Source organism: Castanea sativa, chromosome 1 (assembly GCF_040712315.1).
Source record: "Castanea sativa cultivar Marrone di Chiusa Pesio chromosome 1, ASM4071231v1".
In the NCBI taxonomy this organism is placed as follows: domain Eukaryota; kingdom Viridiplantae; phylum Streptophyta; class Magnoliopsida; order Fagales; family Fagaceae; genus Castanea; species Castanea sativa.
Window position 1 is genome coordinate 33,955,031 of NC_134013.1, and position 72,089 is coordinate 34,027,119.

Sequence of the window (72,089 nt, forward strand, 5' to 3'; positions counted from 1 at the left end):
AATATGGTAATGAACATATAAAAAGAACCATTAATTAAGCAATAATATCAAAATAACTAATAACTTTATAAGTTAAACGGGTAAAACAGGTTAGACGGATTCGCATGCTGAACACAAACACGAATCGTTTATTAAACGGGTTAGTCGTATCAACCCGAATATGACCCGAACTTATTTAACCTCAACTTATGACTTGTTTATAAATAGGTTAGTCATGTCAAATTTACAGGTCCTGATAGATTTTGCCACCCTTAATCAACAATAGCTTCGATTTTCTACCTTTAGAACCCAAATCACCAAGTAACCTAGAGCGAGAATCACAATGCAAATGTAATGCCTCTGATCATCTAGTAGAAGTTGCTGAGAATTGTGAAACTACCATTGCTAATTTGTTATTGCTTTCCCTTTGCGTACAGTGATATATAGGGAGATTGTGATGAGAGTGTGAGTGACAAACTCATAATGCTTAGGTGTCAATGACGATGTTGGATAAAGAGGCAAAGAAAGATATGTACTTTTTTTTTTACCTTTGGATTGTTTGTCTTTCGTGCGTCATTCATCTATCTAAAAATAAGAGAAAAAAAAAAAGAATTTTAAATGGGAAAAGAATTGGACCCAAATATAAGGAATAGTGCTATATACACAAAAAAATTTAAAATTTTTTTTTCATATAAATTGAGTTAGCATGTTTTTACGGATTCTCATTCTCATAAAATATCAAATGATGTTAATAGGGAAAAATTTGCTAAATAGTATTTTTTAAGGAAAATTTGAGGAGAATAGTATGTGACTGAAGTTATTTAGTTACATAGACTCTTTTACAAACTCGAGTTCCAACCCAAAATTGAGTTTTTTTTTTTGGAGAAATAATTATAGCATGCTGCTAATTCCATAGTTCGAATCTTTTTTCCCCTAGACCTCCAAACACTTTGTACATGAGGAGGTGCTAATTCAGCTACAAGGCTTTTGGCAACCCAAAATTGAGTTTAGCAAACTGAGTTTCAATTTGTTATACAATGTTAGATTGCCACGTAACCTAAACTAATTGAAACTTGAGTTTGATAAATTCGATTTTAGGTTAAAACCCAAGTTTGACAAACTCAAATTGTAGAAAAAATCTACATAACTAAATAACTTCACCTTTGTGCTTGTAAGGACACAATTCATGTTCCCAAATTATGACTGGAGGTAGATGGGCTTGAAAGACCTTTCTTTACAATAAACTTGTAGAGGATGGGTTTGTAATCTAGATTTCAAGGATGGTTTAGACAATAAGGGAAAGAACGGGCTTTGGGCCCAATGGGAAAAATTAAAGAGTTGTTTGCAAGAGTAAGACTGAGAATTACTCCTCGGACGAAATCCGAGGATAATTTATAATAGTATTTCCTTAAGTTTGGATACAAATATTGATTATCATGTACTATTGGCTCTTTTTCTTCCTGAAAAAGCCTCTCCTTTCCTTGTATGTCTTCCCTTCTATTTATATTCCTTTCCTTCTCTTCATCATCTTCCACTTTATGGTTGCAATCCTGATTTCGGATACTTGTCCCATCCATTCTTCCCTAAAGCCCGCTGGGATTAGGGACCAAGTTCCAAGCTCCATGCTCAGGTCCCATCCTTCCATCTATACAGTCAGCGTATCAATTGCAGAGCTTTTAATGTATGGGCGGTGGTAGCAGCTTTACTTTAGATATTCCACCGCTCTTTCTATTGTCCTCCACGTGTACTGTGTATTTCCATAGTCGTAGGATTCTTTATAACATAACCCGGGGACACTAAACTTCTCTTCCTATGTCCTCGGCTTCACAATCCGAGGACAAATCTACTCCTCGGACGTATTTGGGCAATTAGATACTCCAAGATCATTTTGATGTCTTCGGATTTGGGTTTCTAGCCCAAAAAACTTCGTTGGGCCATCCTTCATAAATTATTGGGCCCAATACCCCTACAATAGCCCCTCGAGATTCTTTATTTTTTCACCTCGGGAGGAAAATAGGATCTCGACTTAAAAGACCTTTTTACCACTGCGGGAATCTTGGCAATATTGACGGAAATAACTTCGAATTACCCATCGCGTGTTCCGTGCTTCGGTATGCGAAACGCCCCCGAATTAATTATTGGCGCCTCTATGTCTCCCACGTTTCAATGATGTGACACATATCCAACGGTCGAGAGCGATTCCTGTGTTGAGGCGGGAATTCGCCCGCTTCAAAACTCCTTTTGATATATAAATACTAATTTTCTTCAAAATTCTTCACACTACAGTAACCTCATAACGTACACCTTACACTTTCCATCTTCCCATTACTTTCTCTTTCTATCAAGTACCTGTCCAGGAGTGACCGTGCTTTCTTCTTTTTTAAAAGTAAGTTCTTCAATACTCTTTTCCCTCCTTATCAGCTTTTTGTTTTTTTTGTTTCTTTTCCTTCCCATCTTCTCTTTTTCTCTGTATCTTTCATCCTCGGCGTAGTTCTTTGTTAGTTTTCTTCACACCCCCTTTTTTCAAAGATGGGTAGATTTGCGTCCCTAGTGGATTCAAACGAAAAAATAGAGCAGTTTAAGGTTAAGTACAAAATCCCCTCGGATGTATCTATTAGGTACTGTAACGAGGAAGAATATTATACAAAAAGAAAAACGGGGAAAGTTGTAATCCCGATGATTGCGTTCATCGAAGGGGGAATGAAAATCCCCATGGGACCCGTGACTAGGGATTATTTTAGGGCTTTTAGATTAGCTCCCACCCAGTGCGCCCCAAATGTCTTTAGGATCCTAGGTTCCATAGATGCCCTAAATGAGAAGATGAACCTAGGGCTCACTCACCACGACGTGAACTGGGTTTATAACCTCCATTACCTAAGCAAAAAAGACGAATATTACCTAAAATCTAGATACCCAGAAGTTAGGCTAATTCAATGTCTGCCTGAATCAAATAAGGGCCTAAAAAACGACTTCCTGATTGTATCAGGAAATTGGCACGACGGCCTCTCCTGTCCGACAAGGGAAGGGACTCTAGGTGAAGTTTCTTTTACATACTATTACCCTTTGTCTTTCTACTTATTCTTACCCTCTTTTACTTGGATAACTTTACAAATTCACACGCCGCGGATCATCATCCTAATCTTGTTGATTTCGGACGGTTGGATAGGATCCTACAAGCTGAAGTTTTCGTGCATACTGACGGCCAACTCCGAGCGGCTCATTTGATCCTCGGCTACACTCTGATATCCAAAGCTTTTCAGGCGCCGAAGTGCGTGATCAAAGCCCACGATCCTCGCCTTCCTCGGATTAGCGTTGTCGTTGAAGGTTTCTTGCTACCGGAGGGGACTACCATTCCTCAAGGCACGTTGGTCACCCAACCAATCCAACCACCACAATTCGTTCCAGTTAGGATTCCCACAGTCCCTTTCTCCACACAATCAATTTCTGGTGAAGCTGCGTCTTCCCACCCTACCGTAAAGGAAGAAGAAGAAGAAATAGTTGAGGTATCAGATTCTGAGGACGAGTTTGAGGTTTTTAATCAACCCTTCTCTCCTGAAGATTCAACTCCCATCATCGGCACCTCTATACAAATCTCAAAGGCTACTACTCAAGAACTTGACAATATGGGCATTCAACGTAAGATTAAGCCCAGCCTAAAAGATGTCCTCGAGGGCGCTGACAAGGGCCCTAGAGTCCAAGAACCTCCTAAAGAGGTGCGCCCTCGGACTCAAGAAAAGGGTGCTGACAAAGGCCCTGAAACTAGGCTTCCTCCTCCTCCTCCATCCTCCCAAACTCAACGCACCACCATAGCTGATCTTAAAAGAAAAAGGGATCAGCCGAAAGGGAAGGAAGTGGTGGAGGCAGGAAAGTGCTCTCTTTCCAAGGAGCCCGAGGTGGAAAAGGGTGGAAAGCAGGCCCGCACCATGCGAGACTAGGTCGGAAGAAGAAGCGAGACAACAGGTGGCCGTGCGCGCCCCTATATGGCTTCCTGACATGTCCATGGACGACGAGGCCATCACCGTGGACGCGTCCATCAAAAACTCCGATGAAGGGACAGCTGCATGCGTCGCAGATGCATTGGAGTAGGCGCTGTTACTCCCCGAGGACATGGTTGAGCTTAGAAAGAAAAAGGGACCATACCGTTTTTATGACTTTGAAGAAGGAGCTTGCAATGGTGAGTTTTTTTTTTTTTTTTTTCTCTAAAACCTTGGTTACTATTTTTATTACATATATATATATATATATATATATATATATATATATATATATGTCTAAGTTTTATATGTTTCGTTCGTAGGCCGTTCAATCTGCCCATAGGGCAGAAGAGATTGCCATCAGCTCCTACAAATCTCTGAGGGCCGAGGAATCCAGGCGTGAAACCGCCCAAAAGATCTTGGACCTTCACAAGAAGAAATTGCAGGAGGTCTCAACAAAGTTGGCTAAGGCAGAGAGTGATAAGGCAAGCTTAGAGGCTGATCTGAAAACAACGACTAAACAGGCCGAGGATCAGCGCCTAATGCTTCGTCAAGCCGACGATAACCTCTTAGCAGCACGAAGGCTCATTGAGGATCTCAAGAAAGATGCGAGCAGGTACGAGATGGCCAAAGAGGAGGCCATCAAGGGCAAAGAGGAAGCCTTTGAGGAGAAGAAAAAGTGAAAGCAAAAGAAGAGGCGAGATCTCGAGGGACCAGCGAACAAGACGGTTACGATATAGGTGTGAAGGAGGTCACCAAAACTTTCAAAGCTCGGGTTCTAGAGGTATGTAGGCATTACTTGCCTCCAAGTGTGGAATGAGGCACTTTCCCAAGGGGGTTGATGCCTCTTCCACTCTTTAGAAAGCGAGAGAGTGTCTACTATCCTCACGCAATTCGAGCTTCTACCATTCTGAAGGCTTGCCCGAGGGATCATCCGAGGATAAGGGAGGTGATTTGGCTGAAGACTCAACTCTTCCTGAAGATGCTCTTAAACAAGTTGATCCAGCACAAGAAAAGGCACTTGAAGACGTACAGCCCTCAAGTGACCTTCAAGAATCTTCAAAGGATGAGTTGGGTGATCAAGCTAATCCAATAACTCTGACAGATGATCCCAAAGGCAAAGGAATTGCCGTTGAGTCCTCGATTCAGCTTCCATCTCCTCAAGACCCCAAAGGCCCTCTGAAGATTAAGCTGAAACAGTGACTGCTTGTTGCCTTTCTCTTTTTTATTTTTTTTTATTTTATTTTATCTCTAAGTGTAATTTCTAAGTGTAATTGCAAAAGTACTATTGGAATTTAATATAAGCACGAATGTTGTTTTCCTTGTTTAGATGATTCTTACTTTTTTGCTTTGTTTTGATCATATTATTCCAAAAGTACCATCTTTTTGCTCTTTACCAAAGTTAATACTCCAGGAAGGTTTAATTATGCCGGGAACTGCATTAAGTGATGCATTTAAGTAATTGATTCTTCATTTTGGATCTCTAGTTGAACTATGTAAAAATAAGGCATATGGTCTTTTGACTTAGGTATGCAAAGATTTGAAGTTTTGACAAAAAGAAAAGAAATGTTAATTCTTCCCAAGTAAATGATCAGGGACCGAGGGCTAACTAAGGTTTTGTTTAACACTTGGTAAAAAATATCAATTTAGACGAGGTATGTGGTCCGAGGATCCAGACATACCAAGCTTCAGCTTGATACTTAGACGAACAAATTGAAATGTTAATTTTCGCAAAGTAGATAATCCGAGGACCAGACGTAACTGTGGTTCTGTTTAACACTTAGTAAAGAATATCAATTTAAACGAGGTATGTGGTCCGAGGATCCAGGCATACTAAGCTTCAGCTTGATACTTAGACGAACAAATTGAAATGTTAATTTTCCCAAAGTAGATGATCCGAGGACCAGACGTAACTTATATTCTGTTTAACATTTAGTAAAGAATATCAATTTAGACGAGGTATGTGGTCCGATGATCCAGGCATACCAAGCTTCAGCTTGATACTTAGACGAACAAATTGAAATGTTAATTTTCGCAAAGTAGATAATCCGAGGACCCCGGACGTAAGCGTAGTTGTTTAACAACTTAGTAAAGAATATCAATTTAAACGAGGTATGTGGTCGAGATCCGAGGGCATACCAAGCTTCGGCTTGATACTTAGACGAACAAATTGAAATGTTAATTTTTCCAAAGTAGATGACCGAGGACCGGAGGACGTAACTTGGAGTTACCGTTTAACATTTAGTAAAGAATATCAATTTAGACGAGGTATGTGGTCCGAGGATCCGGGCATATGCAAGCTTCAGCTTGATACTTAGACGAACAAATTGAAATGTTAATTTTTCCAAAGTAGATGATCCGAGGATCAGACGTAACTTAGGTTCTGTTTAACATTTAGTAAAGAATATCAATTTAGACGAGGTATGTGGTCCGAGGATCCAGGCATACCAAGCTTCAGCTTGATACTTAGACGAACAAATTGAAATGTTAATTTTCCCAAAGTAGATAATCCGAGGATCAGACGTAACTTAGGTTCTGTTTAACATTTAGTAAAGAATATCAATTTAGACTAGGTATGTGGTCCGAGGATCCAGGCATACCAAGCTTCAGCTTGATACTTAGACGAACAAATTGAAATGTTAATTTTCCCAAAGTAGATGATTCGAGGACCAGACGTAACTTAGGTTTTGTTTAACACTTAGTAAAGAATATCAATTTAGACGAACGAAGATAATGAACGTAATGTAGTTTACAACAAAAAACGGCCGAAGTGACTTTTATTTAGTAATAGTACCTTCGTAGATTATTTACATTCCAGGGACGTTGTACAACACGTTCGTCCAAATCTTCCAGATTGTAGGCCCCTATTCCTGCGACCGAAGTAATACGATAAGGTCCTTCCCAGTTGGGCCCCAATTTTCCCCACGCAGGATTCTTCGTCGTGCCCAAAACTTTCCTTAATACTAAGTCACCAGGTCCAAGAGGTCGAAGTTTCACATGAGAATCATACCCCTGCTTGAGCTTATGTTGATAATAAGCTAGTTGAACCATGGCATTTTCTCGTCGTTCCTCAACTAAGTCTAAGTTTCTCATTAATAGATCATCATTGCTATCTGGAATGAATAAGCTTTTCTTCAGGGTTGGGAACCCAGTCTCTAAGGGTATTCGCCTCGGCTCCATAAGTCATGGCGAAGGGTGTTTCACCTGTGGATCTTCGTGGTGTAGTTCGATACGTCCACAAGACATGTGGCGATTCTTCCACCCGCACTCCCACGGCGTCACCCTGACCTCTTTTTGAGTCCGCTCACTATTACTTTGTTGACGACCTCGGCTTGCCCATTTCTTTGGGGATAAGCCGGAGTGGAATATCTATTCGTGATGCCGAGATCACGAAGTATTTCCGAAAGGCTTTGCTATCAAATTGTAAACCATTATACGAAATGAGAGTATGAGGGATGCCGAACACAGTAACGATATTCTTCCATACAAACTTTTTGCTTCCATGTCTACGATATTTGATAATGGCTCGGCTTGACCTATTTGGTGAAATAATCATTTCCCACGAGGAGCCACCGTCATTTCTGTTGCTTTGGGGAAGGGTCCGGTAATGTCAAAGCCCCGTTGAGCAAAAGGCCAAGGGCTAGATAGAGGATTCGGGACTCACGGTTGATGTATATTTGGAGCGAATCTTTGACATTGGTCACACTTCTTTGCATAATCTTGCGCCTCCCTCTGCATATTTGGCCACCAATAGCCCTGAGTAAGGGCTCTGTGAGCTAAAGACCTTCCCCCTGTGTGACTTCCGCAAATCCCTTCGTGTAACTCTTCCAAAAGTAGCTCCGTTACCTCGGGGTGCATACATAACAAATATCATCCCGAAAAGGAACGTTTGTACAATTTCTGGTCCTCGGATAACCAGAAACGAGTGGCTTTCCTGCGAACTTTATCTGCTTCATCTTTTTCTCCCGGCAGGATGTCATTTCTGAGAAATGTTACTATTTGATCCATCCAACTTGGCCCTGTCCTAATTTGAAGAATTTGAGTGGAGTTACCATCCGTCCCAGTGGGTTTCAACAGATCTTCAACAAGGATAACTCGTGGTAGACTTTGGGCCGAGGACGTTGCGAGCGTGGCTAATGAGTCGGCATGGGTATTGCCATATCTGGATACATGTAATAGTAAAAAAGACTCAAATTTGGATTGCATATACCTGACCTGGGTTAGGTATTCTCGCATTCTGGAATCCCTTGCTTCTAGCTTCCCTTCTACTTGGCCTACCACCAACAGTGAATCTGAGAACATTTGCACCGTCTTTCCTCCCATTTTATGAACCATGTTCATCCACCTGCGAGGCACGCCTCATACTGCTTCGTTGTTGGTGGCGAGAATCCTAATCTCAAAGATTTCTCAAAGTAATTCCCTGCGGGGATATCAAAACTAGTCCTATACCGGATCCCCTACATTTCTTGCTCCATCAACATGGACTTTCCATAATGGAGGCCGCCCGCATGAAATCATGCCTACTGCGACTTTACCCATTGCCTTCTTGATAATCTTCTAACGAAGGCTCGGCAAATTCTGCCCTGAGTCGCGATGACACGTCCCTTTATAGAGGTGCGAGGCATATATTTGATATCGAAAGCTCTAGGACGAGTTCCCCGTTTGGAAATTCTTCCCATATAATCAGCACTTCGCAGAATCGATTTAAGAGGGAGTTGTGTAAGAACAACAACCGTATGAGGCTGAAGTAATGGGGAAGTCTTCGTGTAGCATGTACCACGCCAAGATAGCTTTCTCCGGTGGCAAATAACTCGGCTCGGCCTCGTACGAGAGATTTGCTTACATAATAAACCGGTCTACGGATATTATTGTCATCTCGGATAAGAACCAAACTAACGCATGGTTAGCCACGCAATATATGCAAACGGAATTTCATCAACTTCGGTCGAGACATAGCGGCGGTCACGAGAGATATTCTTTAAGGCTGGTTGGAAAGCCACTTGCGCACTCCTCGGTCCATTCAAAACCCTTCCATTTATTCAATAATTGAAAGAAAGGTACGCATACCATAGGATCGAGATATAAATCGGTTGAGAGCGGCCGGTCATACAGTTAGCCTCTTGCACTTCTTTGGGATTCCGAGGTGGGTGTAAAGCCTGTTTATTGCCTTAACACGAGCGGATTTGCTTCAATTCCCCGGTGAGTCACCATATATCCTAGAAACTTGCCGTCCACACCAAAAGAGCATTTAGAGGCATTGAGCCGCAATTTATACTTTCTTAGCTTCGAAAAGTGTTGCTCGGATCTTCCGGATGTGCGAAACTTCTTTACTCTTTACCACCATATCGCCCACGTATACCTCGATAGTTTTTCCTAGGCGTGCCTCGAACATTCTCGTCATCATCCTTTGGTAGGTAGCCACTGCGTTTTTCAAACCAAAGGGCATTACCTTATAATGATAATTTCCCGTAGGAGTGACGAATGCGGTCTTCTCTTGGTCCTCGACGGCTAAAGGTATACGGTGATAACCTTGGAAAGCATCAAGAAAACTCATCCGAGGGATGTCTAACGGTAAGCGTCAACCAATTGATCAATCAGAGGCATTGGGAATGAGTCCTTCGGGCAAGCTTTGTTTAAATGCGTAAAGTCTACACAAACTCTCCACTTCCCATTCTTCTTTTTCACCACCACGTATGGGCTAACCATTCGGGATAAAACACTTCTTTGATAGCACACCGCTTTGAGTTTGAGCACTTCATCTTTTACGGCTTCGGAATGTTCTTTGGAGGACCTCCGAGGTGGTTGCCTCCTCGGTACTACAGTTGGATTGACTTTTAAATGATGACATATGAAGCTCGGATCAACCCCAAGGGCCTCATACGCATTCCAAGCAAATACATCCATATTTTCCTTAAAAATAAAATCGGCTCTGTCTTCTCTTCTGTGGCAATTGAACTCGAGGCCCGAAAGAACTTCTCGGGGTCATTGTACATGAGAATTTTCTCCAATTCTTCACATACCGCTTCATCTACCTTAGGCTATGCGGCAAGAGACTTTGATTGCTATGCTTCTCAGTTAGCCGAGGCCGAGGAGTACGGTTACAGTCGACGCAGAATTACAGGCGTAGTGACACACTGTCGAGCCACATATTGACTCCCAAGTAACTCCACCACCTGGTCTCCAGAATGAAATTTGACTTTGACATGCAAGGTTGAGGAAACAGCCCCTAACGCATGCAACCAAGGTCTCGCTACAATAGCCGTATAGGGAGAATAAGCATCGGCCACGATGAAATCTACGTCTACCACCTCCGGACACCGATTGCACGAGCGTCTAATTTGTCCCTTCGGAACGACGGCTCTCCCTTCGAAGCTTATCAAGGGTGAGTCATATGCCCATAAGATCTTGACTCTTAACTTCAAGCCTCTAAATAGGTCGGGGTACATGATATACGCGCCCGCGCAGATCGAAGCCATTACCCTCTTTACATCATAGTTCCTATTCGAGGGTTACCACTAATGCATCATCATGAGTGGATGGTCCCCATCTTGTCCTCTTGAGCTTAGGGCCAGCAGATGCTTGCCTTAATCCTCTCTGGTGATCCCGTGACTCTTCGGCCAATGTTCAATCTGCGACATTACCACGAAAGGAGGCGAGCCGATCCTTCCAGTCTTTGCAAAAAATGACATTGATAGTACCTAGAGGAGGTTTCGACGAAGGGGCGTCGTGGTTTGCTACTCCTGATTGGTTTCCTCGTCCATTAGGTTGGTACGGGAAGCCTGACTTTCATTAACCAATTGTTCCAAATGATTCCATGAAAGTGCGACAATCCTTAGTGGTATGACCCCTCTGGTGATAATGGCAATGGAGATTTTGGTTGCGTCTCGAAGGTCTCTGCCATTTTATTTGGCCATTTGAAAAAGGCTCATGCCTTATTTTCTCCAACATTTCTTTGCAAGCTCCACGAAGACGGTGTTGACCACTGTGGGGGTATGTGACCGACACACTGGAAAAATCTCGTGCGAGCCTATTGTTGTTGTATCTGTCCATCAGGCACGAAATCCCTCCTTTCTTGTGGGATAACCTTCGCCTTGCCTTTTCCTGCTATTTGATCTTCCTCGGCCCTTTTGTACTCGTCGATACGATCCATCGGTCGACGTACGCTTCCGACGGGTTTCTTCGTTAAGGACTTCCTCGAGTCATGCTCCGGTAGTAGGCCGACCTTGAAGGTCCTTATTGCTACATCATCAAAGTCTCCGAGTCAATCTCGTTGAACATTTCCCAATACTGTCCAGAATACGTTTTCGGGGTTTCCCCTTCCCTCAGCCATGGATAATAAAGAATCCAATGGACGAGGAACTCTGCGCACGTGATAGCGAGAACCAAATGCTCACAGTAAGCTCTTTGAAAGAATCAATGGAGCTGCCATGGCCGTCAAACCATCTCATGGCCACGGGCCCCGAGGCTAGAAGGAAAGATCTTGCATAACAAAGTTTCATTCACGGAATGCCTGCCATTCTACGGTAGAAATGGCTTACGTGCTCCACGAGGATCCGTCCGACCATTGTAAATAGTGAAGGCCGGTTGTGTGAAGCGCGAGGTAACCTCCGCTTCCTCCAATCTGCGCGTGAAGGGTGACCTGGAGATTTGGTGTAACGCTCTTTCCCATTGCGTCATTTCCCAAGCCCTACAGAGGGGTAGTCTCTGCCATGCCTCCCGTATGCGATTGTCTTCTTCGGAAGAAATATTCACAGGGGAGTTACGGATCTCTGCCGTCGCTTGTCATCCTCGGATCCTTAGAAGAGGTCGGAGAGGCCGGAGGAGTTCCCCTTCGCCTTTCGTGACGCAATCTCCTCCTTAGGCCGTCAATCTCCTTTTGCATGGCCCTGGCATTTCTTTCATAAGGAACTCTGCTTCCTCCTTGCAAATGGCTTGCACTTCTAATGGTGTGTGTAGTATGTACACTTCCTTCTCGGTTCTCTCCGTGATCAGGATGCAAGGAGTGATCCTCACGCTGGGAGCCCACGGACTCCGCGCTGCGTTGTGGTCCTGATCCTACCATGATGTCCTAAACTTCCTTAAAGACTAAATTCCCACAGACGGCGCCAATAATTAATTCGGGGGCGTTTCGCATACCGAAGCATCGGGAACACGCGATAGGTAATTCAGAAGTTATTTCCGTCAGCAATATTGCCAAGATTCTGCAGGGTAAAAAGGTCTTTTAAGTCGAGATCCTATTTTCCTCTCGAGGTGAAAAAATAAAGAATCTCGAGGGGCTATTGTAGGGGTATTGGGCCCAATAATTTATGAAGGATGGCCCAACGAAGTCTTTTGGGCTAGAAACCCAAATCCGAAGACATCAAAATGATCTTGGAGTATCTAATTGCCCAAATACGTCCGAGGAGTAGATTTGTCCTCGGATTGTGAAGCCGAGGACATAGGAAGAGAAGTTTAGTGTCCCCGGGTTATGTTATAAAGAATCCTACGACTATGGAAATACACAGTACACGTGGAGGACAATAGAAAGAGCGGTGGAATATCTAAAGTAAAAATTGCTACCGCCCATACATTAAAAGCTACGCAATTGATACTGTGGCTTGTATAGATGGAAGGATGGGACTGAGCATGGAGCTTGGAACTTGGTCCACAATCCCGGCGGGGCTTTAAGGGAAGAATGGATGGGACAAGTATCCGAAATCAGGATTGCAATCATAAAGTGGAAGATGATGAAGAGAAGGAAAGGAATATAAATAGAAGGGAAGACATACAAGGAAATGAGAGGCTTTTTCAGGAAGAAAAAGAGCCAATAGTACATGATAATCAATATTTGTATCCAAACTTAAGGAAATACTATTATAAATTATCCTCGGATTTCGTCCGAGGAGTAATTCTCAGTCTTACTCTTGCAAACAACTCTTTAATTTGTCCCATTGGGCCCAAAGCCCGTTCTTTCCCTTATTGTCTAAACCATCCTTGAAATCTAGATTACAAACCCATCATCTACAAGTTTATTGTAAAGAAAGGCCTTTCAAGCCCATCTACCTCCAGTCATAGTTTGGGAACATGAATTGTGTCCTTACAGTGCTATTTACCTAAAATTTTTCTTTAAAGAAAATAATATTCAACAAATTTTGCCATGTTAAGGAGAATAAAATGTGAATTTGAAATGTTAAAGTTTGGCAATGCAAATCCCGAAAAGGATGGTTTAAAAAAAAAAAAAAAATGAAGGCCCAATAGTAGGAAAAATAAAAATAAAGCCCAAGGCAGCATCGCCAGAAGCAACCTAGTTGGGACCCCCTAAATGTGTCCTATTCTCCTATATCTATTCATACAACCAAATCCACATAGCTGAGCAAACAAACAGAAACAGGCCAGAGCAAGCAGTCACGCGCGTTCACATCTGTATTAGAATTAAGAGTTAAGAGAGACCCTCTTTTAATATCTATTAGAAATTTAGATCCCTGGCCTTACCTTCTCTCATAAGCAAACACTTCAAAAGATGATTTTTAATACGCGTATGTATGGTCGGTGAAACCCCCCAAAAATAAACTCAATTCATATAATTATATATATATATAAACAAACAACTCTCTAACTCTTCATAAAAGTTGTTGTTCTCTCTTCTTCAGAGAGAGTCTGATTGTGATCTAAAAGAAGAAGAATTGGATTTGATCATGTCGATGCTCGATTCCTTTTTTAGCAAGGGCTTCAAAGCTGCCAAATGGTCTGTCTCTCTCTCTCTCTCTCGCTCGCTCTCTATCTTTTAATTGTTATTCTTATTATTATGTATCTTTCTTTTCTGATTGATTTCATAAATTATTTATTTTTATATATTTTTTTTTGAAAATTGAATGATGAAAAAACAGTAAAACACTTCTGAAATTGACGATTCCGAGGATAAAGTTGCTGAGGAACAGGAGAGAGATTCAGATAAGACAGATGCGCCGTGACATTGCCAAGCTTCTTGAAACCGGTCAAGAAGCCACTGCTCGCATTCGGGTATCTCCTTTTTTTTTTTTTTAATATATTTTATTATTATTATTATTTGTTGAGCCATTAATCTCGCTCGCTCTGTTTGTTTCGATAAAAATCTCGTGTAAAGATAATTTTTCATGTTTCTAATGTTTGGTAGTATCAAAAAAATTGAGGCAAGAGAAAACTATCTTTGATAAATAGAAAAAAAATGGTTTGTTTTTAGATATTGTTTTCTACCATTTTTTTTTGAAAAACAATTCTATCTCACAGCAAATGGAAGTTAAGAGACTGCATTTTAACTCATTTAAGACTCATTTTTTAGAAAACATTATTGGTGAAACAAACAAAGCATAAGAGTGAGTTTATTCGAGCTGAAATAATGCTAGGGCCACACCCAATTCCAACTACTGCATATGTGTCAACTCGTGATTAGTGCTCAGGTACCTGCGGTGGAACCACTTGAAAGTTCTAAAATCTAATCACTAGTTGACACATAAGGAGGGCGCAATTTTGGGTGTGGGAAGGATGGACCAAAAATAACTTTAGGCTAAGTAGTTAAAAAGGACGTGTCAATTAGAATAGAATGGAGGAAAAGAAAACCTGTGACTGACCCTGACTAATTCTGTTGAGGCTACAATCCATTGTCGACCCCAAAATATTTGGGACTAAGGCTTTTTTTTTTGGTTCTATTATTTGTTGAGGTTTGATTTCCAATTCCTTTTCCAGGTAGAGCATATTATTAGAGAAGAGAATATGATGGCTGCTCAGGAGATCCTCGAGCTCTTTTCTGAGCTTATTGCCGTCCGCCTTCCCATCATTGAAACTCAAAGGTAACTAATTACTGTATTCTACTATGTTTTTTCGCTTTGTGTTTACGTACTATTTTTGTTTGTGATGTTGGGTTCTTGTTCTGATTTATGCTTTGTTGAATTAAATAAATAGTGATGTGCAACTCTATAAGCTGATTTCGATTACATTCATTTTTATTTATTTTTATAAGTAAGTAATGTAGTATTATTAATAATAATAAAAAACTTTATGTTCGCAATAATGAACACAAAGTGACAATAAGTATAGATAACTCAAAATTAAAATCTACGAGAATCTTGAAACTGTAAAATTGAAGAACAATGTGTGAAACCCCAAATCCGGGACTAATCAAAATGAGTACAAGCAATCCAAGCTTTCAATTGATCCAAGGATCTCTCCCTATTTTCTAAGGTATGACTATTCCGCTTCTTCAAAACTAGCCACGTTGAACAAGCTGGCACCCTATCGGGTGCTATAACCCCTCCTATGGATGTTGGAGACCGGATGAGATGGAAATTGAAGCCTAATGGGGCTTTTGACATCCGGTCGTACTATAACAAATTAAGAAATTCTCCTTCAACTATCTTTCCTTGGAAAGCTATTTGGAGAGTAAAGGCCCCTAGGCGAGTTTCTTTTTTTGTTTGGTGTGTAGCTTGGAATAAGATCCTAACGGGAGACAATCTGAGATTGAGGAGATTGGATTTTGTGGATTGGTGCATTATGTGCTGTCATTGTGAAGAGACGGTAGATCACCTACTTCTTCATTGTGAGGTGGCCTATCGGTTATGGAGCTTTGTTTTTATAACTTTTGGCTTGGCTTGGCTTGGGTTATGCCTAGTTCGATTCCAGACTTGCTTTTTGGATGGTGGAATTGGCTGGGGAAGCATTCGTCTTAGATTTGGAATTTAGTCCCGTTGTGCATCCTATGGTGTATTTGGAAGGAGTGGAATCGGAGGACATTTGAGGATTTGGATAGCTCTAGTGATCAGTTGCTTGCTTCTTTTAGTGGAACTCTTTTTGATTGGTCTCAAGCGTGGGGACTCACGTGTAGTGATTCCCTCCCTTCTTTTCTTTGCTCCCTCTTCCTATTGTAATTTCTTTGTTGTTTGGTTTTCTCTCTTGTTTCTCTTTGTTTTCTTCTTCTTGTAATTTCTGGGTTGCTCTGTGTTTTTCAGGCATAGAGTAACCTTTCGTATATATATCATTCTTACTTATCAAAAAAAAAAAAGAAGCAACATTCCCCTCCTAGAGCCATTGAATCCCAAACATCTCTCCCACAAAGCATAAGCAACATCGCATTTGATTAAAAGATGATCCACTGTTTCCTCATTACTTTGGTACACATAGCACCAATTTACCAATGGCAAACCCTCCTTGTAAGGTTATCCAAAGTAAGAATCTTTCCCAATGCTGTTGTCCACAAAATGAACAACACCCTCTTGGGAACCTTCACGGACCAAATACCTTTCCAAGGGAAAGATGACAATAGTAGCTCCCTGAATCTCGTTATAAAAAGACCTGTATCAAATTTTACATTTCCCTTAAGACACCATCTTATCTCATCTCATCTTATTCATCCCCTCCCTCAGGAACCCGAGAATAAATGAACTCAAAGAAAGAGCAAACAACATCCATCTTCCAATCATGAAAGGCCCTGTGAAATCTCAGGTTCCAAGTTCCAACTCCTTACCTGTCCATTTGGTTGAGTCTCCAATACATCAGAAATAAAAACATCCTTCTCCACTGAACGCTCAAATAGATCCAGGAACTGCAATTTTAGAGGGAGATCCCCAGCCAAACGGTCATGCCAAAATTATATACAGTTACTCTCTCCAACAATGAAAGCCACATGCGAAGAGAAACTATTCCAAGCTGCCCATACGCTCCTCCATAAGCTACACCCATGAGTGCCTCTAACAATTTTCTTACATCAATCCCCCTATCCTCTCCATATTTAGGGACAATCACTTGTCACCACAAATGAGAAACTTCATGCCCACAAATGAGAAACTTCATGCCCAAAATGCCACAACCACTTACAAGTAAAGCCTGGTTAAAATGTATGTGCCATCTAATTTCCAAACCCCTTGATTTGATAGGTGAACATACCTTATCTCAAGCACCAAGAAATATTCAAACTCCTTCAAAGCACCCCATAAGAAATTCTTCTGAAGCCTCTCCAATATCTCAGCCACGGAATTGGGAATGGTGATTAAGGATAATTAGTATGTGGAAAGGCTTGAGAGAGTTGATTTTAATAATGTAAGTCTACCTCCCTCAGACAAATAAAGTCTTTTCCAGCTCGACAATTTCCATTCCATCCTCTCCAAAATGGGATCCCAAATCGAGGTTGCCTTATAGTTTGCACCTAAAGGCATTCCCAAATATTTCATTGGCATACTACCAATTTTGCAATAGAGAACGTTAGCTAATGCAGCCAAATTACTCATCTCCCCCATAGGCACTAATTCACTTTTCCCCACATTAACTTTAAAGCCAATAAGATTAAAACTGGCTGAATATATGCCAAATGCAGGGACTATCCTACTCATGTGGCTAATAAGATTGAAAAGTTGCAAAGGGACTTTCTGTGGGGTGCTAGCAAGTCGCATTTGGTAGGTTGGGATAAAGTTTGTGCGTCTATAGCTAATGGCGGCTTGGGGATAAGGAAACTTACTACCTTCAATAAGGCCTTATTGGGGAAATGGTTATGGCGGTTTGGAAAGGAGGAGGATCGGTTATGGAGGAGGGTGGTGGCTTCAAAATTTGGGGAAGATTGGGGGGGTTGGACCTCAAAGCTGGGTAGGGGAGTTCATGGGTGTGGTTTGTGGAGAGGTATTCGCATGGGATGGGAGGATTTCAACAAAAATTGTCAGGTTGTTGTTGGGTTGGGGAATAGAGTGAGGTTTTGGCAGGATGGGTGGTATGGGGATCAACCCTTTCAATTGGCTTTCCCAAGGTTGTATGGTATCGCCATTGATAAGGAGGTTTCCGTAGAAGCTTCTTTGTCTAGGCGGGGGGTGGAGGAGAGAAGAATTTGGGATGTTTGTTTTATTAGAGAATTTGAGGATTGGGAGATGGATGAAAGGCTGCAATTCCTTCGTTTATTGGGAGCTAATACTCTTTCAATGGATATTGGAGACCGGATGAGATGGAAGTTAAAGCCTAACGGGGAATTTGACGTCCGGTCGTTTTATAACAAATTAAGGGATTCTCCCTCAATTGTCTTTCCTTGAAAAGCTATATGGAGAGCAAAGGCCCCTAGGCGGGTTTCTTTCTTTGTTTGGGGTGCAGCTTGGAATAAGATCCTAATGGGTGATAACTTGAGATTGAGGAGATTGGATTTTGTGGACTGGTGCATTATGTTTTGTCACTGTGGAGAGACGGTAGACCACTTACTTCTTCATTGTGAGATGGCTTATCGGTTATGGAGCTTTGTCTTTAGAACTTTTGGCTTGTCTTGGGTTATTCCTATATCGATACTAGATTTGCTTTTTGGCTGGTGGAATTGGTTGGGGAAGCACTTGTCTTAGATTTGGAATTTAGTTCAGTTGGGCATCCTTTGGTGTGTTTGGAAGGAGCAGAATCGGCGGACTTTTGAGGATTTGGATAGCACCAGTAATCAGTTGCTTGCTTCCTTTAGTGGGACTTTTTTTGATTGGTCTAGGGCTTGGAGACTCACGACTAGTGACTCTCCCTTCTTTTCTTAGCTCCCTTTCTCTTTTTTAATTTTTTCTGTTGTTTGGTTTTCTTTTTTTGTTTTTGTTTAGTTTTTTTTCTCTTGTATTTTCTAGGTTTGCTCTATGTTCTTTATGCATAGAGTAGCCTTTCGTATATATATCATTCTTACTTATCAAAAAAAAAAAAAAAATCATCACAAAAAAGAATGGTATCATCTGCAAACAAAAGATGTGAAATATTCACCCCCTTCGGAATTATTAAGCCCCATGTGAAAGCCATGGATGAAATCTCCTTCCTCTGTCTTTTTCAATAGTCTACTCAACACTTCCATGACCAATAGAGATAATAGAGGTGGCTATGAGTTTCCTTGTCTCAAACCACTGGAGCTACTTAAAAAGCTATCTAGAGAGCCATTAACTAGAACAGAAAAACGAGCAGTGGATACACAAAACTTCATCCAACTCCTCTATCTCTCCTCGAATCCCATCCTATCTAGCAGATAAAATATATCCAACTTACAAAGCACACCTAGAACATGACTCTTCTTCGATTACATTTATGGTGTTGTTAGAATCAAATTGAGGGTTGTTGTGAAAAACATAAGTTTTCAGCTAAAGTGGTTTGAAAGTTCACCAGAAGTTAAATTTAACAAACATGGGCAATTCAGTGAACTTTGAATTGAGACCCCAAAAAATGGAATATAGCCTGGATGTTTGTGAGATAAAAGTAAAAACAATAGCAATGTAAGGTTCTTGATACATTTATGCATAATTTTAATTTAAATCATTAAATTTTAGAAAGCCAATGAGCTCTAACTCAATTGGCACCCTTATAAGTCCTAGGTTGGGGGTGCGGTTGTGAGTTTAAGATACATCATGTGTGTGTTTAACTTGCCAATAATAATTGGAAAAAAAAAAAATTGCTAATGGTCTCTTATCAAACCTAAAATAATATTGATAAAGGTAGTATTTAGCAAAAAATCAAATGTCAATTAGTATGGTGATAGAGAGTATGATTTTTTACATGATAGGATGGTAGAAAAGAATGAATGTGGTCGACCCTCATTAGTCTTTTGAGGATCTATAGCTGATTCCAAAGTTTTTTAGTAAAACTTGGTTGTTGTTGTTGTTGTTTTTTTTTTTTTTTTGTTCTTCATATGTAATAAATCTATTGAAAATGCTGAAATGGTGCATTAGGAGTGTACATCATTGTCTTACAATCTAATATTAAAGGGAGCAATATATATATATAATACAAAAAATGAAGAGCATTGAATACTGCCTAAAATAGTCATCAAAGCATACGAGGATCAATTTATCAAACAAGAAAAAGAAAAAAGAATACAAGCATCATAAAAACAAAGATTTCATATTGTTCAGTGTGTGTTCAACACTATTAAAGATGCAATATTCTGTTCTTGCCAAATGATCCACATCAGACATAGAGGAACTGCACTCTGCATCCTATCCCTTAGAGAGAAAGTAGACTTCTCCTTCCATTAAGACAATTGTGTTTGTATTATTTTTTAAACATCTGAATAGCCAAAAAATAAAAACTCATATTTTTTTGAAAAACTCAAAGAGCCACCAGATGGGGAGTACATTTTAGCAAATATTTCTACAGATGTCATTAATCAGGATTTTCATACTTCCAAGTTCAAGTGGCTATCCTTGAACATCAGAACTCCCATCGTCAGACAGATGCACAGACACAGAGAGTGTAGACTAACACTAAAAGTAGCTTCTGTATAAACATGCATACATGTATAAGGAAACGAGTTAATCATCACACCCCCATGCAGCTACATGTATAAATTTTTTAATTATTATTTCAGCTTAAATCTTAGAATGGACCTCTCCAGGGGTAAAAAATTACATTGGTTCAGTTTTTGCCAGACAGATTTATTTATGTCAATATGTGCATTATTGACATCTATAGTAGTGTGCTATAGCCTACATACAAGAAGCTGAGCTTAGTCATTCACAAATTCCTGCTTGGTAGTGGCCTAGTTGGCCCTGAAGGTAATTATGGGGTTGAGTAAGTTGCTCGCTACCTGACTTGATGTAGTTTGGTGGTTGTGACTTTTGACCTTCTGGATTTCAAATTCATTTAGGTCACCATTGTGGGAAGCTTGGCATGGTTTTTGAAGAAGCTTGTGATGAGCCCAATGAGTTATCTTTGGATTTACTGGAGCTATACTCTAGTTCATACCGTTGATTTATCTGTGTATCTTCCTATTCACTTTATTTGGCATAATGCCTTTATATCAGCCACTTCATTGTCTAAGTCAGTATTTGAATTTATTACAACCTCTGCACAAGAGGTCATTGGTTAGATTACTTCGTATCTCTTGGAGCTTCACAGCATTTCACACTGTCAATTTGTTTATGATTTCCAATATTCCCACTACCTGTTCCTGTCATGAATGTCATTATGTGTGTTTAGGCAAGCTACTTGTTTTGTTAGATTCAGCATTTACTTTCTTGTAAACCTTAAAACAGAAAATTCTATTACTCTTAGGAGCTTTCTGGTTACTCACAGTCAAGACTCACTCAATATTCAATGATTGAAAGTCTAAATCGTCAATTTTATTCCAGGGAATGTCCTCTAGATTTGAAGGAAGCAATATCCAGTGTGTGCTTTGCAGCACCAAGATGTGCTGATCTACCAGAGTTGCTGCAGGTTCAAATGCTATTTGCATCCAAATATGGGAAGGAATTTGTAGCAGCTGCAACAGAGCTCATGCCAGATTGCGGTGTTAATCGGCAGGTCTGATGAATTTTTATGATATTGTGTATGATATTGTGTGACTTAACTGTGAAGATGACTAATATTTACTCTTCAAATTTGTATGATATCTTCCTCTGAATTACACTGCAGTTAATAGAACTGCTATCTGTTCGTGCACCTTCACCTGAAAAGAAACTAAAGCTTCTGAAAGAAATAGCTGAAGAGCATGAGTTAGATTGGGATCCTGCTGCCTCTGAAACTGAGTTTTTAAAACCGCATGAAGATTTATTGGTATCTGAATTACTTCCCTGTCTATTACTCTGTCTAAATCCTTGTTAATTTCTGTTCCTACTATGCATGTCTTCTTGACTCTCTTTTCTTTTTCTTTTTTTGGGTGTCAGAATGGCCCAACACAGTTTGTAAGTGGGTCTAAAATGCCCCTTCCTGATGAAAAACATGATGAAACATTGTACTCTGCCCCTGAACAACCGCACAAAGAACAGCCAGATTCTGATTCCAGCTTTGATCCATTAGATTTTCCTGAAGTTCCTAAGGTATCATTACAGCCAAGTGCAAATGTTGCGTCAGCGCCAGCCGTGTTCCCGTCTTTACAAACTACTTCACACCCCAATATAGATCATGAATCATCAAAAAGTATTGGAGGAATTGAAAATCTATCACATGGACAACACTTGGAACCTGAGGAAGTGATGCAAGAAAGATCAATGCCTAACAAAGATGAACAACCTAGTGTTCCAGTTGGTGGTATGGAAGATAGACAATTTGTGCCATTCATCTCTGCTCCATCACTATCTTCTGCATCATTTTCTGTGACACAAAGTAAATCACCAACACCACTCTCAAGAACAAAAAGTGCTGCCAATGTGGATTTGCAGGATGTCTTGGCTGCTGCTCAGGCTGCTGCGGAGAGTGCGGAACGTGCAGCAGCTGCAGCTCGCTCAGCTGCGAGTCTGGCACAGATCAGAATTAGTGAGCTTACCAATAAAAATAATGAGACAGTCCCTGAAAATAAAAATAGTGACACAGTCCCTGAAAATATCTGCGAGAATGTGTTTTGTAACGATGTTCCTCACCAGTCAGCCAATGAAGAAAGTTCTCATTTTGATCATCATAACTCATTTGGCGATTCTGATGTTGGTTTAAATTCTCTGGATGCCCATCAGGGTCATGAAGACTCCCTGAGATCAGAGGCATCAAGTCTTCCTTCTCTTGACACGCTCAAAGCTGAGTTTGATTCCTCTCTTCCCAATGATCATGGTTTTGAAAATGAGCTTGGTCGTCACCAGCCCCAGAGATTGACTTCAATGGATGATGATCCATACTTCTCATACCCAAACTTGTTTACGCCATCACAGAATCCAAATCTTGGATCAGCTGCTCCTTCTTCCATAGATAACTCCCGATCCACCCATGAGCTCTAAGTTGAATTATATACCTGTAAGGTCTTTGTTTCATGGTTATACTGGTGAGTGGTGTTACGGTATGAGGTTTCATAGAACTTTTATTTGTGGTTTTACTTTTTATTTATTTGTAAAGAGCGCAGTTATTAGATGTTTATAGGAGTGTAATCTACATTAAAGGGGTCCCTTTGTGTTTCTATGAACTTTGATAGGATCAAGAATATTGAACTGCCTTTGTGGTTGAAAAACCATTCTTGATAGTTGATGCTACCGTATGTTGGCAAGCCAAAAGGATCGTTGAGTGTACAACTATGTATTGCTTTTTGATGAATAACCATGTATTGCTTTTGTTTGTTGTTGTCAACAAACATTTATTGCTATTATCATAGTGATATCTGGTTATTAATGTCTAGCAGTTTACTCAAATGGGGTTAGTCAGGGAAGTTGCTGACATTGTATGCTATAGAGAATGATGAATTGATGTTGTAAGAATTCTTTTTTGGTGATTCCTTACTATACTAAGCAGAAATCCATGCTTAGTGCTTATATTATAGAAAAATGACTGCATTTTAACCAATCAAGCCTAAAATTCACCTATATTGGGTTATGCAAAATTGTGTAAAAATACATAGTTGTTTTAGTAACTGTGTAAATTTACATTGACAATATTTATTTTGCATTTAGTTTTTTATTATTCCTTTACATATCTCAAGATGAAGAAGAGAGTGGGCAATAGTGGTTGTGTGAAAAAAAGAGAAACAATAAAAAATATTAAAGAAAAATTGATATTTTAATGAAATGACAAAATTTAGTTACAAAATTGGTTGTAGCCTAAAGTTATAACCTTACTCAATTTTGTAGTCTTAGGTTACAATAAATTCTGTAGTTAAACTTTGTCCTTAATGAAATATAGTGTAAATAGATAATCTAATGTGAGGAGTTAAGAGAGTATGTAAAATAGAAAATGTAGGTTCTAATACTAAAAATAAACAAAAATTTGCACTAGTAGATACAAATGCTTTTGGCAGACTTGCGAAGTGAAGCAACTTGATTTCTTAGAAGGTCAAAAAAATAAAAAAGTGTGCGCTGCTTCTCCTAATAAAGTTTTTTAAGTTTTGCTGGTTAATCTTTCAAACGATAGAGTAGATTGTCTAGATATCTTATCAATATAAAGTTACAGACACAATAAAATTCATAATATTTTAAAATTAGTTTATCACCTAACATATGGGCCACTAAAATTTGCAATTTAATTAATTTTTAATGACCGTCACTTGAATGTGAATAACTAGACATTTTAAGAATGTTGTGAAACCACCCCTCTTTAGTGCGGTAGTCACTCTACAAGTATAAATGCTTGTCGGGTATAGGGGCCAAAGACCAGAGTTCAAGTCTCTAGGAGGAAGCTTCACACACACATATACATTTAGATTAAGCTGGAGTAGAAATTTTATCTTGTATATATATATATATAAAGAATGTTGTGAAATTATTGTGACCTTTTGTTGTCCTTAGTGAGATTTATATCTATTAAGACTTTTGTAACTCAACTGATTGATACATCTTAGTCTTTCCAATGGAAACATTTAGGATTCAAATTTCATTTCCCCTCCTACCGATATAAGAGTAATCTATAGCGAAGTTAAAGTACGTTTCTTAGTTCTTAGTTGATTCGTCTTATTGTCCTAATTTTGAAGCGAATTATATATTTAGATGTTCCTCGTTATAATCTATGAAATAGTTGAGCATCAACACAATTTAGCCTAGCTAAATTGATATAAAAACTTCACACTTTCCATTTTAGCCAACTTATATTTACATACACCTGCATAATACTCAACATTTATCTTTCTATTCTATTTAATATTAACTAGTAAGTTGCCCATGTATGGATAATTTATTGATATTTTATGTAAGACGGTTTTGGATAATGCTGTACATATATTATAAAAAAAAAAGTCAATTAAATTAGAGTAAAGAAATATATACATTTTGAGATATTAAAAATTAGTTTAGTAGTTTCATTGCATATTTGTAGCCTTCTCAAGGTAAGATTATTTTTTATTTATTTTAAATCATGAAACCAAAGATAAATGCAAAAGAGTAATGGGACCATGAAAATTAACTAATTTGTGTTGTGTTCATATATTTCATTCCATGAAATGAAAGTATGTCTAACTCTCTCATGTCTTCTACTCATCAATAGTGTGACATTAAGACATGATGTGGGCAAGTGTGTATGCATATATCTTCTAGATAATTTAAAATTAAATCATGGTAGAATATGACTTTACATTGCGCACCAAATATTCTCTCTACTTATACACCCAAAACAAAAACTATCCAACTAAATTACCTAAACCTAAATCATATTTAAGCTCTTAATTTTAAAAAGAAAAAAAATTACCTGTAGGGGTTTCGGTGTCTTGATGGTAGTGGGAGGCTTGTATAACAGAGATGGTGACCCCTTAGATTTCACTTTCTATCTCTTTCAAATGTTTTGTTAGTGTCTTGTTTTTTATTTGATAATATATAGTGAAACTGTGTAATTTATTTAACAATCCACAACATTTTTGTGTTTCTCTATCTTTTTTCAGGGCCTTATCTAGTTAGCTATTACTATTAATCCTTAATTATTATTATTTTTTTTCTTTTTTTAAAATACTAAAACGGTAGGTATGCTAAAATTCATGAAAAATAGAGAAATATGCGGTGTAAACTTAGTCAATTAATGAGGCATTAATGAGATAACAGTAAAATAAGTTAATGTGAACTTTTGGGTAACAAAAAAAAAACACTTAATGAAAGAAGTAAAAAAAAGGCTAAATGCAAACTTAGAGCACAATTTGGCAGGACCTCATGCACTCACGCATGAGGTCTCTACTTTTATATATATATATATATATATATATATATATATATATATATATATTGATTTCTCTCTCTCTCTCTCTCTCTCTCTCTCTCTATATATATATATAGTGTAAATACCTTTTCGGTCCTTACATTTTGACTCTATTCTCATTTTGGTCCCTACTTTTTTATTTTACTACTTTTAGTCCCTAAATGAAAATTGCAAACCATTTTGCTCCCTATTGTCATTTTATTAACAGAAATATCCTACGTGGCAAACGAAATGCTGTGTTGGCACATTAAATGCTAATGCGACCAGTAAAATAATAATAAAAATGCCACATCTACATCCAATTAATAAAAAAACAAATTAACTTATCAATTTTAACAAAATAAAAAAGAAAAAAAAAATTATGAATTTAGATCTATGTCAAATGTGTTGGAAAAACATAGTTTGTATAACATACAAAACAGACGCAGCAGAATATTAACGGATCTATATCATTCGCAATTGATAACATGTATTATGTAAATTTCAGAATTTAAGAACAAGAAAGTATACCTTAGTGTAGTAAAATTCAAAACTAATGATTAGAAGTACTTAAGAACACTTTTAATCTTCACTCCAATTTCACTTGTGCCTAAGAAGTGTGGTCTCCCAATTAGTTTATATGTATGTGTTCAAGGGAGAATAAGAGAGTGGCTTACACTCATATACACATCATTTCATTCCACACTAAAATTTTGTATGTTTCTTTCCTTATATATAACTGATTATCTAATTGGGCTAGTTTTTTGGGCCATTCCAATTGGGTTTTAGTATGTGGTTTGGAGTGGGACCAAAAGGGAACAAAGAAGATTCTAGCTCCAATGGGCATTGGGCTTATCTGTCAACTCTTGGCAAGTCTAAAATTACCATTAATTATATTTAATACTACTATATAAATATAATTGCACTCTAGGCCTTATTAATAAATTATATTCCAATACTTTATTATACATGCAACCCATTTATTAAAATATTCGTAGTAATACAAAGTCATGAATGTTGACTGTCATTTTGAAGATTATTACATCTTAATCCTTGAGTACTTGGTTTAATCCTTTAAGTTATTCATCATATATTTATGAAATCTAATTTCATAAATATATATTTTAGTAATTTCTTACTAAAGTAGTTAGGCCTAATATTTTGAATAACCAAACCCATTAAACTTATCTCAACGTAATATTTTATATCTCCGTTAAGGGATCATGAATTTCATCTTGAGAATATATGTTTCATCAACATTAAATGCGGCTGCCCAACATACTGAGATTTTGATCGTGATTTTAGATCTCACTCTTGATATATCAAAGCAACTTATACTTCATGATCATGTTTATTTTTCTCTCAGGATTGAGAGTTCATGTAAATAGAAGTTGTGAGATTTATTATTCATTTGACAGTCATTAGTAGAATAATAAATTTCACAGCGGTCCAGTTCAATATGTCTTAACTCTTAAAATATGTCAATATATCAATTAGAAGTCTCCACTTCCATGATTAAGACAAATCATCTTAGTTGATACGTTATAGTCTTTGCAGATGAAATATCCAATTTCATCACCAACTACGAACTAAAATTCTGAGTTTACAAAGAACTTGTGATCTATATCTTTTGTGACTAAATCACATAAATAACATACTATGCATCTCATGGACTCTATGATAATGTCCAAATATTTATGTTACCATTATTTTAGATTATAATAAAACAACTTTATTAATCACAACATAATGTCATACATAGCATCATACAATAAGATTTAAAGGGCACATATCCTAATAAAATGGTGCTCTAATTATGTAGTGTAAGCTTAGTCAATTAATGAGATAACAGTAAAATAAGTTAATGTGAACTTCTGGGTAATAATAAAAAAAACTTAATGAAGGAGGTAAAAAAAGGGTAAATGCAAACTTAGAGCACCATTTGACAGGACCTCATGCATTCCCACATGAGTGCATGAGGTCTCTGCTTATATATATATATATATATATATATATATATATATATATATATATATATATATATATATATATATATATATATATTGTGTAAATACATTTTTGGTCTCTACATTTTGATCCTATTCTCATTTTGGTCCATATTTTTTTATTTTACTGCTTATAGTCCCTAAACGAAAATTGCGTTCCATTTTGGTCCCTACCGTCATCTCACTAATGGAAATATCCTACGTGGCAAACAGATTGCTGTGTTGGCACACTAAATGCTAACGTGGCCAATAAAATAATAATAAAAATCAACATCCAATTAAAAAAAAAACAAATCAACTTATCAATTTTAACAAAATAAAAAAGAAAAAACAAAATTATGAATTTAGATCTATGTTCATCTTCAACAAGAACACTAAATAGTAAAGAAGTTATTTACTATTTGATCAGTAAACTCACAATTTTTTGTTTGATTTTTTAAAAAGACAAATTTTAAACATTTAAAGATGAAATAGTAATTGATCCTTGATCATCTCAATATTTTACAAGTAAGAATGTAAAGAGATAATGTGACATGTGATCAACAATTTAAAGAAGCAATGTGAATCAGTCTAATTGCACTCTAATTTTGTGCCTAGTGTCCTTCTAATTGCACTATAAGTTGATGCCAAGTGTATTTGGATTTTAAATGCACTCCAATTTCATGTCTAGTGTCATTCTAATTAAACTCTAATTTTGTGTCAATTATATTTATATGAAAACTCACGTGTCTAAACTAACAAAATATATAAAGACTCAATTCGAATTTGTGATGCTTGTATGGAATACTCTGAATGTATAAAGCCTGTTATTTATAAGGTAAAAGCATATATATAATTGTGGTTATTCTTAATTAGCAGTAGATCTTTGTCTGCGATGTAAGTGCCAATTGGGAGGTGGGTATTATTTCACAAGTAATGTTACCAGCACAATAATTTTCAAAACACTTTTATTTTTTAAATTTTTATTTAGAATACTAAGTATTTTTAACACACACACAAGGGGAGAGGGGAGAAGGTTTTTTTAAAGAAATTTTCAAAACACTTATCATAATATTTGAGTTGACAAATTTTTGTTGGTTCTCATTTAAGCTCACCACTAACATTACTTTATTATCTACCATTAAAAGTTGGCATGTCAATAATTATGAATTAGATTGTAAAACTCTAGAATTATTGTTTATTTCACTTGTTCAGGGGATGCCAAAAAATCAAAGGCTCTAAATATACAGGTTAAATTTTTTTTTTGGGCTGAATAAATAGAAATTTGACCCATATAACTATTAGTATATAACATCCTTTCGATTAATTAGACATTATTATTGAACGTCTTTTTATATCTAGTAATTATACAATGCTTCGAGAGCACAATAAATGCATACTCATATGAACAGTGGATCTCATTATGAATTTAATTTAATTAGTAGGATCTACTATTATGTGAGGAGAGAGCATGCATTTGTTATGCTCTCGGAGCACTGAATAATTGCATTTTCATATCTAGTCCAAGATGCTTTTTTTTTTTTTTCCTTTGTTTTTGATCGTTAGTCCTAGATGCTTTGATTTTGTGTATTTATGTAAAGTTAATTCGGGCAGGAAGGAATATGGTTTAGCTACTAAGCGATTTAACCACGCGATGTAATGAACGCTGACATGGATTGCAACTTTTATAACTATTAGGTTATCAAAAAAAGCGGGAAAAAAACTTTATATCTATTATTAACTAACCAAATTAAAAAAAAAAAAAAAAATGACCAATAGATTAGTCAACCAGCTTCCACCAAACCGAAAGTAGTAGAGGCTTTAAGGCAACTCAAAAATCAAAATCCACCATAGACCATAGTAATCATGGTGAGGGGCCTAGGAGAATAGAAATGGTGTAGGTTTAAAGTGCTGATGCCATAGCACTAAAACTTTGTACCAAAAAGTTGGTCTCCCAAGGCTAATAGAAATATTTCATACCACAGAAATAGAATCCCCAACTTTGGACGTAGATGAAGCACAGATATATTGAGATATTGCATATTTATTTTTTGAAACAATTAAGTCTAAATATTCCCCATCTGAGATGATTCAGTCTGTTTGTTAGTCAATTGGAATAATCACTATGTCTCCAATTGTGGGGCATAATGCATAAATGTTTTCAGTGGCCAATGGGGAAGTTCCACTATGAGGAATTTTTGCTACACTTCCTTTCCAATATCATAATCAGATCAAAAAAACAATTAAATTGGGTGCACAAAAGATTGAATTGCCACAGCTTCATCTAGGCAGAAAACATCAAGGCTTCATCAAACTACAGCAAATGATACAAATTGCACCTTGACAAAGCTGACTCATATGCACAAATGTAATGAATACAAGAGTTGACTTACAGGATACATAATCAGAATATGGTCATTAAGAAAAGGAGGGCCCAAAAAAAAAAAAAGGAAGAAAATTTTATAATTAAAAAAAAAAATAAGTCGTAATTTTTTCTTTACTTCTACTGTGCCAGGGTCACCTTGGACCGGATAACTCGACTGCATGTAGATTTTCTGTGGAGTCAACAATCCAATCAGAGTTAGGATGAGGAGCAAGTTCCACTTCCTGCCGAAGAACTTCCACCTTTTGCCACTCATCCCATCTCTCTGCCAAGCCATCACCTTCAAGCATTCTCACCACTTCCGACATCTTGGGCCGATCCATTGGGGAGCCTTGTGTACAAAGCAGTGCAACCTGGATTAGCTGCTCTACCTCAGCTTCCACATAATTGTTCTGGAGATCGGGATCAACTAGCATTTCTAATTTCTTCTCCTTAAGAAGTCCTTTCACCTGAGAATCACTAGGTCATATCAGATATTTGAAATGTTCACAACCATAGAGCACTTTTTAGCTTAAGAAAAAAAGACTATTGGTGCAGAAAAAAAATATAGTTCATCAAATTTCTTCTCTTTATTGCAATTCTTTTCACCAGACTAACATGCTTGTTATGTTTTCTTTTCCTCTGGTCGAGAACTAAAATTTGGCAAGAATGTCACGGAACCAAAAAACCAAGCAAAGCCTAGACAGTAATGTTTTATTATTCCTCATTGCCTCTAAACATTAATTTACTTCTGTTGCACTAAAAGCAGGCTTGAACTGGCAACTTTGAAGAAACTTCAGATAGGAACAATCTCTTTTAGAAGAGGTCTGGTGGGGACACCATGAAATACCAACTGAGAAGCTCAGTGGAGGCTAAAGAATAACTGAAAGGCATGTGGTTCAAATATCTACTGTGAGTTGACCATTAAGTAACAATACCCTCTGCCTAACACCCAGTACATAAATTTAAAATCTACAGTCCAAAGAAAAAGGAAATGCAAAATCAAGATGAACTTGGACAAGTTGCATGGTTAGGAGTAAGCTAATGAAATAAAATGGCAGAGGGAAGTGAATTGAACCAAGAAACATCAGTTAGTAGATAAACATACCCAATCAAGCAACATGACATCATCATCATTTGCAAGCCGAGCAAGATCAAAAGCCCTCTGTCCAGTGATTAACTCCAGAAGCATGATCCCATAGCCAAAAACATCTGTCTTCTCAGACGACTTCCCGGTAGAAAGGTACTCTGGAGCTATATGCCCAATTGTGCCCCGTACTGCAGTTGTAACATGGGTATCCTTATAGTCCATAAGTTTAGCCAGCCCAAAGTCCCCAACAACAGCCTCAAACTCCTCGTCCAACAAAATGTTTGCTGCTTTCACATCACGATGAATAATCTTTGGGTCACAGTGATCATGCAGGTAAGAAAGACCCCTTGCAGATCCCAATGCGATCCGCTTTCGTGTTGGCCAATCAAGTGGTGGTTGAGACGGTGGGCGTTCTACAGGAATGCAAAGCAAAAAATCATGAGTAGATTAATTGAAAATTACAACGATCATTCCAAATGCCAGGATGTTAAGTGATTGACAATTATAATTCATTACATTATTTTCTTCTTGTTAAAACTATGGTTAAATGATTAAATTCACAATTTCCCAATAATAGCTTAAACTTTTGGGACAAATGGTAATTTAACACTTACATTTTGCTGAGAAAATATATGCAAATAAGACATTGTAAAGAAGAAAAAAAAATAGCAAGCAGGGGTAAGAAGTTGAAAGTCAATAACAGGCAAAAAAATCCCAATCAACGAGACGAATGACACAGTCTATATGGAAGCAGCGAAAATATTATAAAAAATGTAGAAAATGCGAACAAGCTATACCTCTTAAACATGATGCAACACTTCCATTAGCCATGTAGGGATAAACAAGTAACCGCTCAGTTGGAGTCATACAGAACCCACGCAACCGGAGGAGGTTTCGATGAACAGCCATGCTGATCATCTCAACTTCTGTTTGAAACTGCAGCTCACCACCAGGCGTACGTTCTTCTTTCAGTCTTTTTACAGCTACCAGTGAACCATCCGCCAGGCGTCCTTTGTAAACCTTCCCGAATCCACCTCTACCCAGAATGTTTTTGTTGCTAAAACTATCAGTTGCAACTTGTAATTCTCGTAGTGAAAACCTTTTAAGCTGCCCCAGATGGACTTCGGGATCCTCTTCGGCTGTAGAGAGATGTTAAGAAGTGACAATCAATCCATCAACCAAGTTTAAAAGAACAAACATTTAGTAAAATGACTAACCAGGTACATCAAAGAAAAATTCTTGAGGTTTCCTTCGACGCCACCATGCAAATGCAATTGCAGGGGCAGCAAACAGCAAAGCAGCACCTGCAGCAACTCCTCCAGCAATCGCCCCAGTGGCACTATTCCCTCCTGAAATGAGATTGAAAGGAAAAATTAGAAAATTTGGTTTACATCATATCTCCTGATGTACATTGCAACAACCTAAAACATAAACATGATCCAAAACACATATAAGAAATAGACTAAAACAAATGGAAGTACAAAGTAAAATGTGTGGCTGCTATATAATATATGAGAATTCAATTAAAGACTAAAAAAAGATTCAAATGGAAATTGACAATAATAGATCAATGGAAAACAAATGTAACAGCCAAGCCAATCAGATTTCGGACACACACAGAGAAAAAGTAGCACTAAGCATCATTTACACTCCAAAATTGTAAGTAGCAATAATAAGATCACCTGGTGCAGAAATTGGAGGCGGTGGTACAAAAGGAGGAGGAGGAGAAAATGGAGGAGATCCTGGGCAGGGGTGCCCAGTAACTGGGCCACATAGACCCTGGTTGTTAGCAAAACTGCAGATAGGAAATAAGCTATCAGCATACTCTTCAAAATCAAATTCACTGGAGAAGATTACAGTTCACATGATTAACGAGGAACCTTATGGGAGTGAATAATGAAAAGGAGCCATTGTCTGGAACTACACCAGTGAGATGGTTATTTGATAGATCCCTGCATTTGGGGAATGCAATGTGACAACTTAATATTTTTGCAATCATAAAATGCCCCAACACACGCACCCTCATGAGAGATAGATTGAATATTAGAAAATCTTGCACTCACAGCACTTGCAGTGTTGAAATATTTGTCAATGACATAGGAATTGGTCCTGACAGGCTGTTGTTGTTGAGCCGACTATCCTTACACAAACATTACAAGAAAATATAATGTTAAGATCCAAAAACAATCAAGGGATGCTACTCAAATTAGAATCAAACTCAACAGGGATTATTATTAATTGACAGGACTAGGTATCCAGAAGCCCAAATATCCTATTTGATTTCACACATATATTTCTCCAACATAGAACGAACACAATAGAAATCGAACTTGTTGTCTCCACTGCGTTGCTAAGCCCAAGAGTCCAGGGATTTTGGAAATATAGAAACACTTGTCTTTTAATTCAAAAATTGCAAAAGGTCCTTAAGTTCTGCAAACTTTGTTAACACTTTACTGCCCCGAGAATACTCTATAGAAAGATGCAATTCATCAAAACCCCAATTTTTATCTTAAACATGAAGAGTTGAAAGTTTTACTGTCCTGATATGTAGATTTTTCAAGTAATAACATATGTTACTATTTCTATTTCTTTCAATATATTTAAGTGTATTGTATGATATACAGACACATTACATTAAATCTTAGCTCTCAAGGTGCTCATTGCAGTTCTTGGACCTTTTGTTAGGCCTCAACCCTTGTATATTCAGCGAATTGACTTGGGCATTCTTTCAAAGAGTTCTCTACTTATCTCTAACTCTCTCTAGAGGAAATGATATTGAAATATACACAAAATGACACAATATGAGAAACGATATTGAAAGTATACAAACAACATGGAACAAAAATTGAGGAAAAGTACACTTACAGGAACCTCAGTTTTGACAGCTTGCCCAATGTGTCTGGGATGGGACCAATAAACTTGTTTAAGTAAAGATCCAAGCTCACCAAGCTAGTAAGATTCCCTAGGTCACTGGGAATTGTTCCACTTATGTTATTACTATAAAGCTCCCTGCCAGAAAAATTAAATAAATGAATTGTGCATGGAAATGATAAAAGTGGTATATAATGTCTACAGAAACAAATTGTAATTCATAAGACTTCTATATGGTTACATTTTTATGAACCTAGTCCAAATCAAAATTTGAAGTTTTCTGAAGAGCCTATATAGCTAAACTATAATGTGTATTATAGCATGTCCCTCTGGCCTGTTCAATACTTATGGCATGTAGCTTGGGATAAAATTCACAAGTAATTACAGTAATTCATATGAGAAACTAACAATTTTTCTTCGGGAATTTGCATCTCTCTAACACTGAATATTCTGATTCACTAAACAGCTGTCTAGATTAGATGTAGGGGCAGATGATAAAGGATGAGTTAGAACTTAGAATCAAATATTGCCTTCAACTAGGACCAGATATTTTAAGGGATGGGGTTGGGCTAACTCATGTACTACAATAGCCACTCAATGGGGAAAAAATAAAAATGGCCTCAAATTATCAAACAAATTTTTAGAAAAGTACTATACCAAATGAGCTTTGGTGGGAAGCAAACTTAAAACTATCAAGCTATCAAGACCACAACATGCCCATTGCAGTTCTTTACATGGAGCAATCTCATCCATTACATATGGTATTTCAATCCTGAAATGGTAAAACTTGACCCAAACCCACCTAGGATAAATGAAATCCTGCTAGAATGTTTGACAACAGATTAGTTTCACAAAACCAAAATCCTTTCTATGAAGTGATTAGCTTTCATCAAGGCCTCTAGACATGCCAGCTTAACTAGTAGTAAAATATTCCCTTCTATTAGTTTTGAAATCATATATGTGTGTGTGTATATGCATATATATTTATTGACGGTTTAATAAATTTTATCTATAGGAGCTGTTAAGCAGGATTGGTTGGTCCAATATTAAATGGGTAAGGATCAGATAATCTGTTGAAAGCTAAAATTCCTGAACCGCATAAACTAGCATTTCCTTTAGTTCCATCCATATATGAAATACACAAAGGCAGAGGGTCAGGTCAGTTATAAGACCTTTTTCTTTGTTGGTCAGTTATAAATAGATGGAATCATAGACTAAACACAATAGCAATGAGGGCTTGTCAGTCATAATCCCTCTCTCTTTGTTGGCCAGTTATAAATAGGTGGAATCATAGACTTGCCACTCTTAGCAATGAGGATTTTTTAATAAGTATGACTTACAAATACTGTAAATTCTTGAGCAGGCCGAGCTGTGGGACAAGTGAACCAGACAAATCTGCATTTCCAAGATCACTGAGATAACACATTCAAAGAAGCATCAGAATAGGCTTCCATTGCAAAATGTGATATGAAATATTTCTAAATTAAAAAAAAAAAAAAAAAAATCCGACAAGTTACAGCATATGCATGTACTTCAATGACATAAAAGAGGCAGGCAGCTTACACTCTTATGACACTATTATCATTGTTGCAGGTGACATGAAACCATGTGCAGGGGTTAACGAGGGTAGGATCCCAACTCTGTAGGACATTGTTAGGATCCTGTAAATTGGTCCTTAGGTTGTGCAAAGCATCACCTGTTTCAAGATGTAAGTGAACACCATTAGGTGCTGATAATAAACGATCATGAACTTGAAAAGATACAGTGAGAAAGTAAACTCATCTCCAATCACCACAAACACCTCTAAATCTCTAAAAAAAATCAGAAGAAAGCTAAATGTTGCTCAAAGTAAGACACTTCTATAACAGATTTGAGGATATTGAAAGGCAATTAATATTGAATGTAAAGAAAATGTATGTCAGAGCCTGTTAAACTAGCGGATCCCTCGTTGATCATAAAGTATGGAAAAGTGGTAGAAAAATGATACTTCTGTATCAAATAGCTTGGTTTTATGGCCATCTTGAGAAGGGTAAACTAAAAGCTACTCAAATTTTCTAAAACTGCCGTTACTTTCACAAATCATCCACTCATTATTTTAATGTACACTAATCTAAGCGCCCAGCTTGAACCATATCTGAAGCATCTCATAAGGGCATCCCGAAAAGAAAGAATTGTCTTTAGAAATTCTTTCAAACTCTTGACCATAACCATAAAAAAAAAAAAGCAGTGCTGAGTACCCATCTACTCAAATTATTACTTTGAATACAAACACAGTAACAGTAGCTAATCAACAAAAGACAAGGAAACTATTAAGAAATACAATTATCACATAAGTAATTCAACCAACTTAAACATACCCATTTCCACTACCAACACAAAAAACAAAAACAAGAAGACTTTTTTTTCCTTAGTTTGCCAAATTTTTAAAAAAAACCCATATCCAGAAATTAGCAAACAAAGATCAAAGCAAAAGAAAAACACCAAAAGAATAAGAGCAAGTATATGAATATCAAAACGAACCTTCCATGTTAGCTGAAATCAAGCATAATGGAGAAAGCAGGAAGATCAGGAAGAGTGAAAGATAAGCCATAACAAAGTTCCCTTCCATTACTCTCTCTTTCTCTTTCAGTAAATCTCTCTCAGATCCAACTGGTATTCCACACCCACCATCACAAACAACCGCCTACACAAAACCCAGTTCCCAAATCTCACATAACAACAACAACAAAAAACCCGATCTCACTCAGAATGCTCAGCAGAAGAGTGCCTCAAAAACCCAGCAATGAAAAGAACACTTCACAAACACAGTAACAAGCAAAGATTTTTCACAGCATTTTCTTTTTTTAACAAACAAATAAAAATAAAAATAAAAATAAAAATAAAAACTTTCCCCCCTCTCTCTCTCTCTTTCTCTCTCTCTCTCGCTGTGTCTCTAAAAAGTGTGAGTGAATGTGTGGGATTGTTATCTATCTTTTTTTATTTTTTTTCCTCTCTTTCTTTTCCTTTTTTTTAGTGAGAACTTTGAGTGCACAGACAGACAGACAGAGAGTAGGAGAAGAGGGACCTGCCCGAAACGGTGCTGACCGCTGCCCGAACGCAGTCAAAACTAGTTGCGCGCTATATCGTGGAAAGTGACGTGACTCGGGGTTGGGGCTACACAGGCAGAGGCAAAGCCCGTTATTTTTGTTTCCAAAAAAAAAAATAATTACGACTATAATATTTTTACAATAAATCTTATATAACAAATAATTAATATTGAAAAAAAAATAACATTAAAAATCAGTCCAGATAAGAAGCCGTAGCAGTTTATCACTACTCTTTTTGTTAATTGAGAAAGTTGAATACAAATTTTTGTAACACGTGTGATCGTAAAAGAAAAGAAAGAGTAGTTGGTTCATTCATTATAATTGTACATATTATTAAGATATAACAAAAGTTACAGCAAAGTGTGTTTTCTAAAAGAATTAAGCATTTAATTATTTTTTGTTAGATTAATTGTGTGGTGGATAAAACTTAAAATTTTCGGACAAATAACATCTCTTTCAAATATATTGAACTCACTACGGCATGCCCGAAAGAAGGTTATTGTTGTTGATGCTATTGTTGTTACATGTTGGTCAAATATTGTTTACTTGGGACCCATCTACCCCACCAACAATTTTTTCTATGTCAAAATTCGGTCCAATTTTCGTCAAAATGGGTTTTTATGGCCTTTGCCTTTATTACACATATTTATACTTGGTGACTACTGACTAGCTAGTGTGTGTACACACATTCCGTTCTGGAAGGTATGATAGAAGTTGTATCCGTGTGCTTTTGACGGGCCCGGATTCATTCCATTAAATTGGATTGAATTGAATTTTCGGATATTAATGGTTAGTCACAACTCTCAAAGTATATCTTAGTTATTATTTCTACACACTGTTTGATTTTGACAGTGTATATTTCATTTTCATGTATTTTTTGTAAATATTATTTAGTGTGCATTTAACAAAAATTATTTTTATTAATATATTTTATTATTTTACTTATTTTTACTGCTATTCATGAATTTTACTGTACTTTTTTGTACTATTTATGGGGCTCAGTATACTAGTTTAGTTAACTTTTATCTTTATCTTATCTCAAAAACAAAAAAACTTTTATTTTTATCTATAGTATTTTTGGCAAAAAATTTTCAATTTTAACAATATAAACAGATCCCAAACAAACTTTTAAAAGCTAAAACATAAGATTGGTCCATGAAATTTTAGTAAGTATTTTAAAATTTTTAAATTTCAAATACGCACTATAAGTTATTTTGTTAATTATCATTAGTCTTTTTTATTTAGATGACTAACGAAAAAAATGTCGTACCATTTTTTTTTAGTAACATGATAACATTTTTAATATTTAAAAATTACACTTCCTTGACACATCCCCCATTTACAGACCCAAAGCAATCTCAATCATCCCCCAATCCAAAACAAAGCCACTTACACGCCAATCCTCCTGGAGCTCTTCATCTATCAAGAAATTACCATACCAAACTGACGCAGGATGATATACATGGTATACTTGTGCAAATACTCGATTCCCCAAATACCAACTCGATTCCCCAAATACCAATATCGCTCTAATCTAGTTTCAAATAAAACTAGATTCGAGGTTATCATTAAAGTTCTAAGCTGTCAAGTGTCAAGCATTCAGAAGGGGTCACAAGGCCTTCCTTAGGGTTTAAGTTCATCTAGCGCTCACAAACAAAATTTTTCAAGATTAAAAATCCACGAATAAAAAATTGTCCTAAGGCATCAAACTTAAAAGTTTTTCACAATTAAAAAAAAAGCAAATGATTTTTAAAAAATACAAAAAAAGAACTCACTTTTTTAATGGTTAAGCCCTCACTAATAGCCCTTCATTTATGACAATGAGTGTTTTTATTCATACATCCAAATCTGTGGAAAAAAGAAGAAGAAAGATATTAAGTGTGTGCTTCGCTCCAAATTAAAAAGCTAACTTATTTTACTATGTAGTTTATTTTTGTTATTATTTATAGATCCTTATTGCACTTTTTAGTATTATTCATGAGTCCCACTGTACAATTTCAACTAATTTTTATTTTTATTTACAGTAATTTCAGCAAAAAGTTTTTAGTTTCAGCAAAATAAACGGATTTCAAACAGACTCTAAGTGTGCATTTGGCTCCGACTTAAAAAACCAATTTATTTTACTATTCAGCTTATTTTTACTACTATTCATGAGCTCATTGCACTTTTTGGTATAATTCATGAATCTCACTATACTATATACTATTTTAGCTAACTTTTAACTTTATCTATAGTACTTTCAGCAAAAAAATTTCAGTTTCAGCAAAATAAGAGGATCTCAAACAGACCCTAAAACAAAAATCAAGATTTAATAAACAACCTATGCAAAAACAAAATCAAAAATGAAAATTTTACCGGGCATACAAATAATGCACTACCCAAAATTGAAAGTTCTTGTTGAGAATATTGAGTCATATAATGCAAAAGAGTTGCGTAGGTCATGTTCCCCCAATTATAACTCCCAATTTGATCAATATTTTTCAAAGACCACTGATAATAGAGACTGGCAACTTCTCAAACTTAGACACAACACACCACCAATCAAAAGGAGCATACACATTCGAACATTTGTGTCCACATTTTCACAACTATGGAAATGCTCTGTAAGCCACCTTATAGCAACACAAAAATCATTTACCTTAGGAGGATTCACTCCTAAAAGAAGCTCAACCTCCTTGAGAGAAATGTTATCAAAAACTTTGATTCAATTGCCACCATTTCTCAAACCAGGGATTATGGAAAAATCATAAGGTTTTAGAGGTGTCCCAGAAACGCTTAGATGAGGCTAGAAATAGCATGATATTTTTGTATTCCGAGGCATCATTCTCAGAAAGTGCAAAGAGAAAAGTTCTGAAACTGAACAGGCAAATCATCTCCTTAGTATTTGGAGACAGCACATCCCAGCAATCTTCTACCATGATAAGATTTCTCTAGGTTTTGTTGTCGTGATTACCCAACATAATAGTCCCAGCATCAAAAATGCCAAAAAAATAAACACTTCAACCATTTTCCAATCTAAGTTTTCAAAAAAAAAAAAAAAAAGAGGCTTTAAAAAAAATAATCATCAAATGCCACTATGAAATACCGCCATTAACATAATCTTCCATCATGGAAATATATGAGTTTCGATCTTCAAGGAGGTCATCTTCTTCCTCCCAATTGGTAGGTTCCTATCTTTTCCATTCTACTCCTAGAAGATGATGTCATTGTGTTCCAAAATGTATTATTCACTCCCTCAAAAATGGGTTTTTCAAAGACACTAAAAAATGTAGAGATCTCTTAAAATCCTCAAGCCAATGTTAAAACTCACATTTAGAAACCAAAGACAAGTAAATTTCTGAGTGAGATTTGTTGTATGGAGAGAGAAAGCTTGGTGAATAGTAAAAATGGTGGAGAAGAAAGGAATAAAGATAGAGAGAAAAAAATGAATATTTCGACATTTTCCCTATTTTTAATAAAATGAATAAACTCAAGTTTGTCTAAGTTGACCTGACTAAATTGACTCAATCAAACTTGAGTTAACTCACTTCAAAAAGAAATTAAAAATAAAAAAAAATTCTCAGGAAAAAGTTTTCAATCATCCAATTTTTTCTTAAAAAATAATAATTCTTAGTTGGTTAAAGTAAAATTCCAGATTCTATCAAAAATTTCGATAAAAGCCCCACCGATTTTCTAAATTTCCAAGGAAGTTTCCTTTGAAATGCCCCAAAATGTTGTTTGGGGGATAAAAAAACCTTGAAGAGTTTCATTAAATAATTAATATAGCATATAGAGATACACTTTAACCCAAAAGGCCTAAGCCCAATGGGTATGTGCTCAATTATATTATATTAACTATTTATTCTTCTCATCATTATTCAATGTGGGATTTCACTCACACGTGTATACCCAACAAACTCCCCCTCACATGTGAATTTTTGCTTTTCTGTAAGTTTCAAGACCTCTTCGTGGGTCATGAACAAATCATACTCACTCTCTCTCCCCCTTACTTAATGGGCTTTTTCTTTCACTAGTGCATCATCTACGAGCCTCCACGTGTCAACCCCACATGTCTTTTATCCTTCATGAGAGCCTTGCACTTCACTATTGTCGAGCACCATTGACAATAATACACCTTTGTGGGCCTTTTTCCAAGATCATTTGTGTGGGCTTTTATGGGCTTGATTGGTGCAATATATTGTCCATGCTCTAACGCCAAAAGGGACCTGTCCTTACTTCATTTGCGAAAGGGCTCCAAGTACACGCACCCCGTTCTCGCTCTAACTGTGAAAGGAACCTTAGTACCTTAGTACCTTAGTAACCTTGCCACCTTTGCCCCACATTACCATGAGTTCTGATACCTCTTGTTGTGTCCCAAATAATATTATCACAAATATAATCAATTCAAAATAACAATCAAACACAAGAATACAAATATTTAAGTGGAAAACCCTTTCTTCTTGAAGGGAAAAACCATGGGACAAACTCTGAATCAATTCACTATAATCAAATCAATTACAATAACTCTCAACTTTATGCATAACTTGAGATTCACCAAATACAATAATAAATTCTTTAGTTTATGTCTCACAGCTAAAGAAAATCCCTTTGTTTTATTTGCTCTCACACATACTAATTATTTATCTCGAAGACGGTAAAACTTTTCTCTTTCCTCTCTTTTTCCTTCTTCTCGCATAGCTCTCTCTCTCTCTCTTGGATGTCTTCTTTTTCTCTAAGCAGCTCTCTCTTGGCTACTTTTTCTTTTCTCTTGTGCGGCTTACCCTAAAAATCACATACAATTGTCTTTATATATTAACCTTTGCCACCTTATACACCTACTACACACGAATGGATGTTTGAAAGTTACGGTCAGAACAAAACAAGCCCATAAATGGGCTTTAATGCTATGTGGGATGGACCCACAACAATCTTCCCCTCTGACCCACTAATGAAGTAGATTTTCAATCTTTCTCTTCAATTTGAATCCATTCCGATCAAGCCAACATCAAGCTTGACCTTCTTCATTGTCTTCACCAATACTGAGAACACCTCATCAATATCAATACCTTTCATTCTCAAGCAATTAATCCCATCTTGGATTTCCTGAATACAATCCTTTGGCTCCCTCTCATTAGAAGCCCAATCATTCTTGAAGCTAACAATTCAATATTCTTCATTAGTCCTCTTCTTGTGAGGTTCATCAGTCTCTAGTGAAGGATATTGCTCCCCCTACTCATGACCTCCAAGGTCTTTCACTTCATTATCATCCCATGTAGCCTTAGCATATTCATATTCTTCATCATCTATTAATTCCTCCTTTGAAGCACTATTAGGCAATTGGAATTTCACCCTTTTGGCATCATCACCATCAATCCCAAATCTCATATAGTCTTCTTAAAATTTTTAATCTCATTTAACTTCTTCTTATAGGTCTTTACATGAATCTTATACATTGCAACACTCTTGCAACAACCTTAGTAAGTTTCCATCTTGCATTACAAACGTGGTTACAATAACCCACTCGATCCAAAACCAATGTAGAAAGCACATTCATCCTAAAATCTGGAACATGTCGCACATCATACAATATTATGGTGCTACAACCATTGGTTTCTATGCACATATCGCTAATTCCCACAATTTCGAATAATTGGAATTACCCATCTTCACTGTACTAAAGTCCCCTACTTTGTACGTGGTAAACAATCCTTTCATAGGGATAACATGGTGAGAGGCTACCAAATCAACAACCCACTCAACATCAATATTAGTAATATGCTCACACTTTTCCTCTTCAACAAAGAGCACCACAACATTCTTAGCAATCACAACAACTGTAGTATTTTTCTTACTATCATTTTTTTCTTTGCCTTCAATTTGTTCTTTATTCCAATGCCAACAATTTCTTTTCATGTGGCCCTTTTCTCACAATAGAAGCATTCTCTATTTTCCTTAAACTAAAATCTATCTCTTGATTTTGACCTATTATTGATCTTAGCTTGATCATTAGGTTCTCTGCTTCTACCTCTGTTCTTATTCTTCGTGACAAAAGCTTGGTCTTATGCATTGTCTATATTCGCATCTCTCCTGCGAACCTCTTTATTACAAAAAATTAAATCTTGAATATTATTATATTTGAGTTTGATTTCTCTTACAAAATTACTCATTGCCATTCTCATGGCTTCCCACCATTTTGGTAAAGAAGCCAAAACAATCAATGCAAGAATCTTATCACTAAAATCAATTTCCACCGAAGATCATTGATTTGTAATCGTATTGAACTTGTGCAGATGTTGCGTTATAAGAGTGCCTTATGCCTTCTTTAAATTGAACAACTTCTTAATTAGATGCACATTATTGTTAGTCGACGACTTTTCATACATGCCAGACAAAGCTTTCATCAAATCCACTGTAGTCTTCTCTTTTACAACATTGTGCACAACTGATCTTGACAAAGTTAATTGAATGACTCCTAGTATTTGTCTATCAAGAAGGTTTCATTCTTCATCCTTCATAGTATCAGGTTTCTTCCCTAAAAGATGCAAATGCAACTTCTCATAAAGACAATCTTCTATCTGCATCCTTCTAGTATATGTATGTATTCTCTCTCAACAAAATTGCAGATCTGATTTTTCATTCATTCAAATGAGTTTTCTTTACATTTAAATTCCATATTTGATTTTTCTACAATTCAGATCTATTTTTGTCAAATAGTTTTCTACATGTTTTCAAATCTAAAACCTTTTCTTTTAAATATGATCTATGAATTGTTTTTTAGTCCAAAATTTAATCATAGATTTACAAACCTAATAAATGAATGACATGAATTTTAAATGCTTGCATTGTTTAATGTTTAAAGTGTGTTTTTTTTTTTACAATTTATGCCTAGTGGATATGTGATTGACTATCTTTAGTCTAGGAGACCAATTTTACCGAGTAAAGTGGGTGCCTAACACCTTCCTACTTTGTAATCTTGTCCCTGAACCTAAATATTGGATTCTAGATCATTATCTTATTCAATGTAATTTTTCATTTTTGTAGATTGTAACTAGGAAGTAAAGCCTTGTAATTTCTATCAGATGTAATTTTACTCTCGGTCATGCAATGCAAATCTAGATGTTTTATTCATATATGTTTTTCTTTTTTCTTTTTTTGTCATACGAAATAAGTAGTGAGTTTATTGTACAACTCTTGATCTAGGGGGAAACAAATTTCTCAATCGGTCATGCAATGCAATTTCCTATTTTGATTCCAACCAAACAGACCCTAACAACTAGAGTTGCTTGGATTTGAAAGAGATTAATGAAGTTTAACATCAATACTAAGTATTCATTAGATTTTTCTTTTATCAAATCCAAAATAAATAATGCACATGCATATAATTTGTTTATCCCATATAGTCATCTTCAATAGATAGTGGCAAAAAAAAAAAAACTCCAAATTTTGAAAACAAAACTCTAACAAATTATCTTTCACTGCCCAAAATCTTTGATTTTCTACAGTCTCTCAAGACCGAGAAAACCATCGTAGTTGAGCTATTATTATTAAGACAAAGTTTGGCTATAGACTTGGTTGTAGCATAAAGCTACAACTTCACTAAATATATTTTTATTGGATGTGAATTTTGACAAATCCACTATTGAATTATATAATCTTTTTATTAATTTTTAGGAGATCAAAGATCAATAACTATATCATCAATCAATTGTTAAAATTGTAAGTTTTTGTAGTCTAAAATTATGTATTAAAAATAAGTTTATGGATCATGTAGTAAATAAAATTCGATTAGTACCAAATTTAATAGGTATGTTATGAGCGTAAAGAACATGCAACCTAATGGTTAGATTTTCAAAATTTATAGCAATACTAATTTTTTTAAAGGAAGTTGTAGTCTTAGGCTACAACTAAGTTTGTAGCCAAAATTTGTCCTCATTATTATTATTATTATTATTATCTGCCAACGACTCTATCTCTCTCACGCTTTCTTTCTCTTATCGGTGTGGATTCTAGTTGAAGAATCACACTAGTATATGTGATAAGATCAAAGCCTTAATGAACGAATTGAAATTGTTAGATTTAGACCCCTAATAGATAGTGTTTAACTAGTTTTAAGGCCTAATTGTTAATTAGATCAATTATGAAAGCCTTAGGTTTAACAAATAATCAAGCATATCATGCATAGCAAAAAAGTAAATAACATAAAATATGATGACCCATGAAACCTTATGAAACAACTTGTTTTAAAGGAAAAACCTGGGGGGATGATGCGGGAGACGCAAGAAGATTATTATTTAGTATTATTTATGTTTTCAAGATGAACAATCCACTATCAAATGGAGATTTACAGTCTAAATATCAATTCATAGTAAACCTATCTAAAGTTAACAAACTTACCTTTGAATCCTACAGACTTCTTTGATATAAACCTCCAATTCACGACTCCAAGACCACCATTGAAGGTTTTCTCCAACATAGACCTCCAGTCTACGACTCCAAGATCACTCTTGAAGGTTTAGATCCAGCACCTTTGATGATTGGTTTGCAGCAACTTTAGATCTACTTGTTCTGATAGTATGTAGATTGATTTTCAATAGCGATTTAGAAGGCACAAAACCTTTTAGATCTCAAATGAAAAGCTCCAAAGTCATAGAAAACACGCCTTCAGGTTTTCTTTATATACTTAGTAAAGTAGGACTAAAATCCTACATGTTTGATGGGCTGATAAGCTTCAAAATAAATTTTGCAGACTCGTCTTTCGATCGATTGAAGTCAAGTTTTGATAGGTCAAAACTGTCATATTTTGATCCCTTGAATTTGCAGTTTCACGTTCTTGTACATTGTCTTGACAACATCTTGAGTATTGTCTAATCATACCTATAGTGCTAAAATCTATATCTAGACAAGTTTATGTTCACGTCTTTGCCAACAAATTTATACACGTATAGAACTTAGCAAAAACTCCAAGGCATTATATTCAACCAAAGAGTATCAAAAAGGAGGGAAAATTAAATCCAATTCCTTATCGTCAAAGAGCTTGACGTGGCCTCGTCCTTGGCTAGTAACCATTGTTGGCGAATTGGGTTCGTTGGTGGTGTGGAGAGAGAGAGAGAGAGAGAATTTCATTAGTGAATGTATCATGATATATGAATGTCCTTGTGCATTGAGGGATAAAGGGGGTAGGGGGCCCTAATTTTTAAGAATTTCATTTTGTGTTATATATGGTAAGTTTTCTTATATATCAAAATTAAGATATGAAACTTTATTATATATTTGTGAAAAAAAGAATAAAAAGATAAAAAGATAAAGAGGGGATTTCTTCTGTCATTCTCCTTAATAACACTTCAAGGAAGTTTTACCGCTAGAAGGACTTGTTTGTGAATGAGAGAGAGAGGAAGGGATGTCCTTAACTTAATGCTTCCTGGGTGTCCAAAGCCACTAAGGTTGACCATCGCACTTCTTTTCTCAAACTGTCCAAAATTTTATCGTAAGTATAGTTATCTTAAATCAGACATTATAATTATCAAATAAGGCATGCCCTGCAATCACGTAATTGTGTTTCATGATTGCATTCCAACTTGTTTGACTTCCATCATAACATAAATATTTGAAGGGCATGCTCACATAAAACAATGCATTTCGTCCTCTTAAAAACAATTTTGATCTTTTTGCCCTTTTCAACAATTTCTCTGTACCAGGAATTTTTCTTGAGGTTAGCAGACTTCAGGACCATAAAATTTAGATATAACTAGATTCAAAAAAAAAAAAAAAAAATTCACTATTGTTTTCAACTGCCTAGAAATCCATCCTATTCAAATTTTCTGGTAGGATTTTCTTGCACAGGTGCACTGAATAATGAAGGTACTTACTGATATCAACCGAAAGGGTCTTACAAAGTTAGGTTATACCAGAAAGATTGTTGAAGTTTTTTTTGTCCATAGCGCTTTCTTTCATATCAAACTATTCTTTCATACACTTTCGGGTAAACATCAAAATTGGTCAAACTTCCCATCATTTACAAGGGAAGGGAGAGCTTACTACTTTGAAATTTGTTCCAATTCCTAATAACAAAATTAATTGGATGAAAAATTCATCAACTTTCTCACTATATATGTTGAGTCCAACCTGTCCTTTTCGGGCATCATTTTTCTTGAATAAAATGATGGCGTCTTTCACTCCTTTGAAATGCCCAATTTAGAGGTACAAGTGGGGTTTTATAGTGTTCCAAATTTCCAATTGACATGCACTAGTGTTACAGAAAGGTCGAGGTTATCATACTTTTTCTTAATAGGCACTTTTCGTCATCATAATTCATTTTTGTTGCAGTGAAACATTATATAAACGTATATGATACATTCATCGAGTTTACTTTTATATTTAATGCCTATTATTTGTTATGTTTTATTAGTCAATTTATTTTTCTCAGATTATTTAGGTAATTTTTTAAAAAAAAACCTTATGTCATGATTTTTATTTAGCATTGGTTTTGGTTAGTTGACTGTTGTTGAAAGTCATAACAAGTGCCAAAAGAAAAAAGAAAAAAGAAAAAAACGCCAAATGAAAATGGGGGGAATGATGAGTAGAAAAACCAAAATGTCACAATCTTTAAACATTGGTGGGGGGAGGAGCGGAGAGGGTCCCATTCAAAAGGTAATTGCCTTTTTCTAAAATGGAGATATTGGGCTATGCACATATAGGTTGACATCTTTACACGTGTCCACTAATTTGGCTTGCTTCCTATCTTTGTTGTACCAATTCGTAGAGATGTATAGTAGCTGCCCTTTTCACACTCACGTGTTCAACCTTCAGGTCTCATTTGATATATGTGTTTAAAAATTAAAAATTATTATGTGAAAATATTTTTAAAAATACGTATGGGTAAAAAAGTGTGTGAAAATATATATAATATTGTTTAAAAACTAAAAATTATTGTTTGAAAACACAAATCAAACACCACCTAAACTTTTATTTTCTCTCATTATTATAATTGTTTTTTATTTGTAATGTTGTTTAAAAACTGAAAATTATTGTTTGGAAACACAAATCAAACACCATCCAAACTTTTATTTTCTCTCATTATTATAATTGTTTTTTATTTTTAATTTACCCCTATTTATTTATTTATTGCATAACTGAAATAAACAAGTCTTATACATGACATGGGAGATAAAAGGTGGCACAATAATTGCAAGCATAATCGGCTAAGGCTAAAACAGTATTGTTACACCTTCTGTTCACAAGATTAAATTCACAACATTTTTTATTATTATTTATTTTTAGAAATGAAAGAATTTCAACATTTGAACATAAAAATATAGGCAAAATATTTCTTAACTTAAGAAAATCTAGTTGGATGGAAAATATCCCAAAACCAATTTAACCTAACTTGACTCATGTACATCACTAATTAAAAATAAATAAATAGACAAAAATTAATTGGTTGATTTGGTTTATAATCATGAAAAACATATTAAAAGATGCTTAAAAAAATACAAACGCATATTTATTAATAGGAAATGAAGAAGGAGAAGAAAAAAGAGGAGTCACATTTTTTAAAAAAAATCCTAATTTAAAAGGGAACTTTTACACCCTCCAATAATGGTGTGCCACCTTAAAAAGCAACTAAAAGAATAGGGACTACCACATTGAATAAAATTTTCGTTAAAATAATTAAATAATAAAATACTTTAAAAATTGATGTAGATTAGAATCTACAATTTAATTTTTGTAATTATTTAATTTTAATATTTTTATGTAAAAAAAGTTATTTTAGATTTAGGTGATTTATTTTCTTGTTTTTAGGTTCTTTTAATATTTTTTTATGTCAAATTTGGTTCCTGTTATGGTTAGTGTAAGGAAACGATTTGCTCCCAAAGCCCAAATAAATGGTCAATGGCTTAAAGAACCCAAAACAACAAATTTGTTAGAGTGAGCTTAAAGATGAACTTTCAATAAGTTAAGTGGATAGTAGTCACAGTAGGTTGGTTATTGTTAGGAAGAATAAAACAAACAATTTTGATCAAGAAAAGTTTTCCTCGGCCAAATTCGATGATGGTTTGTTTTTATATATCTCTCTTAAACTTGTACAAAATTACAGTTCTTGAGTCTACAGTGATTTTTCCTTAGATTTTCTAATGACTTTTTCTATAATGGCGTTTCTCTCCTTTATATGCCCCTTCCTTCCCTTATCTCAGCCCTTTCGTGTGTAGATCAGATTGCTGGCTTTGATACTTGTCTCATCAGTACCTTCCTGAAATCTTTGTGGGTAGTTGTAAGGCTGAATGTTACTGTTCAGGTATCACCTCCACATGAATGCTGCTAGGGGATTAGTTGTAGAGCATTCAATGCAGAGGTAGTAGCTTTCTTCTCAGATATTTCCAAACTCTCTCTTGTCTTATCCCTATTTGATGTTTATCCTTGCCAACATGATTGCCTGTTGTCTTGTTCTTAATGAAGGGTCGGACCTTTGACCTCTTCTTTGTTTAGCCGAGAAAGTACTTCTCATCGGACAACATTTCCAGCTCCTTATGACCAGACTTCTTCCATGGCCCATCAACCCATAGACTTTCATTAGTATTTACCTGTCTTCAGGCTATCTAATGTCCTCGGGCATGGCCCACGGCCAATACCTATATCTGGACCCTCCATCCTTACAATAGCCCTTCAAAATTCCACTCTTTTGCTCCTCGGGAAAAAAAGGGATTTCGATTTTTTGGCAATCACTCTTCCCACTCTTATGTCACTTCTTTCTGTGCAGGTGTCTCTTCAACTGCAAAGAGGCACACTCTTGACGCTTCGGCATTCGGGACGCTCCGGCATTTATTTCCTACGACGCCCTGTCCCCCACGTTCTATAGTATGATAAAGATCCTATGGTGGAGAAGTTTTATGGGGATTTGGGCAGGAACTCCCCCACTTACTTTTCCCATTCATATATAGATTACTCAAAGACTCTAGTTGTTCCACTTTTTGCATCTGCAACTCTCAAGAACTAGTCCGAGGAGCCCTTCCATATTTTTGTAAGTTGCCTTTAGTGTTTCTTCTTAACTTTAGGACCTCTTCTTCCTCAGCCTCTTTAATTTACAACTCGTCACCTTAACGCCTTCACTTACCTTTCAAATGGGTAGATTTGCTAGCTTAGTAGACACCCTAAAGGGTATAGAGAGTTTTAAAGCCCGTTACCGCAATCCAACTGGGGTTTCAATCCAGTATTGCTGCCAAGGAGAATGGTATGCTAGGAGGCAAGAAGGGGAGGTAGTAATCCCTATAATTGCCTTTAAAAAGAGAGGGATGAGAATCCCCATGGGTAGAGTGACTAGGGACTACCTAATTGCCTATAGACTTTGTCCTACCCAGTGCGCCCCTAATGTGTTTAGAATTCTAGGTAGCATAGATGCTCTTAACGAGAAGATAGGTGTGAACCTCACCCATCACGACGTTAACTGGATTTACAATTGTCAACTCCACAAAGGCCAGGGATATTATTTGAAAACTAGGGTCCCTGTAGTCAGGCTTATATTGTGTCTCCCTGATCCTAACAAGGGTATGGACCAAGACTTCTTAATTGTCTCAGGGGAATAGCATGATGGACTTCATTGCCCAACACGAGATGGGACACCAGGTGGGGTGTTTAGGTTTTAGGCTTACTAATCTAACAATACCCCTTTTCCCACTAACACTTTTTGTGCTTACTTTTTCTGTCCCAATTTGTAAATTGGTTCTCATTTATCTACCTGTGTCTTATTCTAACAATGTTTTCACTTTTGATGAACTTGCAGATAAGTACTCTGCAATCCTAAACTTCAACCTTGTCAACGAGCTCGATCTGATAAGAATACTTAAGGCCGAGATTTTTCTCCACATCGACAGATAGTTAAGAGCAACTCACATCATCCTCAGCTACACTCCCATATCCTCCAGCTTTCAAGCCTCTAAGTATGTGATAAAGGCGAAAAACCCTTCGGTTGCATCAGATTAACATCGCAGTACCCGAATTCCTCACTCGTCCCCCTCTAGAAGGCACACAACTAGTGGAATTACCATTCCAGTGCACTGTCGAGGAAGAAGCAACCTCCTCCCAACCAATTCCTGAAGAAATAACGAGGGTAGTGGAGGTTTTGGATTCCGAGGAAGATTTTGCAGTTTTTGACCAGCTTCAATCTCCAGAGCCTTCAAGTGCTAACTTTAGTCATCTTCCCCTTGCCCAAGTTAGCAGTGCTCAAGAAACCCTCGGTATTCTCGATACGATGGTACTACAACAAAAGTCCAAGAAAGGCATTCTTGAGTCCCACGCAAGAGGCACAGTGCTCGAGGTGGCTATTCAAACCAGACCTCCCACTCCTTTTCCTATCCACATTTCTCAGCCTGATACTGCGAATAAGAAAAGGAAGCGGGACCAAAAAGGAAAAAAGGTAGTTGAAGGAAAAATTCTGGTTTTGTATCTCATACAAAACACATAGCGGAAGCAACAAATAAGGATCTATTTCATTCATGATTGATAACATGCACTATGTAAATTTCAGAATTTAAGAACAAGATGGCGTACCTTGGTGTAGGGAAATTCAAAATAAAGATTAGAAGCACTTGGGAACACTCTTAATCTTCACTCCAATTCCACTTTACGCCCAAGATGTGTGGTCTCTCAATCAGTTTTTCAAAGGGAGAATGAAAGTGTGTCTCACACTCTCTCACACACCGTTTTTTATTTCTCTTTTTCACTTATAAAAATTCTGTATGTTTCTCCCTTTATAACTAACTGATTATCTAATTGGGCTGGCCTATTAGGCCTTTCCAATTGGGCTGGCCTATTAGGCCTTTCCAATTGGGCTTTAGTGTGTGGCTTGGAGTGGGACCAAAAGGAACTAATAAGACACTAGCTCCAATGGGCCTTGGGCTTTTCCGTCAACTCTTGACAAGTCCAAAGTTACCATTAATTATATTTAATACCACTATATAAATATAATTGCACTCTAGGCCTTATTAATAAATTATATCCCAAAACTTTATTATACATGCAACCCCTTCATAAAATATTCATAGTAACACAAAGTCATAAATGTAGACTGCCACTTTGTAAATTACTACATCTTATCTTTGAGTACCCGGTTTAATTATTTAAAGTTATTCATTATATATTTATGAAATCCAATTTCATAAATATATACTTTAGTAATTTCTTACTAAAGTGATTAGGCCAAACTCTCTGAATAACTGAACCCATTAAACTTATCTCAAGGGAATATTTTATATCTCCATCAAGAGAATATGAATTCCATCTTGAGAATATATGTTCCATCAACACTAAATGTGGCTGCCCAACATACTGAGGTTTTGACCGTCACTTCAGATCTCACTCCTAATATATCAAAGTAACCCACACCTCATGATCATGTTCATTATTCTCTCAGGATTAAGAGTTCATGCAAATAGAAGTCGTGAGATTTATTATTCATTTGACAGTCATTAGGAGAATAATAAATCTCACAGCGGTCCTCTTCAATATGTCTTAACTCTTAAAACATATCAACATATCAACTAGAAGTATCCACTTCCATGATCAAGATAAATCATCTTAGTTGATACGTTATAGTCTTTGCAGATGAAATGCCCAATTTCATCACCGACTACGAACTATAAATTCAGAGTTTACAAAGAACTTGTGATTTACATCTTTTGTAACTTTTCACATAAATCACATACAATGCATCTCATGGACTATATGATAATGTCTCATATTCATGTTACCGTTATTTTAGATAATAATAAAATAACTTTATCAACCACAATATTAAGTCATACATCATGTCATACATAAAAAATCTGGTTTTGTATCTCATACAAAACATATAGCAGAAGCAACAAACAAAGATCTATTTCATTCATGATTGATAACGTGCACAATGTAAATTTCAGAATTTAAAAACAAGATAGCGTACCTTGGTGTGGAGAAATTCAAAACAAAGATTAGAAGCACTTGGGAACACTTTTAATCTTTACTCCAATTCCACTTTACGCCCAAGATGTGTGGTCTCTCAATCAGTTTTTCAAAGGGAGAATGAAAGTGTGTCTCACACTCTCTCACACACCGTTTCTTATTTCACTTTTTCACTTCTTCTAATAAAAATTCTGTATGTTTCTCCCTTTATAAGTAATTGATTATCTAATTGGGCTGGCCTATTGGGTTTTTCTAATTGGGTTTTAGTGTGTGGCTTGGAGTGGGACCAAAAGGGACCAATAAGACACTAGCTCCAATGGGTCTTGGGCTTTTCCGTCAACTCTTGACAAGCCCAAAGTTACCATTAATTTGAAGGAAAAATTCTGGTTTTGTATCTCATACAAAACCCACAGCGGAAGCAACGAACTAGGATCTATTTCATTCATGATTGATAACGTGCACAATGTAAATTTCAGAATTTAAGAACAAGATAGCGTACCTTGGTGTGGAGAAATTCAAAACAAAAATTAGAAGCACTTGGGAACACTTTTAATCTTCACTCCAATTCCACTTTACGCCCAAGATGTGTGGTCTTTCAATCAGTTTTTCAAAGGGAGAATGAAAGTGTGTCTCACACTCTCTCACAGACCGTTTCTTTTTCTTTTCTAATCTCTTAAAAAAAATCTATATGTTTCTCCCTTTATAACTAACTGATTATCTAATTGGGTTGGCCTATTGGGCCTTTTCAATTGGGCTTTAGTGTGTGGCTTGGAGTGGGACCATAAGGAACCAATAAGACACTAGCTCTAATGGGCCTTGAGCTTTTTCGTCAACTCTTGACAAGTCCAAGGTTACCATTAATTATATTTAATACCACTATATAAATATAATTGCACTCTAGGCCTTATTAATAAATTATATCCCAAGACTTTATTATACACGTAACCCCTTCATAAAATATTCGTAGTAACATAAAGTTATAAATGTAGACTACCACTTTGTAAATTACTACATCTTATCCTTGAGTACCCGGTTTAATTCTTTAAAGTTTTTCATTATATATTTATGAAATCCAATTTCATAAATATATACTTTAGTAATTTCTTACTAAAGTGGTTAGGCCTAACTCTCTGAATAACTAAAACCATTAAACTTATCTCAAGGGAATATTTTATATCTCCATCAAGAGACTATGAATTCCATCTTGAGAATATATGTTCCATTAACACTAAATGTGGCTGCCCAACATACTGAGGTTTTGACCGTCACTTCAGATCTCACTCTTGATATATCAAAGCAACCTACACTTCATGATCAGGTCCATTATTCTCTCAGGATTAAGAGTTCATGCAAATAGAAGTCGTGAGATTTATTATTCATTTGACAGTCGTTAGGAAAATAATAAATCTCACAGCGGTCCTGTTCAATATATTTTAACTCTTAAAACATATTAACATATCAACTAGAAGTTTCCACTTCCATGATCAAGACAAATCATCTTAGTTGACACGTTATAGTCTTCACAGATGAAATGCCCAATTTCATCACCGACTACGAACTATAAATTCTGAGTTTACAAAGAACTTGTGATTTACATCTTCTGTGACTTTTCACATAAATCACATACAATGCATCTCATGGACTATATGATAATGTCCCATATTCATGTTATCATTATTTTGGATAATAATAAAATAACTTTATGAAACACAATATTAAGTCATACATCATGTCATACATAATGTCATATATAATATCATACATAGCATCATACAATAGGATTTAAGGACACTAATCCTAACAATCTCCCACTTGCCCTAAAAACTATTGTGCACTAATCTAACTTTCATTCCCTCCAAATGTGACTCGAAAGTCCTTTGAGGCAAGGCTTTGGTAAAGGGATCTGCTAGATTATTTGCACTTTCAATCTTTGCTACCACAACATCTCCACGAGCAACAATGTCTCGAATGATGTGGTACTTCCTCTCAATGTGCTTTCCTTTCTTGTGATTCCTTGGATCTTTAGATTGTGCAACTGCTCCACTATTGTCACAAATCAACGTGATGGGAACTTGCTCCATTCTCATAACACCAAGATCAGAAAGGAATTTCTTGAGCCAAACAGCCTCCTTTGTTGCTTCACAAGTAGCAACGTACTCGGCTTCCATGGTGGAGTCCGCAATACAAGATTGCTTAACACTCCTCCAACTTATGGCTCCACCTCCCAAGGTGAAAACACATCCTGAAGTGGATTTTCTGAAATCTAGATTTGATTGAAAGTCTGAATCTGTATAACCAATGGGAATCAAATCCTCACTATGGTAAACAAGCATATAATCTCTCGTTCTCCTAAGATACTTGAGAATATGCTTTACAGCTTGCCAATGTTTTGGTCTTGGATTTGATTGATGTCGGCTGACCATGCCAACTGAATAACAAATATCTGGTCTAGTACAAAGCATGGCATACATGAGACTTCCCACTGCAGAAGTATAAGGAACTTGTTTCATCATATTTTCTTCCTCTCGAGTCTTAGGCCTTTGGTCATCAGACAGAGGAACTCCATGTCTAAAAGGAAGCAATCATTTCTTGGAGTTTTGCATGCTAAACCGTTCTAGAACCTTATCTATATATCCAGCTTGTGATAAGCCTAACATCTTATTCTTGCGATCTTGCTAAAACTTGATCCCTAGAATAAAGTTAGCCTCACCCAAGTCCTTCATATCAAATTGGCTTGACAACCAAACTTTAACCGATGACATTACCCCTACATCATTCCCAATGAGTAGAATATCATCAACATAAAGCACTAGGAACATTACTACTTTGTCTCGATATCTTTTGTACACACATGGTTCATCAAGATTTTGTTCAAAGCCAAATGACTTAATTGCTTGATCAAATCTGATGTTCCATGACCTAAATGCTTGTTTAAGTCCATAAATGGACCTATTCAACTTGCATACCATATGCTCTTGGTTCTTTGGTATGAAACCTTCTGGTTGCAACATGTATATTTCTTCTTCAAGATTGCCATTAAGAAATGCAGTCTTGACATCCATTTGCCAAATCTCATAATCATAATGAGCAACAATGGATAAGAGAATTCTGATAGATTTAAGCATGGCTACTGGCGAAAAAGTTTCATCATAATCAATACCTTCTTTTTATGTATACCCTTTCGCCACTAGTCTTGCTTTAAAGGTTTCAACCTTTCCATCTATCCCTCTCTTCCTTTTGTAAACCCATTTAAAACCAACAGGTTTAATGCCGTTAGGCGCCTTTACAAGATCCCATACATGATTGGAATCCATAGAATCCAATTCAAATTTCATAGCTTGGACCCAATGATGTGCATCTATATCACTCATTGCTTCATCATAAGTGTAAGGATCCGATTCAGCCTCTTCTGAGATAGCTTTATAAGTTTCTCCCAAACCTATGAATCTTATAGGAGGCCGAACAATTCTTTCACTGCGACGAGGCACCTGTGTATTAGACATCTCATGAGTAATATCTTGTGGTGTATCTAATACAGTCACATCATCCCTAATTTCATCCATTGGTTGTTCAACTATCGGTTCATTCATTTCAGTCAAGACAACTCTACTTCTAGGAGTAAAATTATTCATATAGTCATTTTCCAAGAATTTGGCATTTGTGCTAACAAACACTTTATTATCCTTATGACTATAGAATAAACCTCCAATTGTTCCTTTTGGATACCCTACAAAAAATACCACTTCTGTTTTAGACTGTAACTTGTCAGACTTTCCTTTCAACACATGTGTTGGACAACCCCAAATGTGGAGATGTCTCATACTAGGCTTACGCCCATTCCACAACTCTACAAGTGTTTTAGGAATAGACTTCGAAGGTACTAAATTCAGAAGATACATTGCAGTATTTAAGGCATATCCCAAAAAAAAATTGGTAGAGTCGAATAACTTAACATAGACCTAACCATATCTAAAAGAGTCCTATTCCTTCTTTCTGCTACACTATTTTGTTGTGGAGTTCCAGGTGCAGTCAACTGGGATATAATCCCATTTTCAGTCAAGTAATCCTTGAAATCACCAAGAAGGTATTCGCCACCTCGATCAGATCGAATGGCCTTTATGTGTTTACCCAATTGATTCTCAACTTCAGCCCTAAACTCTTTGAACTTTTTAAAGGCTTCGGACTTCCGTTTCATTAGGTACACATAACCAAATCTAGAGTAATCATTAGTGAAAGTAATGAAATACTCATAGCCACCTCTTGCTTGGATTGACAAAGGACCACATACATCTGAATGTACTAGTTCTAGCAAATCTTGGGCTCTTCTACCCTTTGCATTAAAAGGTCGTTTGGTCATTTTACCTTCCAAACAAGATTCGCAAACTGGAAAACCATCAAAGTCCATGGGCTGTAAAAGTCCATCTTTGATTAGTCTTTGAATCCTACTTGAATTAATATGACCTAAACGCAAGTGCCATAGATATGCATCACTAGTAGAAGGAAACTTTCTCTTTAATGATTTCACATGAGAGTTACTATCTAATTCAGAATTGTATAATTCATGCTTATCAGGAGTTAAAATATAAAGACCATCTACAATATTGCCGTAACGTATAAACACTTTATCCTTCTTTATTACAACATTGTCTTTCAGGATAACACAATATCCATGTTTACCTAAGTAAGTTGCAGAAATTAAATTCCTACGAACATTAGGTACATACAAACAGTCTTCCAATATTAAAACTCTAGACTTAAAACACAAATTAAACACTCCAACAGCTTCAACCGGAATCTTGCTCCCATAAGCCAAAGTAAGAAATAATTCTCCCTCATTCAACTTTTTGGTCTCCTGGAACCCCTGCAAAGAATTGCAGATATGATTAGTACAACCTGAATCCACACACCAGGAATCTGTTGGATTCTGTACCAAACATATTTCAAGAAGAAATGAACTTTTCATACCCTTATTCTTGGCAGCCTTGAATATTGGACAATTCCTCTTCTAATGTCCTTTCTCACCACAATGGAAACACTTTCCTTTGGTTTTCTTTCCTTTGTTGGCAACTCCTAAGGCGATTTGTTTACCATCTTTCTTAGTGAAGTCCTTCTTCTTCTTACCCTTGCCTTTCGACTTAGGTTGAGAAGTAGAAGCTTCACCCACATTGGCTTCAACACTAGAAGTACCAAGAATGCCTTCCGCCGCCACTAACTCATTCATTAATTCAGACAAAGAATAAATCTTTTTGTTCATATTATAATTAAGTCTAAATTCCTTGAATGATTCTGGTAGGGACTAGAGTATCATATCCACTTGGGATTCTCCATCAATGTCGGCACTTAAAACTTCTAATGTGTTCAGATTAGCAATCATCCTAAGACAATGCTCTTTCACTGAACTTCCTGCAGCCATTTTGGTATTATAAATTTGCCTCATGGTTTCTTGCCTTGCAGAACGGCCTTGCTCACCAAACATCTCCTTCAGACTATGCATTATGTCCGAAGCAAGTTCTACATCCTGCATTTGATGCTGTAGAACATTTGAGATAGATGCTAGGATGTAGACTTGGCCATCTCATTAGATTTCTGCCAACGATCATATCGCTGTTTTTCCTCAAGAAGAGCATCTAATGAAGGAAAGTTAGGACATGGTTGAGTAAGCACATATTTGTGCTCTTCAGCAGTAAGAACAATGTCCAAATTTCTTTTCCAGTCAACATAGTTGGATCCAGTCAGTTTGTTTTAGTTAAGAATAGAAACAAGTGGGCTAAATGATGCCATGACAAAATCTGAAAATAATAAATAGGAATATAATAAGTAAACTGGACATTATCAATTTAGCATATAAGCATATAATATGGAAACTTAATAAAACCATAAAATAATATATACAACGACAACCCAATCTCATATTCAATATCCCTCAGCATAGAGTGAACATAAAATACTATAATTGATTGAAAACTATTCTCATTATTAGTGCTATCATGATAACTTTTATCAAACACTAATAATATGCCGTTTTACATTTAGCCTCTAAGTAATAATATTAAGAACTCAGCATAGAGGATACTATAATACTTATTCTAGTGTATACCATTGTCTAGAATCATGTGTAACCACATTTCATCCCTTTAACAGGCTTTTTTTGTAGTACCATGATAAAACACCCTCCGCATGGAATGCAAAGCTCGAAATTAAGACAAGGTGTTTATCAAACCACTATAAACCAGGAAATTCAATCTTGTAGGACCATGAAATAAATACTCTCCGCATGGAATGCTAAGCTCGAGGCAAAGACAAAGTATCTATTTCACACTACAATGAATCAACAATGGAGGCCGTGAGATCCAACTCTTGTATCTCTCTCCCACTAGATATTTTAAATTAAAGGTTTTTAAGGTCAAGAACCATAATAATTCTAGACACGTTGAAAAAATAATCCTAATCTAATTAGGAATAAATTTCTTAATCCTAGCATTAACGTATATAAATATATATAACGTAATAAAAACCCCTATTATATATAAAAATTTATATTATATTATATATAATATAATATACAAATTAATATATATAATATATAATTATTACATTATATATATATATATATATATATATAACTTATATAGAGTTGAATCCACGGATTCAATTTTTCTAAGGCATGCAAAATGGCCAAGCCATGCAAAGAAAACCAATCCACGTAACCATATTCAACCATGCAATCCATGCATTAAGTCCAATCCGTGCAATTAAGAATTCAAGCAGTACAAAAAAACTGAAGCAGTTATATCCAAGCATGAATAACTACCAAAAGGCATTGCAATCCGTGGGCCATGAAACAAAAAAAAACTTCCAACCCGAAACAGTGATTTTACAAACAATTGCTTTATAATTTCCATTCAATCTCACTTGCAATCCGTGCACTATTGGTGTCATGCAAAATAATATATCACATATATTGATCAATGCACACAAGGTTTATGGAATAATATCTTTATGCAAAAATTTGAAAACACAAAGATAACAGTTTTTCTTAAATTCTAAAATTTAATCATATATTATACAATCATGATATGAAAACCTGGCTCTGATACCAATTGAAGGAAAAATTCTGGTTTTGTATCTCATACAAAACCCACAGCGAAAGCAACGAATTATGATCTATTTCATTCATGATTGATAACGTGCACAATGTAAATTTCAGAATTTAATAACAAGATAGCGTACCTTGGTGTGGAGAAATTCAAAACAAAAATTAGAAGCACTTGGGAACACTTTTAATCTTCACTCCAATTCCACTTTACGCCCAAGATGTGTGGTCTCTCAATCAGTTTTTCAAAGGGAGAATGAAAGTGTGTCTCACACTCTCTCACACACCGTTTTTTATTTCTCTTTTTCACTTATAAAAATTCTATATGTTTCTCCCTTTATAACTAACTGATTATCTAATTGGGCTGGCCTATTAGGCCTTTCCAATTGGGCTTTAGTGTGTGGTTTGGAGTGGGACCAAAAGGGACCAATAAGACACTAGCTCCAATGGGCCTTGGGCTTTTCCGTCAACTCTTGACAAGTCCAAAGTTACCATTAATTATATTTAATACCACTATATAAATATAATTGCACTCTAGGCCTTATTAATAAATTATATCCCAAGACTTTATTATACATGCAACTCCTTCATAAAATATTCGTAGTAACATAAAGTCATAAATGTAGACTGCCACTTTGTAAATTACTACATCTTATCCTTGAGTACCCGGTTTAATTCTTTAAAGTTATTCATCTAAAGAGTCCGAGCCCCAAAAAGGGGCCAAAATTGCAAGGGGAGCACAAACGAGGTCTTGTAGTTGTGGAGAGAGGACATGACCATCGCCCCAAGGTCCAAAGCTGGAGTCCCCCCTAGTGTTGAATGGAGCTCCACTTCCCCTAGATTCCTCTATAAGGGACTTCTAGAAGGGGAAGGCGGGTTATGTGGCCAATGCCTTGGAGAAGCCACTGTTTCTTTCTCAAGACATGGCTGACCTGAGGTCGCTGAAGAAACACGAAGTGTTTCTAACCTTGAAAAGGGACTTGGCATTGGTAAGTTTTTTTTTCTCTCCCCCCTTTTTCGTTTTTTACTAAGTGTTCCAATCATTTCATCTTATATATATATTTTTTTAACAAATGCAATTCAAGCTGCGCACTTGGCCAAGGAATTGGTGAGCACCTCCCACAAACAAATGAAAGAGGATGAGGGACGACACATAGTTGTCGTGGAGTCCTTCACATTGGCTGAACAGAGGATCAAGGACCTCAACACTAAGCTAACCAAGGCCAACAGGGAGAGAAAGAGTGCCGAAGCTACTTTAGAGGGAGCTAGCACCAACAACTGCACTAGATTGAGGACCAACTTACTATAGCCAATGAGCAAATAGGGGCTCTAAAGAAGAAGCTGGAAGAGGCAGAGGAGGCTATAGACAAAGCTGAGTAGTTTGGGTATAAGGTCGAGGTAGTAGAGACAGAGGAACACTTGAGGGCCCAGGTCGCTGGGGTGTGTAGAGGCTACTGCTTCCAAGTGTGGAATGAAGCATTAAACCAAGCTGGGGTGGATGCTTCTTCCCCACTTAGGAGGGTAGAAAATGCCTTCTATCCCTCAGCCCTTCGCATAGCAAGTCCCCCGAGCACCCAGACTGAGGCCGTTCCCAAAGCCCTTGAGTCTAACTAGGCTACCTCCGCTAATGCTGCTCCTTCCTCTACTGTTCCCCCCAAGGAGGCTGAGCAAGCCGATGCTGTGGAGAAAGAAAAAGAGCCAGCCAAAGAGACAACCCTTGAGCCAACAATGCTTCCACCTACATCCAAAGATTCTTCTAAGGAGAAAGGAGCTTCTTAGAGCCAGGAACTGGTATAGGTCACCCACCCTTCACTGCCAAGGAGGATCCAAAGGGTAAAGGTATAGCCCAAGTAGCTATGCCTAGGACAACTGCCAAAGTAGCTGCAAAGACCAATCCTCCCTCCAAAACCAAATAGAACCTTAGTTATATTTTGTGGTTGTAGTTTTTTATTTTTATTTTTTATACGTAGTTCTTTTTATGTGTATTTGTTATTTGTGTTCTTAAGCATGTACTTTCTTTGCCTTTTCAAGGCCTTACTTAATGAAAAGCATTAAATTCTTTTATTATTCAGTGTGTTTAGATAAAACAAAACATTATGTCCTTCCTGATCAGTGTTTTACTGATATAAGCATAACTTATAGCCTCTTTTGATTAAGATATATCTTCATTCTTAACTTTGACAAACGTTTATGCAAGTTGTAATCTGAATGTTACATTTCATGTAATCAGTAGTGCAATAGACTAACCTTTCCAAGCCTATGACATTTAATAACTTGTAATTTAACTTAAAAGCATACTTTGTGTACCTGAGATTGGTAGCTCAAAAGATTATGTGTACTTCAAGATTCCCTTCTTAATTTTAAACAAAGGTGAAGCACCTGTCCATCCAAGGCATATGATTCGAGGAGACTAGCATATCCAAGACTTCACTTAACACTCCACTTAGTAGTAGGTTCAGATAGTAGTAGGTGTTAATTTACTCAAGGCAAAATGTTCGAGGAACACGACCCCACGAAAGCAGGTTTATTACCCAAGAACATTTCATGGATATACTTGCAAATGCTTTAAGTGATGCTCATGGGCATTTCTTCAGTTAAGTTATTATGACAAGAGTCTTGGTTGTCCATTGCAGATAGATTAAGTACTAACTTACCCAAGGTATGTCGTCCGAGGAGCCAAGCATGACCAAAGTTTTGTTTAATACTTAGTTTAGTAGACAGACATTAATTTACCCAAGGCATGTGGTCCGAGGAACCAGGCATAACTGAGGTTCTGTTTAACGCTCTGATAACTAGAGAAGAATTAATTTACCCGAGGTATGTGGTCCAAGAAACCAGACATGACCAAGGTTCTCTTTAGCACTTAAAGGAACAAGAAGCATTAATTTACCCAAGGTATGTAGTCCAAAGAACTAGGCATGACCAATGTTCTATTTAACACTTAGGCAAATAATAAGCATTAATTTACCCAATGTATGGGGTCTGAGAAACCAGGTATGACCAAGATTTTGTTTAACACTTAGATGAATAAGAAATATTAATTTACCCAAGGTATGTGGTTCGAGGAACTAGACATGATCAACGTTTTGTTTAACACTTGGATGAATGAGAAGTATTAATTTACCCAAGGTATGTGGTCCGAGAAACCAGGCATGACCAATATTTTTTTTAACAATTGGATGAACAAGAAGTACAGTATATAACAATAGAAACAAAAATATGGCAGGAATGCCTTTCATTAATAATAGTACCTTCATAGTTTATTTACATTCCACGGGCGTGATATAACATTTTCATCTAAGTCTTCCAAAAAGTAAGCACCTGTGCCAGCTACTGAGGTGATGCGGTATAGCCCTTCCCAATTGGGTCCCAGCTTCCCACAAGAAGGGTTCTTTGCAGTACCCACGACCTTTCTCAATACCAAGTCTCTTGGGGCTAAGGGCCTTTCCCTCACTTTCGTATCATATCCTTGCCTAAGTTTCTGCTGATAACATGCCAGTTGGATCATAACTGCTTCCTTTCTTTCATCAACCAAATTTAAGCTTCTCCCCAGTAACTTACCATTGCTGTCAGGGGTGAACATGCTCATCCTCAATGTTGGGAACCTCGTCTCTAAAGGGATCATTTCATCAATTTTGTAGGTCATTGAGAAGGGTGTCACCCCCGTTGACTGACGATGAGTAGTCCGATATGTCTAGAGAACATGTGGCAGCTCTTCTACCTATCTACCCTTTGCCTCATCCAATCTCTTCTTAATTCCATTCCAACGTCCACATATTTTGTGAAATAATAAGTTCCGACCAGAAACCATCTTCGATTTCCTACAGCTTTAGGAAATGGTCCTACAATTTTCAAGCCCCATTGAGCAAATGGCCATGGACTAGATAGAGGATTGAGGATTCCCTTTGGCTGATGAATGTTCGAAGCAAATCTTTGGCATTGATCACACTTCTTCACATATTCCTATGCTTCTTTCTGTATACTTGGCCACTAATACCCTTGGGTGAGGGCCTTATGGGATAGTGACCTGCCCCTTTTTATGACTTCCACAGATCCCCTCATGTAACTCCTCCAGAAGTAACTCCATTGCTTAAGGATAGACATGGAGCAAGTATGGTCCAGAAAAGGAATGTCTGTACAACTTTTGCTCCTTGAACAACTAGAAATGAGGAGCTTTCCTCCGTACCTTATCTGCCTCTCCTTTCTCATCAGGCAGAGTGCCTTCCTTGAGAAACAGGACCAAAGGATCCATCCAGTTAGGATCGACCATGATTTGATGAACTTGGACCTTCTCCTTCTTCTCGTTAGTAGGTTTATGCAAATCTTCAACGAGTATAACTCGTGGTAAGCCTTGTCTAGAAGAGGTTACCAAAGTAGCCAGAGAGTTAACATGAGTATTTCTGCTCCTCGAGATTTTTTGCAAAGTAAAAAACTCAAAACTTGACTGCAAGCGCTTAGTTTTATTCAAATATCCTTGCATTCTCAAATCCCTAGCTTCTAACTCTCCCTTCACTTGGCCTACCACCAACCTCGAGTCCAAGAACACTTTCACTACCTTTCCTCCCATTTTCTAAACCATGGTCATCCCTACCAACGAAGCTTCATACTCGACTTCATTGTTCGTGGCCGAGAAACCCAATCTTTAAGATTTCTCAATAGTGATCTTGTATAGGGATACCACCACTAGCCCCACCCTAGATCCTCTATGATTAGCTGCACCTTCAACATACAATTTCCAAGATAAGGGTCGTTGTAGAGAAATTGTACCAACTGGTTTTCCTCCTAAGTTTTGCTCCTCATCCTCCATCTCTACTGGAGACTCAGTAAATTCTGCCACTAAATCTGCAAGAACTTGGCCCTTAATAGAGGGCTAAGACATATACTTAATGTCAAAGGCCCTTAAAATTTTTCCCCACTTGGCAATTCTCCTTGTATAATTAGCCTTTCGAAGTAATGACTGAAGATGAAGTTATGTTAAAACCACAACTGTGTGAGCTTGGAAATAATGAGGGAGCTTCCGTGTAGCATGCACCACAGCCAAAATAGCCTTCTCTAGAGGGAAATAATGAACCTCTGCTTCGTGTAGTGACTTGTTCACGTAATAGACTAGCCGTTGTACTCCATTGTCTACCCTTACCAGTACTAGGCTAACTGCATGGAAAGCCACAACAATATAAGCGAAAAGAACCTCTTCCTCCTTAGGTCTGGACATAATGGGTAGCCGAGAAAGGTAATCCTACAACTACTGAAAGGCCAAAGCACATTCTTCTGTCCACTCAAATCCTTTCCATTTTGCAACAATTGGAAGAAAGACCTATATCTGTATGCGGACAGAGAGATGAATTGGTTCAGGGCTACCGTCATTCCTGTCAACTTCTGGACTTCCTTAGGATTCCGAGGAGGTTGTAAATTATTGATTGCCTTAATTTGATCTGGAATAACTTAAATTCCATGATAAGTGAGCATATAATGCAGAAATTTGCCTGAATTGACGCCAAAAGAACACTTAGAAGCATTAAGGCATAGCTTGTACTTTCTCAACACTTCAAAAATACTTCCGAGGTCCTTCACATGCTCGAACTCTACCTTAATTTTACCACCATATCATTTATGTAGACTTCAATATTTTTGCAAGGTTGAGGTTCAAACATCCTACTCATCATTCAGTTCATAGGGCATCACTTTGTAATGGTAATTCCCAGTGGGCGTAACAAAAACAGTCTTCTCCTGATCATCCAGAGCCAATGGTATTTGATGGTAACCCTAAAAGGTATCCAAAAAGCTCATCCGAGGATGACCAACTATTGCATCCACCAACTGGTCTATCTGAGGTATCGAGAAGGGATCTTTGGGGCAGGCCTTGTTGATCTGTGAAGTCCATACATACTCGCCATTTCCCATTCTTTTTCTTTACCACCATCTTGGTGGCCAGCCACTTAGGGTAAAACACTTATTTTATTGCTCTTACCCTCTTAAGTTTGATCACCTCCTCTTTAACAGAATCAGAATGTTCCTTGGAAGAGCGCTGAGGTGGTTGCTTCTTAGGAGTGATAGATGGACTAATGTTTAGATGATGACAGATAAAATTTGGATCCACATCGGGAGCTTCATAAGCACTCCATGCGAACACATCAATGTTCTTCTTGAGGAAAACAACCAGTTCTTCCTTCTCTTGAGAAGGCAACTGAACTCCCACTTGGAAAAACTTCTCCTTATCATTATCAATGCTGATTTTCTCTAACTCTTCACATCTGGCCCCTTTTACCACAACATTCGAGCACAGTGCGGTTTTCCTTAATTGCTATAAATCCCTCTCTGTAGAGGCCAAAGATTCACCTCCAGACTGATGTCTAATTGCAGCCACCAAACACTGTCTGGCCATAGATTGACTACCAATCAACTCCTCAACTTGGTCCCTTGAAGAATACTTCACTTTTAAGTGCAAGGTGGAAGAAACAACCCTATGGCATGAAGCCAAGGTCATCTACCACAATAAAGTCTACTTTCACAACCTTCAACCTTGCCTGAACAAGTAATCTAATCTGGCCCCTTGGGATGAATGTCTTCCCATCAAACCCCACCAAAGGAGAATCATAGCAGGCCAGGTCCTCAGGCTTCAGCTTGAGCCCCTTGTATAGGTTAGGCTACATGATTTCTGCGCCACTGCCTTGATCTACCAAAACCCTCTTCACTTCATACTCTTCAATCTTGAGGGTAACCACTAAGGCATCATCATGTGGTTGCAGGGTTCCCACCTTATCCTCATTAGAAAAGTTTAGAGTTGGTTGGACTTTGATTCTACCGCTCTTAGAATCAGGAGTCAAGTCCTCAGCATGTGGGCGGACTATAGACATCACTCTAGATGGATAGGAACCAGCCCTACTTGGGGCAGCAAGAATAACACTAATCGTCCCCAAGGATGGTCATGAAGAAGCATCCCTCTAATGTGCTGACCCTGCCTGGCTCCCCTGTCCATTGGGCTGATATAAGAATTGCCTCAGTTTCCCAATTTTGACTAGCTACTCTATGTGATCCCATAAAGTCCTACACTCTTCTGTAGTGTGTCCTCGGTCCTGGTGGTACTGGCAATGAAGACTTTGGTTATGCTTTGTAGGGTCTCCTCCTATCTTATTTGTCTACTTGAAGTATGACTCATTTTTTATTTTCTTCAAGATTTGGTGCACAGGCTCCCTAAACACAGTACTAACTACCTGGGTAGTTTCAGGTCTAGTAACCAGCAAAATCTCTCTTGGGCCGATTGTTGTTGTACCTCTCTGATCTGAAATCTCTTCGGTCTTGGAGAACTACTTTAGCCTTCCCCTATCCTTGTTGTTGATCCTCCTCGACCCGTTTATACTCATCAACTCAATCCATGAGCTAACATACGCTTCTGGCAGGCTTTCTTGTCAAAGACTTCCTTAAATCATGCTCGGCAGACAGGCCGACCTTGAAAGTCCTTATTGCTACGTCATCAAAATTTCCATCTATTTCATTAAACATCTCTCAGTACTTGTCTGAATATGTCTTCAGGGTTTTTCCCTCTTGCATGGCCATATACAACAGGGAATTCAAGGGACGAGAAACCCTACTACAAGTAACAAAATGGGCTCCAAAAGCCCTGGTAAGCTCCTGAACGAAATTGATTGATCCTTCCTCCAATCTATCAAACCATATCATCGCTACTAGCCTCAAGCTAGATGGGAACACCTTGCACATTAATTCTGCATTCTTTGAGTGAACAACCATTCTTTGATTGAAGTGGCTAACTGCTACACAGGATCTGTCCTACCATCATACATGGTGAATGTTGGCTGAGTAAACCGCCGAGGAAGCTTTCCTCCCTCAATCCTCCATGTAAACGGTGATTTGGGTCAAATTTGGTTCTGGTTATAGTTAGTGTAAGGACCAATATAGGCCAAAAATGTATTGACCCCTTATGATGAATTAACCAATTAATTATCCAAGTGAATTAATTAGATTCAATTACATGCAATGAGCGTGGTAGCACAAACAAATCACCAAATAACTAAATGCAGCGGAAATTAAATTTGACACAGTGATTTGTTTACGAATAGGGAAAACCTCAGCGACAAAAACCCTACCAGGTGATTTTAAGGTCACCACTCCTGAGAATCCACTATTATTAAAACAAGCGGTTACAAGTAAAGGAATCCCAGTACTTTATACCAACTTACAATTCAACCCTTACCCTAATACCCAATTGGACTTGTTCTGTAATGGCAATCTCTCCCTTGTATTGCATGGCTCCTAATACGTGACTAACCAATTGCGTGGATCCTAGTATGCGACTTCAATCACCAACTTGAAAAGGATGTTGGCTGCAAAGTTCTTCTGCCCTTCAAGAAATGAAGATTGTGAAGTTGCTGGGTCATAAAACCCTATGGCGTACAAACACATCAGCTTCTTCAAGAATTAGGGCAAACTAGGTTTCCGGTCGCACTTCTGGAATTATGCTCCTGTGCAATTGTGCTCTCAGCTGGGTAACCTGATATGACCCTTAAAATAATCCTTATATATGTTTAGGGTTGTGAGAAAAGAAAGCCCAAACACATAATCACGGATTAGATGAAAAACAATCCAAAAAAACTGAGTTTCATAAATGTCGACGGATACCCTAGCTGTCGAGTTGTTGTTGAGCCACGGGCTAGAACAGCTCTTTAAATCTCGATAGATGCTAGCTGTCAAGATAGCTGTCGAGCTTTAATGAATAACACTTTTCACACTTTAATCTTGGACAGACTTGCATGGCTTCAATACTTGAACTTGAACTCTTGTTCCTTGAAGTATTAGACACATCCTAGATCTACCCAATTACAAGTAAAGTGTGTTTTTTCAAAGAATTAGCCAATTACATAAAATGTTGACATATGTTCTTAACATCCAATCACATATGTCCTAACAACCAAGGTTTTGAAAATCGGTACGGTGAAAGAAACAAAAAAAGGAACTAATTACGGGTTTTATGGTTGGACCGGGCTCCGACTGATAGTCGAACCGGTGACGTCATAAATAATCAAATTATTATTTATTTAAATTATATAAATAATTAATAATTTTTTAATATACTAAAACTAACAAACCAATAGTAATAAATATGTTTCCTAAAATAAATAAATATATATATATATATATAACATCTTTTTAAAGAATTTAACATAATAACATTACAAAACAATCATCCTTAACATAATAAACTTAAATATTATGTTTTTAGGTTCTTGTCCAAAACGACGTAGTTTTAGGCTGGGAAAAAGTAAAAAAACGGGGTAGTTTTAAGTTTTCAACCCAACCGGTCATAACTGGTTCGACCACGCCGGTTCCCAGTTTTCCAATTGAACCGGCCCGTTTTCAAATTTTTTCGGTTTTTGCCCATAACCAAACTGGATTGAAGGCCGATTCTCGGTTGAACTAGTTGAATCGGCTAGTTCAGTCCTGTTTTTAAAACATAGGTAAGGACACGATTTGCTCCCAAAGCCCAAAGAGCCCAAAACAATGAATTTGTTAGAGAGTGGGGTTAAAGATGAATTTTCAATAAATTAAGTGGATAGTAGTCACAGTAGGTTGGTTATCGTTAGGAAGAATAAAACAAACAGTTTTGATCAAGAAAAGTTCTCCTCAGCCAAATCCGATGATGGTTTGTTCTTATATATATATATATATATATATCTCTCTCTCTCTCTCTCTCTCTCTCTCTTAAACTTATACAAAATTACAGTTCTTGAGTCTACAGTGATTTTTCCTTAGATTTTCCAATGATTTTTCCTGTGATGGGGTTTCTCTCCTTTATATTCCCCTTCCTTCCCTCATCTTAGCCCCCCCATGTGTAGATCAGATTGCTGGCTTTAATACTTGTCCCATTAGCACATTCCTGAAGTCTTTGTGGGTAGCTGTAAGGCTGAATGTTACTGTTCAGGTATAACCTCCACATTAATGTGGCCAGGGGATTAGTTGCAGAGCATTCAATGTAGAGGTCGCAGCTTTCTTCTCAGATATTTCCCAACTCTCTCTTGTTTTATCCCTATCTAATGTTTATCCTTGCTAGCACGATTGCCTGTTGTCTTATTCTTAATGAAGGGTCGGACCTTTGATCTCTTCTTTGTTTAGCCAAGGAAGTACTTCTCCTCGGACAACATTTCTAGCTCCTTATGACTAGACTTCTTCCATGGCCCATCAACCCATAGGCCTTCATTAGTATTTACCTGTTTTCAAGCTATTTGATGTCCTTGGCACGACCCACGGTCCAATACCTATATCTGGACCCTCTATCCCTATAGTTAGGTATGAAATTATTTTAGAATATATTTTCTTGTTTGTCAAGTTTTATGGAGCCCTTGAATAGGCCCCAAAGTTTGTACATGTTTTTCAACAATTATTCAATCAATAAAATTCAGAATTTTATCTTTCTATTCTTTGGTGGATTCAAGATCCTTTCTCCTAGTGGATTCAAGGAACCCTCGTGGATTCGAGGTTACTTTTCAAAAACAAATGTGTTTTGTTTATTGTTTTCTAGAGGTAGACGTGTTCTGCTTCTTGATACTTATGCATCTCGCATCAGTTAGTATTAGAGCCTTGACTTATCCTGGTCTAGTGGCTGATGTATGAGCCGGTAGCAATTCCAGTAACAAAAACTGAGCAAGTATTACATGACGTACAACTAGGACTCATAAATATCTTTGTTAGAATGCCGTTGTTGGAGCATAGAAACAATATGGATAACTGTCGCGGAGACATAACTCACGAGCAACTTATTGGTAAGTAAATTTCATATAAACCTTATAGAAGAATTGCAAATTTTTAATGGTTATTTTTATAAAGAAGATTTTCTTGATTAGTTACTTGATCTAGAGAATTTGTTTGATTTTGAGAATATTTGTGATGAGAGAAAAGTTAAACTTGCTTTATATAAACTTAGAGAGTATGCCTTACGTGGGAACGAATACAGATTGATAGAATTCGACAAGGTAAAGACAAAATTCGTTCATGGCCAATGATGAAAAAGATGCTTGTTATCAAATTTTATCCTTTGGATTTTGATGGACTTTTGTCGTGTACAAAACAAAATTATTATTGGCCAAAAAGTTCATATTTGAATTATTTTGAAAAGCCATATATTCAACCATTAAAATGAAAAATTGCATGTTGAAAAAGAAATTGTTCTTGAAGATTATGTAGAAGTCAAAGAACAAAATATAGTGATTTTTGAGGAAATTAATGGACGTCTTGTTATAGAAAAAGAACCTAAAATCAAGATTGTGGAGGAGATTAATGAAGACCCTATTATAGAGAATGATCTTGAGGTCGAGATAGTAGAGACTATTAAAGAAGAAATTATAAAGGAAGTTGTCAACTGATAGGCCAAGAATGTATTGATCCCTTATGATGAATTAACCAATTAATTAGCTAAGTTGATTAATTAATTAGATTAACATACAATATACGTGGCAGCACAAAAAAATCACCAACTAAAATAAAATGCAATAGAGAATAAATTTAAAATAGTGATTTGTTTATGAATGTGGAAAACCTCCAAGGCAAAAACCCCATCGGGTGATTTTAAAGTCACCACTCTCGAGAATTCACTATTATCACAACAAGCGGTTACAAGTAAAGGAATCCCAGTATCTTATACCAACCTACAATTGAACCCTTACCCCAATACCCAATTGGACTTGTTTTGTAGTGACAATCTCTCCTTTTAATGCACGGCTCCTAATACATGACTAACCAATAGATGTGCGGATCTCAGTATGCAATTTAATCACCAACTTGAGAAATATGTTGGTTGCAAAGTTCTTCAGTTCATCAACACGATGAAGATCACGAAGTTGATCGGTCACAAAACCCAATGGCATACAAACGCAGTAGCTTCTTCAAGAGAAAGAAGAACTAGGGCAAATTAGGTTTCCAGTCACAATTTGCATGAACAACACTTTACTTCACACTTGTGTAACTATGCCACCTTTTACAGCCCTTAAAATAATCCTTATACATGTTTAGGGTTGTGAGAAAAGAAAACCTAAGCATGTATTCACAAATTAGATGAAAATCAGAACTGAAAATTTGTTTTTCATAAATCTTAATAGATAGCTTATCTATCGAGCAGCTGTCGAGTTTCAGGCTAAAACAGCTTTTTAAACCTCGATAGATACTAGTTGTTAAGATAGATACTAGTTGTCAAGATAGCTGTTGAGCTTTGAAATCCAACACTTCATCACTTG

General features: G+C 36.8%; 2 protein-coding genes across 2 annotated transcripts; one reads left to right on the forward strand and one right to left on the reverse strand.

Moving 5' to 3' along the window:
- Window positions 1–13,299: 13,299 nt before the first annotated feature.
- On the forward strand, window positions 13,300–22,982 carry LOC142616564 (uncharacterized). Its single transcript, XM_075789392.1, has 6 exons — window positions 13,300–13,677; window positions 13,820–13,952; window positions 14,655–14,758; window positions 21,017–21,188; window positions 21,300–21,440; window positions 21,551–22,982. Exons 1-6 carry the CDS (start codon window positions 13,628–13,630, stop codon window positions 22,589–22,591), a joined length of 1,641 nt encoding a protein of 546 aa, XP_075645507.1. The 5' UTR covers window positions 13,300–13,627; the 3' UTR covers window positions 22,592–22,982.
- A 6,742-nt stretch (window positions 22,983–29,724) lies between these two features.
- LOC142620473 (somatic embryogenesis receptor kinase 2) lies at window positions 29,725–36,726 on the reverse strand. Its single transcript, XM_075793839.1, has 11 exons — window positions 36,283–36,726; window positions 35,326–35,458; window positions 35,103–35,174; window positions 33,757–33,900; window positions 32,955–33,026; window positions 32,772–32,843; window positions 32,574–32,686; window positions 32,109–32,240; window positions 31,689–32,030; window positions 30,910–31,304; window positions 29,725–30,271 (listed from the first exon to the last, which is right to left on the reverse strand). Exons 1-11 carry the CDS (start codon window positions 36,368–36,370, stop codon window positions 29,957–29,959), a joined length of 1,878 nt encoding a protein of 625 aa, XP_075649954.1. The 5' UTR covers window positions 36,371–36,726; the 3' UTR covers window positions 29,725–29,956.
- Between the last annotated feature and the right edge of the window lie 35,363 nt (window positions 36,727–72,089).

Bases quoted from the DNA above. Each gene is read 5' to 3' on its own strand.
- LOC142616564 (XM_075789392.1), top strand. From the start codon at position 13,628: ATGTCGATGCTCGATTCCTTTTTTAGCAAGGGCTTCAAAGCTGCCAAA. The intron at 13,953-14,654 runs GTATCTCCTTTT...TTCCTTTTCCAG, and splicing joins AAGCCACTGCTCGCATTCGG to GTAGAGCATATTATTAGAGA. The intron at 14,759-21,016 runs GTAACTAATTAC...ATTTTATTCCAG, and splicing joins CCCATCATTGAAACTCAAAG to GGAATGTCCTCTAGATTTGA.
- LOC142620473 (XM_075793839.1), bottom strand. From the start codon at position 36,370: ATGGAAGGGAACTTTGTTATGGCTTATCTTTCACTCTTCCTGATCTTC. The intron at 32,687-32,771 runs GTTCCTCGTTAA...TCCTATCTGCAG, and splicing joins TCATTATTCACTCCCATAAG to TTTTGCTAACAACCAGGGTC. The intron at 31,305-31,688 runs GTATAGCTTGTT...GCATTCCTGTAG, and splicing joins TGTTGCATCATGTTTAAGAG to AACGCCCACCGTCTCAACCA.